Here is a 72089-nt window from a genome sequence, read left to right as displayed (position 1 = left end):
TACATTCCAAACTTGTCATCCTTAAACTTTCCACTCAGAGAGTAAGGAAAACTAAACGTCTTTGAGTGGACCAATGAGCACACAGCAGCAATGGATAAAATCAAAACTTCGATTTGTAGTAGCCTGGCAACTTTCGATACTAAGGCAAAATCTGTTGAGCTGAAAACTGACGATTCCAAGAATGGCCTTGGAGCAGAATTAAGCGTTGGTAGGAAAATTATTGCTTTCCGATTAAGAGCTCTAACATCAACAGAACATAATTATTCACACATTGAGAAAGAGCTTTATGCCATTCTATATGGTTGTAGAAAATTCCACCAATTCGTCTACGGGAGGAGGAAATTAGAAGTAGTGCCTTGGAAAAACTACATTTTTTTTTATTGGACCTTTAATTTTTGCATCAGCTTTTCTTTTGTCATTATGAAAGACATATCGCCGAACTTTTGTTTCTTTTAATTGTTCAGGTGGTTGGACAAAAACTTCTTTTTCTTCCAACGATTTATCTAGTCCAGGTTTTTGATTTTACAAGGTATTGAAGGAATTGACGAACACTTTTGTTTCTTTTAATTGTTCAGGTGGAGGGACAAAAACTTCTTCTTTTGCCATGGCTTGTCTTCTGTCATTATGAAGGATATCGCCGAACCTTTGTTTCTTTTAATTGTTCAGGTGGTGGGACAAAAACCTCTTTTCGTTCCAACGATTTATCCAGTCCATATTTTAGATTTTCAAAGATATGGTAGACATTGATGACCTTATCCATGTCAAAATCCAAAACCGAATCATCATCACTATCATTTTCAATTTATTTGCTTCGTTACACTTTGGCTTATCTTTTGTCATTATGAAATACGTATCGCCGAACCTTTTTTTTTAACAAAGGGGTGGAGTAAATGGCAGGCTGCAATATAGATATTGATCACCACTGTCGCTTGTCTTATGAACGCTGACCAATTGAGCCGTTTGATGATGTCATGAAATCAAAATGGACCTACAATTAGAAGTGTTGCTTTTTTAAAAGTAAGCTTTTTTATTGGACCTTTACTTTTACCTCGGCTTGTCTTTTCTCATTATGAAAGAAATTTCGCCGAACCTTTATTTCTTTTAATTGTTCAGGTGGTGGGACAAAACTTCTTTTTCTTCCAACAATTTATCTAGTCACAGTTTTTGATTTTACAAGGTATGGAAGGCATTGACGCACCTTTGTTTCTTTTGATTGTTCAGGTGGTAGGACAAAAACTTCTTCTTTTGCCTTGGCTTGCCTTTTGTGATTATGAAAGACATATCGACAAATCTTTGTTTCTTTTAATTGTTTGGTGGGACAAAAACTTTTTTTTTCAACGATTTATTCAGTCCATATTTTTGATTTGCAAAGATATGGTAGGTATTGATGACCTTATCCATGTCAAAATCCCAAACCCAATCATCATCACTATCATTTTCAATTTTGACACGTTTTGATTTTCGCTGTCCAGATTGATTTTCATTGACTCGCTTCTTTTCATTTTCATTTTTGAATCCCCCACTTGTTCGGTGCCGTATGTCTTCTAACCGCGTGTGTCTTTGTCCTTCAATTTCATTTTTAACCGCTCTAATTGTCGTTTTTCATTTTTCATACGTTTTTCGATTTTGATTACTTCAGACAATTTAGCAATGGCCTTTGCTACAGCTGTCTGTATTCGTGTTGTCGCAATTGATGGTCCAGGTTATCAAATTTCAGATCTTATCACGTTTGATAGTTCAGCTTTTGGTTCCAAAGAATCATCATTTATTGTAACTGCAACTGCAAATTTTCGTTTTTTGGGCCTTTCAACAGACATTATATTATATGAATAACTGTTGGGTTAGAAACTCAACAATCTTATACATGCTATGCATGACATCATATAAGAAAATACTTATATGATGTCATTGGAAATGCTTATATGATGTAATAACATAGTACATGACGTCATTTGGAAAAACCAAAATTAAGGCTCCTAACGATTTTCCTCAGACTTCTGACCTATACTTTAGACCATTGACCATTGACTTTAGACCACTGGAATCGGAATGTCCGATTCCAATGGTCTAATTTTTATTTCGGTCCGATTTAGTATCAAAATATTTAATTTTGTGCTACTATTGGTCAAGGAATCGCTTAAGAGTGTAGGTTTTTTAAGTTTTCCAAGGAGTGTGAGTTTTTACTTACACTGAAATTAGTACGGTTAAAAGCATATTAAGAACTATATTATTAATAACTGCTAGTTTTGATTGGTTCATTTGAGTTGATGTAATGTATACATAAATGCGGGATCGATTAAAATCCTATTATGAATAGACCCAAAGTGGCTTCTGTAAGCCTTTAAGGGTGTAACGATAGAGCTTTTCGTGTTTCAGGAAATTCCAAGTTGATAATCGATTAAACAGACAGCGACCAAGAATAAGAACTTGTAGAAAGAAAAACTAAGGGTAAAAGGGTACGGCTAAGGGGAGAAAACTATGGCTTAATTAATGAAGGAGAGTTTTCTTTTTTAAAAGCAAGATTTGCAGTGTCATGAATCACTTGATGACGTGCTGCTAGTCTTGTCAGTTTAAATTTTATCACTATGTAGTGTGATATACAGTTGATCTGTAACATGATGTAGTTGAACTGTAAGAAAATAGGAGGGGGGGGGGACGTCACCAATATTGTTTTTCAGTAGCTGAATTGCATACCATTTAATATAGATTTACATTGTGGTGGATGGGGGTAAGAGGACTGGATGATTTTGCTCCTCAATATTTTTTTAGAATTTCCCGAAATATATTTTAGAACACGATAAGACCCCATTTCGTTGATTAGCCTCTTTTTCGCATCGTCTTATATTTTGGGCTCTTCTGAACCTTAGTTTTGATTCTCTAGACCTATACCTTGTAAGCCAAATCTACGTATCATGAAATGACTGAGAATTTTTATCCATACATAGTGCTATCGACCTTGCAGCTTTTCCCTGAAACGGGGGGGGGGGGGTGCATAAATAGGTAGAATACATAGTAGACAATAATTCTAGAAAGATGACTGCTTATCAAATAAGGAGGGATGATATTACTCTAATCTTTAACATACTCTATGGTTTTTGCTCAATAGAATAGCATTGGATAGGTAGCCTATAAGAAAGTGTGTCTCTGGGCCCGGTTGAGGTATCCCTAGGGCCGTTTCTGATAAGTCCATGGCCTATTGTAGTTTTCTTTAATAAGTAAATCAATTCCCACGTTCAACAAAGCCTATTCCAATAACTTAAGGGTTGGGCACACGTAGCTGATTTCGGGAACTGATTTCCAAACCAGCGCCGATTTTAAAAGAATTCGGCGTCGATTTGAGTTTCAAAAACTTTCTAGTTTTCGGCACCGATTTACAAAATCAGCGCCGATTTTCATCATGATCATCAGAAGAAAATTGGGATACAAATAAATAGTCAGCCAGAGATGTCTGTGGTGAAAGACCCCGCTACTGAGCTGAGAACTAAACTGAGAACTAAACTAAGATCAATCATGCAACTATTAATAAACTCCAGTTGACTATTTGTGTCCATGATATTTTGTTTTGAAAATCTCGCGCAATAAATTTTTCTTTCAGCAAATTTTTCTTACTACTATCGTTTGTCCACTGATGCTGAAATCGGTTCCCGAAATCAGCTACGTGTGCTGAGCCCTTTATTGAATAAGTATAACTACTAAGGTTTTAACATAAACGAGAATTTGTTACAAGAAAAAGCCTTGTGAACCCATTGAACCTTTGAAACTAACCAAAAGTATTGTAAGTTTATTATAATGGATGACTATTTCCAGAATTTTCAATCTGTAGAAGGATCTGTTGCAGATTCTTGAGCTCTGTGGCCCAATAAGTAAATAGTCAATTGTAATTGGTATCAGTAAGTGTATTTGGACAATAATCAGTAATTGCAATTGGCTATTGAACGCCAAAAATTACAAGAATCCAATGCAAGAAACTTATTGAAAGCAGAAAATATCTATCTCAAAATAATATTGCCGCCTAGAGTTCTTTTGCGCATAACCTACTTGCTTTTCTATGTAAACATTCTGTTTTCGTTTTGAAGTTCAATTTTGACTTGATTTGGAGACAGCTAAGGGATTGCTATTCCCAGCTTGTGACAGTCACTTGTTTGCTATCAGAACTGAAGAACGTCTTTTCTGGTTGGAATAGGCTAACTTAAACTTTACAATTTCAAGCTACTATGGAATTATGTTATTGTGAGAAATAAATGTTTGTCTAAGAAATAACTTCCAATTTTGGGAATGAAGAATGTTCCATATAAGCTATTAAAACTTCAGGCTGAATACATAATTTTTCAATGAGATTAAAATTTTTTTTTTTGATCTTTTAGATTTTTTCTTCTACCAAAGCGAGTTTTTCAAGTTAACTAGTAAATTTCTTCTCTTGGATTTTTTTTAAGTAGCGTACCCTCTTCCCTTAGGGTAGATCCTAAACAGCCCAGTAAAGTATGTTACCTTCAAATATCCATCTTACGGGTTTAAAGGTGAGATAGAACCTCAAAAGAATTAAACGGTAGGGCATAAATCCATCCAGCAATAGATCTATTCAAATATGCATTCCCTGTACTTCGGGATCTTGATTTCCCAAAAACTTTGCCCATCGCATTTGTATTGAGGGCATGATGAAACCTAGGGATTTAAACTTCTGCTTCAAAGGAATTCTGTAAAAATCTAAAACGCTACAATTACTTTCGGGAAGCGCTGGAGTTGAACCTCCTATTATGACTATATAGACACAGCGTTGGGACGTCAGCTATTACCAAGATTGCCCAAAAATGCTTTTGGTACACCAATACAGGCAAGAAAGCAAACAATTTAGCTGGAAAGGTGTCCAAAGAATTCGAAATGCTCAAAATTGGGAGGGATTGAAATTGCAGGGCTCTTTTTGGCAAGTGGTAAAAATATGCTTCCGTACCGTAAATCCAAATTTTCCTGTTTTTCAAACTTTCTTGAACGAAAATAAGAAAATAAATAAACTATCAACGTTCTTTCTAGGTCAGAAAGTATTTACGTCCCACGAAGCCAATTTCAAAATGAAGCAGTTTATTACTCAAAAAAGCAGAACGAAAAGTTTATTCAACAAAGCCTCCTCTTGCCTCCGACCCCTAACCACGGAGTGATTCTGGCTATTCCCAGAAGGCAGATCAGCTCTACCAGCCTCCTCTTCCTCCTACTCCTATGAGTGAAGACCAAAAGCTGGAGGAGGAAAATATAAGGAATTTCGACTGCACCGGAAATGAGTACACCAGAAGCTCGAATGATCCCTATAACCGAAATAAAAATGAATACGGAAGACGTCAGTTACCTCAAAGGCACGAATCCGTTTGTGGGGTAGCTCCCCCAATAAGGAGGTGAAAGTTGCAAACAATTTTTCCCAAATAATTCTCATAGTGATTCCGCATATGAGTCTGTAAATACGCCCTCTACACCTAGGGGAAAAAAGGGTTTAACTACTCCCTGACTAAAAATCAAAATAAGAACTATCAGCAGACTGAACAATTAAGAGGTACTGAGTATAACAGTAGTCAGGGAGCTTTTAATTGTTGACGCCACGCGGGAATCGCTCTATGGCTATTCTAAGCAAGAGATTCTGCAGAATCGACCAAATTTGACTGATAATAATAACGTGGAAGTTGTCCGATATTAAATATTACATTAGGGCCGTTTTTTCACTCATAAATGTGCTAAGATCTTACATATTCTGTCAGAAAACGCTTAAAAGTGAAATCTTTGAACTAACACCTTACATCTTTTGTCGTTTTTATGCAAACATCTTTCATCATTCTACTCTGATCAGCGGTCTGAGAACAATGATAAGAATATCATCAAAGTTCTCTCTTAATTGTTCTATATGGCCGGAAAATGGCGTTCATCACACTTTTTGTTAACATCAGTGAGCTGTAAGATCTTAGAACAAAGATGAGATAAAAAACGATAATCTTTGCAGAAAGATGTAAGATCTTAGTGCTAAAAACAGCCCTATTGTCTGATATACAGCCATTCAAAGATAAAATGTACGGATATTCGCTTTCCTTCGTTCTCTCAAATAGAGATTCGAAATTTATCGTAGTGTGCGGCCTATTACGTTATATTGTGGAGGAACGGGACACTAGTTGATCCTCGGAAGTCGATTTATACGATTAACTTGAAGTAAGAATTTCAAATATTCCAGGAAATGTGTTCATTATTATTATCATTAAGCATAGGGTTATCGCCAACTTCGTTTTAAATAACTTCTCCGAATCGGCTTAAAAACCAAACCATTAGATCCTGCTCAAAATTTAACCTTAATTAATTTAAGGAATTAAATTTGTCTAACACTAAAGGTCTGTAAACATGGATGTCCTGCTAGAAATAATTCTCGCACAAAAACCTTGGGTGGACGCCTTACCTAGCTTTAGGCTGGATTGGGCCACCAAGCAAAGATAAGACCCAAAAGTAAAGAGATATGTATTTGTTCCTAGGCGAATTGTATTGATAGAGAAATTCGTGACGAATGATAAGCTCTAAGAAAACGTTTTAAGCGTGACCTTAAAAAGTGTGCTAAAAATAAGGGTTCCAAAACTGTTTGAAGTCTAAATCACTTTGGGCTCTAATGAATAAAAATACAAAAGAAAAAAGAAAAAACGGACAACAAGAAATCTAGTAGAGAGTATTTATTTCAAAAAGAATAACCCTAGATTTTTTATTTTAAAAATGAAATGCGTCCCGGATATCTTTACATTTAAAAAAAGTAACATTTAAGTCCAAAAATCTGAATATCTCTTTAAAGAATAGAGCCAGGAAAATAAAGTAAAGCTTGATTTTGGGTAATCTGCCAATTGTTGCTTATTTAATCTACCCAATTAAGCTAGCTTTAAAAATTCGCTGGCCAAATTCAATCTTTATTAGCCCAGTTTGGGGAAAGTAGACCAACATGGTACCACAGCTTATGTATACCCTTGAATTTGCCTTATTCTTATTTTGGAAGGAACAAAAATGACTTCGTACGTACATTTTACCTTTAAACAGCTGTGTTTAGAGAAAAGATCTCATTTTATAGCAAGTTTTGAATTTTTACAAAATCGTGATTTGAAACTATTAGTGATAAATCTATTTAGATAGAAAAACAATTAGAGGCCATATTTTCGCTAGTTTTGCTACTTATTCCGTTCTGAAATGGCAATGACACGATTACAGAATAGAATAATCCGACTTGACAGCGAAAACTAAACACCAAATCTTGCGAATCTGGCCTCTAGTCTTTTTTCCTATTCCTATGGCTAAACCTCAGTACTTGCAAATATTGGAAATATTTAACTGAAGCTATTAAAGTGGAATTAACAGATCATTCAAACTAATGAGACGGCAAATATGATATATTGTAGACTTTTCCCTGAACAGGGCTCAGATTGTTTTGAAAGCTGGCATTATTTTCTTAATTTAAATGGTGAAGCCAGCCTGCGCCATAATTTTTTACCGTAATTTCGAAAAGGATAGCCATTCAGAATTTCAGCTCTCTTGGTGCACTCTCTGGCAACGTCAATGAAAATATGAACCCCCAAAATAGACGTATACCATTAGAAATCACACTGACTCAAGCACCATCAAGAACAAAGAGCGTGAATTTTCAAATTAAATGCTCGGAAAGCAGCTTTTTTGGAATAATTATTTTATTGTTATAATTTTGCTTATCTATAGGTTTTAGTGGGGCCAGCTTGTTAAAAAACTGGGGCCAGCTAGAGTAAGTCATCGCTTTTCGGGCTTCACTTTCTTCGTTGTAATCGAACAAGCAAAAATTTATATTACCCTCAGTTCTTTAGCCTCTAATATCAAATATAATGGTACAATTTCAAACTACAAAATTTTTAACAAATTAAACAGCTATTAAATTCTATTTGACAAATAATTTAGCGACCAGTCTACGGAACAAAAAGGAACTAGGTGGTAATTCTGTTGATGCTTTTGAGACAAATAATTTTTAGAGTTTGCATGTTTTCTTTGTTAACTGGCCTTGCATGACGCGTTCTTTGGTATTGAAATCCCTGAAGCATAATTTATTCGCCTTCTTCTCGGTAAAAACCTAAGTGTGGGGGCATATGCCCACCCCGCCAATTGACGCCACTGGGTCTTACCTGGATCTTATTATTCTTTGTCTGGAAGTCGTTTCTAGCTTCCGGATTGCGATTATACCGGCTATCAATACCACCGTAAAACCAGTTTTAGCTTAGCACAAAGTGGTCGCACTGGTGCCAGAAATCTGGTTGTAGATTTAAAGCGATGATTTAGTTTTATGCCATAAACGTCTATTCTAATTTTGAAAAGGTTGGGCAATCAGAATATTTAGACAAATGTTCTGACTGAAGTTCAAACAAGCTGAACTTGGGATTTTGACTGTTATTTCGAACAAGCTTGGATTCAACTCATAAAAAAGTTAGCTGCCTAGGTGTTGTCGAAATCTCAGTGTGAATGGACCTTTAGCTGAAATTTTCCGTCTAGTAATTCCAGTCTTACGCAGAACTAAATGGTTTTGCTTTTGACCTTACAATTTTGTTTTGCTTTTCTGTCATTTTAGACATTGGTTCATCATATTAAACATCAAAGTAAGACATTAAAAAAATTTGAAATGCGTAAAATTCCATAATTGTAAATTTTTTTCACATAAACTTAATTAGCAACTTTGCACAGGAATTTTAGCTGGCAAAAAGATGTTTTTTGGCATGAATTTCCCAATAATTTGCAATTTTGTTAGTTTGAATGACCTTTTGTGTAGTTATTGATTTGAAGATATCATAGTGACAGCTCGAGTGTTATTTTGTAGGTTGTGATTGATGAGACAGCCTTGAACAGTTTGACGTACTTATCGTATAACGAAGTGAATGCATTGAATGCTAAAAGATATTTAAGGCTCTATTTATGGTAATCAATATTTTATTTTATACTTAAGGCCATCTTTCTCAATCTTCGTACCGGCCGTGGAACCGTTGAAATACATAACCTATTTCAATGGACATTGTACAAATATACCTCATCTCTTCCATATGCTTTTCATCGTTATTCACGTATGGTTCACTCGTCACTGACTGTTCCTCATAGAACCCCTAGAGACCTTCTGTATGTAGGCGGTTTTGAAGAGCCCCGGTTTACAAGCCAGCTTCTAGGGTATTCTGTCGTTCTTTGTTTTTAGGGAGAAAAGCTTAAGGTCGTGCATAAAGGGGTTATGTCCTTCCCGCATGATCTTACTAAATTCTTTTCTATCACATTTTTCAAATAATCCACAATTGTCCCATTTACAATGAGATTTTACTAGTACTGAGATATGATTAGGATTAATTTCATCCAATCAGCATTTTTCTAAGAATCTTTAGCCAATCAGTAAATTTTATGAAAAATCTGAATGGATCAAATTAGCGCAATTAAAATTTCGGTTATTAGCTAAATCTCGTTGTGAATGGGCCTTAAGATATCCTACCTATGTAAAATTTTAGATAAAGCATGTTTGTATCTTGATAGAAATCGAGGTACCCCCTTTTCCTTTTTCTAATAATACTTTATCTAACCTTTTATCTTACTATTGTAATTCCTAACCTCAATTAAAACTTGTATTAAGCTGCTGCTCAGAGGAGAATAAATAAAAAGGTGATTTTTGCAAAAAAGGACAGGCGAATAGAAAAAAAGACAATCGATAAATAGTACATTTCCAGAGGATCTAGACCAAGGTTCTTCTCCAGGAGACGCATTTATGCTCTGAGCAGTCACGTACGAAGGGTGGGGGGTGGGTTTAGCCCCTCCCCCTTCCAGACGTCAAGATTTTCATGGTTTTCACTGCAATTGCCTATATTTTTCAATGATTTTTCTGTTTTTGTACGTTTTTTTTTCAAATCTGTTTCAAGTTTCTACAGCTGTTAAACTCTTCTTACCCAGAGGAGAACACAAAAACAAAAATATGTTCATCTAGCTAAAAAAGATAATTCTTTTTTAAATTTACATTCTATTGAAGTTAGATTCGATGCATTTACAAGTTTTTTAACAACATCTTTTTACAAAAAGGACAATTGAACACTTTGAAATTTTTAAATATTTCGTAAACTTTTTGACTTATATTTGACTTTAGTTGCGAGGTTTCGGATTTATTTATCATTCGAGATTCAAATCAGTTCGCAAATTTCTTGAAAAATTTGAAATTTTCACGATATAATTAGTAAAAAGTCTTACTTAAAAAAAGTTAGTCTTTTCCCCTGAAAGCTTCTGATAATTGCACTATCATCTTTTGCCATGATAATGTTTAAAAACTTTTTTTTAATACAGATCTCTAAGATCCTTCAAGATCAAAGTTTTCTTTCGTTTTATCTTATCAAAGACCGTTTACAATTACACATTATCTTCAAACTTCCTCAATATTGAAGCAGGTGTAATGAGCTAATGACTTCTGCCAGTTGCAAAGTGCCTGCTAATTACACTCTCTTCTTTTGTCGTAATTAAGGTTCCAAATTAGTTTTCAAACATACTTCAAGATCAAAACTTTTTTGTATTTATCTTATGAAACACTTCTTCTTGAAAAGAAACTGTTTACAATTGCATTTCATCTTCGAACTTACTCATTATTTAAGCAAGTGTAATGAGCTGGTCACTTAACTATTAACAGTTTTTATTTATGTTTCTTTTTAGTTACATTCTTTTTAGTATAATACGACAACTCTGGGTTTATACTCGTGTATTAAAAATATAATAAATGCAAAATAAGCGATTTTTTTTTCAAGTGTTGGGTCAATTTTTATTTGCTGTCAAAGTGGTAGAAACTAGACTACAGAAAGTGTTTTATCAAGACCACACTGGCTAATCATGATAAAACTAAAAAATTGTAAAGAAGAGAGAAATGAGGATAATAACAGCTATTGAAAAATCGAAGAGAACTATGCAAATATTTACCGAGATCTCCACGGTCGAATAATAAAAATACAGATAAAAGTCCAAAGGATAATATAAAAACCAAACGTTAACACTAACACTGAAACTAAAAATAGAAGATGGTGAAAGGGAAACTCAATTCGATTTTTCACTGGCTGTTATTATCCTTGTTTCTCTTTTCTTTACGATTTTTGAGTTTTGACTATTTTATCAAGCTTGGCCCTCCGCCTCCAATTCGATAGTTGAAAGTTCAGCATAGGTCAGCCAAAGCACGCAGGGGCTACATAAGAGGAGTTGTTGTTGGCCGTAATTCTGTTTTTACCCATAAGTGTGACCCAAACATAATGTCGGTTGTTTGCAATATTTCTTTGTACTAACATTCGTTTTAGGACAAAAAAATAAAAAAATAAATACGGATACAAAATAAACTTCGGGTATAAATTTGGGGATCGAGGTGGTGGCAGCACCTTCTGTCTATGACCATTTCTGTTTGGCTTAGGCTTTAATGTTGATCTTTCCTTTCATGAGAAAAATATATGAAGACTTTCAAAAGTTATGGTACTTTCTAATTCGGTATTAAAATATGGTATTATATTTAATATTTATTTAAAAATTCACAATTCCTTATCCATAAATATGACCATTTCTGTTCGGCTTAGGTTTTAATGTTGATCTTTCCTTTCATGAGAAAAATAGTTTTTTTTTAAATTTTATCTCGTTTCGGTCAAACGATGAATAGGTGGATTACATGAAGACTTTGCATTGGGCGTGAATTTGCATCTCAAATAATTTTTTGAAGGTAGGAACGTAGGAAATTAAATCAATTTTTTTGGAATTTTTGAATTAAAATCCAGTTGCCGTCAAGGCATGGCTAATTGGAGAAAAAGCCAAGACAGATAGTCTGAGTGAGAAACGTACAACAAACTAGACCTCCGGACCCAAGGCCCCTGGAGTTTAGCAGCAACTGTCACCCATGGTCACATGGTCGTAGACAGATAGTCTGCGAAAAACGTAGAAAAAACTAGACCTCCAGCTCCAAGGCCCTTGGAGTGTAGCAGCAACTGTGACTCATTGTTCACAGTTGAGGAATTAAACATGGAACTGTCACGGGGGTAACAAATACGAGGGTAAGTCAAAATTATCAGCAGTGTTGACGTAACTCTTCTTATATTGTTACTACTGACCTCTGTTCTCGTTTATTTTATTGTTATGCTGTTTTAGTTCTGCTAGCTTTGTTTAGGTAAAATACCCTGACTTCGAAGATTAGCTTAGTCAAATAAATTTCAATATTGATACAAATTTCTATTACCTCTTCGACAACCAACGCAGAAGTCCTGTATTTCTTATATTTTTTTTTCTGGAAATAAAGCCGGAAATCCTGACTTCGAATTTTTTCCTCCGGAATTTCTGATTTTGATGGTTGTTATTTATAAGCTAGAAAACATACACTCTTATATACACCAAATGAACCGTACTTTCCATGGCATTAAACGTCTAAAATGTAATCAACATCAAATAAGAAACAATAAAAAAAATCAGAGCTTTGTGTTTCGAAATCAGCAAGAAATTGTAACACATGTAGTTATCTGTAAGCTGTTATCTCCCGTAATTTTCATAGAATTAATCGATTAAAATTCAAGAAGAATCAAATCGAAAATTTAAAAAAACAACCCCTAAAATCGGAATTTGGCATCCGAGATTGACTTTCCAGAATTATTTCCAAGAAATCTAAAAGAAATACGGAATTTACTTCTTCAGTTCTCAGAGAGACAATTTAATGTTCTGCAGAAGTACGACATAAAACTGTGGTGAAAAAAGCTTACTTTCCTAGCCAGGAAAGTTCTATTTTGACAGCATGAGGTGTCAAACTACTATTATATATAAACTACTTTTATGGAAAACTACTGGAAATTTTACAAACTTCAACGGAACTTTTCTGTCCCGTTTCACGAATGCCATACCCAGGCAAAATGTCGAGCTTGCATCTCTTACCAATTTGGAGCTACAATCACGAGAGAGAAAAGCACGTGAAAGCAGTAGTGTTTCTCCGCAACACAATAATATGAAAAATACGAAGTAGAATAAAATAGGCAAGACAAAATAAAGAGACAAACCTGGAACAAAACAAAATTAAAGGAGCCAACCAATCACACCAACTGCAAAAAATGTAACTGGGATTTTGCTGGATATTGAATGAATAAAAAAAAACATTCGTTTGGGAATTTATTCTGATCTAACGCACTTCAGTATATATAGAATGTGATTTGAGGCGAAATTCTTAGAAGACCCATAAAACAGTTCATGAGGTAAAAGGAAACATGGTGATTATTTCAGGAACAATGGAAACTAGAAACGGGATAGGATTGAAACGATAATTCTTAAGAAGGCCAAACGCTGAATTCATCTGATGCGTCACTAATTTCAAATAGAGCTTACAGTCTTTGGCTTGTCAGGTCTGACGCCAGTGGTGCAAGGTCTGCCAGAAAATAATGCCTGGTCAGACGGCAGTCGCGGCAATACATGAAAATGTGTGTGTCTGTGTGGGGGGGGGGGGTCAAAATACATTTGCAAAATCGGGGGGAGGGATCTTGTTTTTTGCAGCTTTTTTCCCATGAAAATACCAGAAAAGAATTTTTTCAATGAAAATATCAAAAAAGTTAATTTTTTAAATCTCCGGAAGAGGCGTTACCCCCCCCCCCCCCCGATTGGCGCCGCTGTTTAAAGTATCTGAATTTTCCATTAAATTGTGAAATAATGTGCATACGAGGACCTCTATTATAAGAGTAATAAAGGTAAGAAGCATTACAATCAATGAGATTGTTATAACTGGGACTCGAGTAGGTTTCCTTGAAGTATCTCCATTGACGGTGAGTTTCTTGTGAATATACTTCTTGATTTCGACCGCCTTTTTGAACCAAATTCTTTGAAGCCCCCCCCCCAAAAAAAAAAGAACGCAATGAACGTCCACATCAGCCTTTGCCAAAATAAAAAAATGAAATCTTAGAAAACGTTGTCACTTCGGCATTTGTATCATTAAAGACGCGGTGGGCACTGAAGAGATTATGGGAAAATGTTTACATGACGCCTAGAAAATATCTAAATATTACAAAGTGCACCGGTCATTATGTTGAGTCCGTAATGTACATCTTAGTTAAGTTTAAACGTCAAAAAGGTAAAAATAGCCTTACTTCAATGTTGGCTTTGATTGTCAATCATAAAAATTATACTTGAAAATTCAACATAGTGCAATTCACCAGTTCTCCACGGGATGCATGATTCGAGATCTAGGTTTGTGGAATTCTCTCAACAACAGTGACACAAAATATTTCAACAATGGAACAATCCATGGGACAAACAATCTGAACCTCTGAAAACAAGGCAACCTTTAAAGTACCAAAGACAGTAAAAATGAAATCCAGTTGTTTAAAATGGTTGAGTGGAAATTTGGACAACCATATTTATCCTAAAAAAGGAAAAAACGGAAATTCACTTCTTAAAGAAAAAGATCTCCACAGCAGATTTGCAGGTTTTGGTAGCAGCGGGCGCCACATTTAAAAAGATAAAACGTGGGTGACAAATCAGCAGAAAATAAACTAAAAATAAATAGCACTAAACGCCTTCAAAAGGTGCAAACCGTTTGCTTTTGCTAAGCAATGGGTTGAAGATAAAAGGTTGAATATTTCAACCTTTTTTAAACTAGTTTCTTAGAATTTTTTTTCCGCTACTAGCAGAGGTTGGTTGTAAGCAGCTCAAGACAGTCCTAGCCCTGATTTTGATGGTAAAATATTAAATTGTGCTATAAATCTCATCTCATCAACATCACGGCGTCTGCGCATATGTATCTTAATCTCAGATCACTTTATTTTTTAACGCAACAGTCTAATCTCTCTCTTTGTAACTGAAAAAGATCCTCTACTTTTTTTTTAAATTTCTCTCGTTTCCTAAGAACCTAAACTTATTTACATTAAAACTTTCTTTAGCTTTTATTCCACAAGAAAATGAAATCTGAAACTTAATTATCTCTCGGAGAAATACTAAATTATCCCATAAATCTCTTAACCCGTCGAAATCGCGATGCCTGTGCGAAAGTCTCTCCACGACAAAAGAAACTGATAAATCTAGAAAGACCCAATATTTTTCTCATTTCCAAAGAAGCTAAACAGTTTCATCACAGAGTTATACCTAACAGGAGACAACAGTTACACTTATTAGTGTTAAGAGAGATAACACTTACAACAGTTACGTATAAAAAAAATTGTTACATAAATTTTTTTTATTCTTTCTATCGGCTTATATTTCTTACTAAAGAACCGATCGGCCCCTAAAAAGGTGAAGTTGTTTGTTTCTCAAAAGTCAGGTTTAAAAAGACCCCTCCAGTTATTTTTCCCTTCGGAAATTACCTTCCTTTTGTCTAGAGTTGTCGCTCAGCATTAATCAACGCCGCTTTGAGAAGGTGGTGCTTTTATTCTCTCCAGAGATAAGGAAAAATGTCATTGGCTTACGAAATTACGTCACAGCCATTTCTCTTCGGTTTCACTCTATTTTTTTCCAACTTCTATTCCAGAAGAAAAAGAAATCCAAACAATAAAACGATTTAAATAAAAGAAACATAAAGAGACAAAACAAAAACAACATACGCAAGACTTAACCTGGCATTTATAGCTTGTCTTTTATTTCGTTTAATACTGCTTCGGCAGATACAATACATCCATCGAAATTTGAGTGCGAGAAGGCGTCTCCAGCAAGAACAAGTGGAGGATTCTCGCTCAAAACAACACATCCTGGTGAACCTGGATAAGGCTTAGACACCTAGAAAAACAGGATAAAAAGAAGAATTATTTAAATCGTATTTAAAGCTATTAAGCAAAATCAGCTGAAATCACAATACGCTAATTTTAGAGTAAGTGCAATTTTTCTATTAAGCATCGACTGGAAGGCAGTTCGGTGACTTGGCAAATTTTTGCTATTTATGAACTTTCAAAAGTTTAAAAATAAGAATGTTTAATAGTATCCATAGGAAAATTTTGATGGGGAATCAAAATTCGTAGTGAGAATTCTTCCAATCATTTAAATTTATAGATAACGAGTTTTTACATTCCTATTCCAGGGTTCCACCAATTAATGGTAATAAGATATACGTTGCAAAAACCCACTGCAAATCTTCATAATGAAATACAGCTCATTTTCCAGCAAGGATATATATATATATATATATATATATATATATATATATATATATATATATATATATATATATATATATATATATATATATATATATCATTGTCGCTTGTCTTCTAACCGCAGCAGACATGAGCCTCATCTTGATGCCATGACGTCACCACAGGTTCGTTACAACCACCCTGGGCAAAAATGCAAGATCTTTCTTTTAGTCCTGACCTATTTAGATCGTTGTTGTGGCCAGTCATTACTGTCCAGTCGTAGATTTCATTATCAATTTGTTGTTAATCTTCACCTCAGAAAGTTTTTTCCATACCTATTACAACAGTAGTTTAGATCCATACAACATCCCATTTAGTTTCTTAAGGCGTTATAGATAACAAATAAGTGTTTTCCAATTTCCAACCACAGATCACTGTTAAAAAAGGCAAAGCTATTTAGAAATAATTCTGAAGGCTTTTTTTCAACAACGAGTTGACTTTTTCAATTTCATGACTGAATATTCAAATTCAGCATTATTATTAAGAAATTCGGAAATATGGAACTGTGTCTTGATTTGAATAATCATCAAGTTATGAAGTACCAGTTTTAAAACCAGTCCCAGAAAAATACCGGATAATCGCCAAGACGGATTACAAACCAGCGTTGTTTCTAATGCCATAAACTATGATATATATATATATATATATATATATATATATATATATATATATATATATATATATATATATATAAATAATTTCTGAGATTACACTGGCTAATCATGATAAAACATAAAATCGCGAAGAAAAACGAGGACAATTAACAGCCAGTGAAAAAACCGAAAAACTATGCAAATATTTCGGTCAAGACCTCTGCTTGACCGTCCTCAGTGCAGAATAAAACTGATAAAAATATAAAAACCAAACCTTGAAATAAAAACACCAAACTAAAATTGGACGACCAATTTTATATTTTTATCAGTTTTATTCTGCACTGAGGACGGTCAAGCGGAGGTCTTGACCAAAATATTTGCAGTTTTTCGGTTTTTTCCTTAGCTGTTAATTGTCCTCGTTTTTCTTCGCGACTTTATGTTTTATTAATATAAATATATATATATATATATATATATATATATATATATATATATATATATATATATATATATATATATATATATATATATATATATATATATATATATATATACATAAATGCTGGATATTTTTTGTTTTTTTAGTCTTAAATTCCTATTTAATTTGACTTACTTGACTTGCTCGACTGGGTCGCCAGCATAGAGGGAACCAGACGTCAGTGCCATTAGTTGTATCCAGAGTGGTCTGATCTTGGTGAGGGCTGGAGCGTGATTGGGGGTCAATTCTTCTGATAAGTGAGTCGACCGCGGATGACTTCCTTCCGTCCATTTTGTGCGTGTCCATCCTCGGGGGAAGAGGGGTGGTTTCCCATTGTTTGCAGTTGAGTCAAAATCAAAGATGAGTCGGGCAAGTGCTTGAGTGGGTCATACCAGCCCTGGAGGGAGGCTAGAGTTTATCAGACAATGGGTGGTAATTTAAAGGACTGGAGGATCTCCAAGCTCTGTGCCCTTTCGAACCACCTAATGTGTTCGATATTGCCGAGGTGTTTTGTCTCAATAACATAAGGCAAAAAGATGGAAGTAGAACATGAAGGACCTTCATCTTCTGCGTTATGGGCAGAGGATGACGAGTATTCAAAGTTAAGAGTCAACCAAGTGCCGTAATAATGAAGCATAGAAAAAAATAGAATGAATCAGCTTGGCCCAAGACTAGCACATTCAAAACATTATAATAGTTATTGGAAAGTAATTGTCAAAGTTTGAAGCAAAATGAAAAGCCGAATTATCCAAGCCGAAGGAACTAAAAATGAGAAAGAAGTCGCGGAAAGAAATAGGAAAAGGCCAGACATTCCTGAAAAAGCTTTCGCTAATCCGTCTTGGTAAAATCTAAAAGAAAATGAAAAAAAAAAAAAATAAATACAATGTTTACGTAAAAAAATGTTTTATTAAAATACATAACCAACCTGAGAGTATCGCCATTTCTGTGTTTTTACAGAACTTGGCGCTGGCCAATTTGGGAACATCTCCTTAATTGCCTCGAGCAATATTGGCTCCACCTCCGTCGGTGTTTTCTCTAAGTGCTGCTTCCCAAAAGGAACAGATGTATGAAAAACGACAGATGGCGGCGACTCAGCTAGAAGTAAACATGGAAATTAAAGCAATAGAAAAGAAACTAAAACAGAGGAAAACTTTCAGCCAGGGAAGGAAAGAAAGAAAAACTTTCATCCAGGGAAGAAAAGGGGCAGAATGTTTTGCATCCTCTGTCTTTAGTGCAAAAGGAAGGCCCCAAAAATATTCTTAAAAGCGTCCAAACCTCTTCAACTCTTTTGACCTAAGATTTTCAAGGGGTTACCTTGTTACCATAGTATCCTTTTCCAGATAAGAAGCGTCACTCCCTGTCATCCACATCTTCTAATCCCGTGAGGAATCCAACACTAAATATCATGGGTAACACCATCGACTCCTTTCAATCTTATGAATCACATGCGGTTATTACGTCTTTTCTTGGATAAAGGTGTTGGTGATCTTATCTAGCGAGTGACTACCAAGGGTACGCCAAGGGTGAGACAATTATTTTCAAGTATCTGGATGCGTACTTAAGCTAGTTGGACAACGTCGAAGATTCGCATCCGTACATTAGCACCGAAAAGACGTTGCTGTTGAAGAGTCAGAGTTTAAGGTTTGGGAAGTGCGCAGATTTTCGCCACACATTCCTTAACCTGTCAAAGGCATTTCCAGCGCAAGCAATTTTGCACTCAAGACTTCCATGACAACCTCCTTCGAAACATCAGCACCAAATTTCAAGCCGGAAAACAAGTGTCTTAACGTTGTTACCCATGATTTCTAACTATTCTGAAATAACACTTATTATTAAGCAAGTCAGTTTATGACGCAGCGAGGTCACACCTTCCTCTCCTTCAACAAAATAAAAGCATCCATATGAAGCTGGAAACATGAAGTCAAAGCCGTAGTATGTAAAAGTCTAAATAATTGGAGTGTGAATTAAATTAACGAGCAGACTGATTATAATCGTTATCGGAATTCAACTGCGTCAGCAAAATAGCAGCTTAATCAGACCCAGGGAAGGAGGTGACATATTGATTAAAAGGTTTAAACTTAAACTCATTGTTTTTCTTCTCTTAAGTGTAACTGAGCCGGTATGTCAACTGTTGCCGAATGTCTTGATCAAATAGTTAAAATGCAAGACCCGCTAAGTCCTAATAAATAACGTAAATGGGTACGATTTTATAACAGTTGCAGTAAACCTAAGGCCACAAAGGATTGGTTCGATGATGGAAGAGCAGCGGACCCCCGTTAATCCAGCCCCTATCTAATCCGGCAACCCCTGTAATCCGACTTGTCTATTATTTTTGAATATTTTTTTTACAATCTTCGCTGACGCAGATAGTCCAGGATTGAACAGTTTGCAACCTATACGCGTCACTGCAAGTGTGCTTGATGCGTAAGTATTGATTTTTGGTTTTGATTGTTTACTTTTAATTTAACTACACTTGATAGCGGTGCGGCCTACTTCTGAAGTAGGTATCAAAAGACCATCCATTAGGAAACACGTTAAAAGAACTTAATATGAAAGATTAGATTTGTTTTTTTTCCCTTGGTCAATCGTGAAATTTGACACCGTCTAGGGATAAATTAGGACCAGATATAGTCAGCATTCCTAGCAGCGATCCAAAAATCAGTGTATATTCGGAAGTAATAAGCAAGTTGCTGCAAAAAAAAACTATGAAAAACGCTTCAAAAATGTGTTTTTATGCATTTTTATTGCGTTTTTACGAGTCAGACAAACATTTCGATGGGGGGAGGGGGATCCAAACCCCCTACCTCTACCCCTTGGATACGGCCGTCGGCAATACTTTATAATCCGACAAATTCGGTAGTTATCCCTTTGCGATCTAAAATTTCTAAATAATGTCGGTAAGGCTTCTAGAGGCTTCATATATTTCACAGAGACAGCGTTCAAATTAAATATGCATAACATTCGGGATATAATTTCATTATATACAGTGCTACTACTACTACTACTGCTACTAATACTATTACTATTAAACTAAATTAAAAGATTTTAAGTCAATCCAGGTTATCAAAAGGGTTTTTGATGGGGATTGTTGATGGGGATGATGAAATAAATCAAACGGCACTATATGCATCCAGGTGCTAAAAAAAGCGTATCTGCAATATCTCTTGTACTGCAAAGGGTATTAAATTGAAACTATCGGAGAATGATGAGGAGGTTGTGAACTAAATCAAAAGGCACGACGTGCATCTAGGCTGTCAAAAAGGCTAATCTACAATATCACAAGAACGGAGAAAGATATTGAGCTGAAATTTCCTGGGAATGTTGCACTAAATCAACACACTACGAACATCCAGGTTGTCAAAAGAGCTTATGTACATTGATCTCAGGAAAGGCTATGGGAATTTGGCATTTTCAGGGAATGTTAAGGGGGATGATTAACTGAACCAAAAGACACTATATGTATCCAGTCACAAGAGAGCATGCGTTTTTTTATGACAAAAGGCTAAAGGAAAGCGACTATATCTGATTAGGGAGTCCATTCATAGTTAAGTTTATCAACACACTAAATCAACACACTACGAACATCCAGGTTGTCAAAAGAGCTTATGTATATTGATCTCAGGAAAGGCTATGGGAATTTGGCATTTTCAGGGAATGTTAAGGGGGATGATTAACTGAACCAAAAGACACTATATGTATCCAGTCACAAGAGAGCATGCGTTTTTTTATGACAGAAGGCTAAAGGAAAGCGACTATATCTGATTAGGGAGTTTACATACAGTCAGTAGGTTTTGCAAAAGGGGGGACGAATATATACATAGTTTGGTAAATATACCCTATTTTGTCTTGCGGCTCTGGGATCTAGCTGGAACGTTCGGGGAGGGGGAGAAATCATTTTTTTCTCCGGTCCTCGTCCTCATAAAAAAGTTTAAAAAAATTTATTTTTTATGTCTGTCGTTTGACACACTCTTTGGCTAGTATATAATAACTCGCAAAACAATATTTAATAAGTGAAAACACAAGATCCTTGTGGAATTAAATAGGCAGTTTCATGTAGTAATCAAGTTAAATATACAGGAAACAACTAGGGAATTGCACTGAGGCATACAATAGTTACCACCTATGCAAAATTACGTCATACTACATTGCGTCGCTAAAAGTCTAGTATAACATATTTCCACTATCTAAGAAAGTTGTCGAGATAGTTTAATGCAACTTCCTAAAATGGATCCATAGTCTAAACTAGTGCTTCGATATGTACTTTCAAGTTCCAACCTCAGTCCCTTCTCTAAATAGAGGCTCTGGCTTCCCTTTAAAGGTTTTGAAAAGGTTTTTCTTAACTATGAATTGTCTTTTTTTCAAGCTTTCTTTATAATAGGAGTTGTCCAGGGTTTGAGCTGGATTCTGTGCTAAACTGTAATTTTCTTTCCCAGTTAGATCTATATTCCGAAGACAATATGAAACTAAAGATTAGGAAAAAAACACTAAGAAAAGAAAACACAAAAAAAAAACATTTTATTATTTTGTTTCAGACTGCATCTAGTTTCTAAGGCTTAGCAAGCAGGGTTATAGGATTTTCGAGATCTAGGTTCGGCGGAGGGTGTACTAAAAGAACGAAGCAGAAGGGGTTTACCTCCCATGAACTTTGTCAAAGGTCTCAAATAATAATTTTGTTTTACCTGCATTTTATGACAATTGCGACACTTGCATTTTTACCAGCAATTCCCACGTTCAAACTGTGAACTCCCCCTGGATACGGTCCTGCTAGCAAGTACTAGATAAGTACTTAAGAAGTGCAACCTGTTACACAATAAAAATCAAACAAACCTTGACCACGTTTTTCATTGTCAATAGCAATGAAACGGAAAATAGGGTGGTCGTTGACATACTTTCCTGACCACAGTTCCTCTAACTTGACACCCTTATCGAAAAATAAACCAAGAGCATATCGAGAACTGTAATCCACTTCTTCAAGATTTGACTTTACTTGTGAATTTGCACCTGAAAAAAAAAAATAATTGATTTTCAGACAGATCACCACCAAAAGGCGGTATAACTGACAGGTCTTATATAAAAAAGATGTGGCAATAACAACACAAAAATAAGAATAGACAAAACAACAACAAGCAAGCGAAAAGCTAGGTGAACCAATACTTTCCCTATCGCTGAATTTTTTGGGCTTTCCCAAAAGAAAACTGAGCTTCCCAATTCTCTCTGGAAACTAGAGTTCGTAAATAGACGCACAGATAATACAGAAATTGTTAATTTTGTAGGAAATTTCAGACAATCCTATTATCTTCTGCAGAATTTTGGGGAAATCCTGAAAAATCCAGGGATAGGGGAAGCACTGAGGTGAACAGGGGCTAATCCAGGATTTTAGTCACGAGAACGGGAGCAGATAGGATTTTACTGAACCTAGTATTTTGCTCGATAGATGAGCCCAAATAAGTTGATGGTCAACTACTTGGTTTCTAAACTTCAATTTTTCAGCAGCAAAAAGATCAATGTTAGTAAGAGTTAAGTTGCAACACATACTAACTGCGAAAATCAATGTACGTCTTTTTCACATGAAGCGTCTAACGGACCGATCACAGGGCGTGATAACACACTGGGAGAAAGGCAGGGATTTACATAATTTAGCTAACATCTATTTCAAAACATTCATTTGGTTTTAGAGATTAAATCTGAAATGAAATTAAATAGATCTAGTGGCCGAGTAGCTCATTTACTGGAAGGAAATACAAGTCAAAGCTCGAACCCTGATGATGGTTAAAATGGCTAATAATTAAACAATAGAAAAAAGATTAAAGTAAAACAAAAAAAGATCATTTCTTGTAGTAAGGATGAAGTTCGTGACATTTTGAATCGTAAAAGATCTTTATTTTGAGACAGGCACATTATGTTCTCTACTTTTGTTTGCAGTGGCAGCGAACGAAACCTTCTCCAAGCCAAAGCGCTTCTTATATGGCCACACTTCGCAGATAAATTGTTCCAGATGGGAATTATGAAGGGTGGAACTCAGGTGGGAATTTCATGTAACTAAATGGTTGGTAAACCATTGATCTTTTTTTGATTTATTTATCTTTTATCTTACACACTGTGAGGTGCTTTGCTTAACTAAGTATATTACATTTGGATTTGTTGATCAGACAAGAGACCCTTGAGGAGACTCATTAAGTCATTTTCAGCATAAACAGGGCCATTTCTTACGTTCCGTAGATAAGATGAACTTGAATCATCAAAAGCTTTTGGTTTTCCGAGGCCAAGATGTTCCCTAAAAAGCCCAGAAGTGACAAAACTTGCCACAGTATCTTTTCAGGCTTTCCATACATAGGCTTTTTAGAACTTGAGCTAGACAGAGTGATTGAGACCATAGTTAAGGAATTTTTAAATAAAACCTCGGAGGATTATTTTTGAGGTGTTGCACACAATGTTTTTCGTTATTTTTCCCGTTTTTTTTTTTACCCAGTTTTACTTCCTAAGCTTTTTTCACTTAACCTTTTTTTTCAATATAGCAATGCTAACAATTCTGGAAGTGACGAAACTCACTGCTTCTGTTTTTGAATGTTTTTTTTTTCTTAGCATTTCATTTATGGGCGCTTTGAAGTAAAGAAACATCATCTTTGAAGTAAAGAAACAACTGAGCGAGAAAATATGACAGAGCTTAGTTAAAAATTGTTTTATAGAACTGCTGCAGTTCTTTTGAAACGCTGCAAACAATTCTTTCCCTTTAACTTCTTTATCTACTCAGCTTTTTTTCAATAGGGTAATACTAACAAGTATGGAAGCAACAAACTTGCCTCTTTTTCCTGGAAAATTTTCGAAAGTCGGCTTTTCGTAAACGCAAAATTTTCCGAAACAAAACGAAAAAACAGGATAGATACCACGATTAAGGATCTTTTATTTATAATTGTTGAGGTGTATTGTAATCAATGTTTTGCCATACACTTATATAAAAAAAAATATTTTTTTATATAAAATTTTTTTTTTCCAATCCAATTTTTTTCAATGTAGAGATGCTTAACAAGTCAGGATGTGACAATTTTTACCACTGACACACTCTTATTTTTGAATGATTGATCTAACCAAAAGATTAGGACCGACATCCCATCAAAGTAAATCAAGTTATTAAATCTTCTTTGGTGGTATTAAATAACCTAATCCTTGGGCAACCCCTAAGCACCGAAAGCCAAAATTCTCCCCATCAAATCAACACCGACATTAAAGTCAGTTTACAATCCAAATAATTTGGAGGCCTTTCCTATGCAATAACTCTTGAACAAATGACATTGAAAGGGGGAATATATTTTTTGACAAGCACATGTAGGAATTTAAAAAAGAATAACAATAATTTTAAAAGAAAGCAAGAAGAAGTCAAAAATCAAGGAGAATGTTTTCCTTTTTTTGGTTCCTATGGCAATGAACTTTTGTGTTTCTTGTGCAAATTAATTTTTTTGTGGAGTTGAGATCAGCCTGCAAACCTTCCCGAAAAAAACCAATGACATAGCCTGGATGAGCACAGGAGCAGCAAAGCGACTGCTCCTCCCCACCGAAATATAAGTCGTGATTTTTACGACCTGTTTCCCTCTGATTCACGAGAATTTTTACAGTTCGTCTTGTTTTCATTGTTTTGACGAACATTCCCGTATCTACTGTATAAATTATATAGCATTTAGTATAAAACCTATATGAAGCTGTAATCAAGCACAATTTATTTTGCTTAGAATGAAACACAACGTGGAATAAAGTAGAATATCTCAATTGATTCTTTTAATAAAGATTTTTATTTTTTTAATTTCTTAAGATACATATTGTAACGTCATGGTTCCCTAGTTACCAAAAGTTGAAAAAGCAACAATAGGGCGAGATAACAGCTGGTAACACAGAATTCCAAAAATTATATATGCTACGTGCGTATTGTTAGTAGTTACTCCTCAGGTCTTTTCTGGTTGCCTTTGGTTTCAAACATGTTGTGTGTGTACATATTTATATACCTGCATGATTAGTCAGTTAAGATAAAAGTTTAATATTCAGTTATTTCTAAGAGATTGTTCTGATTGATTTACAATTTCTTCCTGAGGTTTTCTTCTAGGAAAAGAAACTACCTTTCGTCAGTAAAATATTTTGTGTAAATTTTCCTTGTGTAAATTTTAGTCATGATTTCCATTTTTGATAATTTCTTAGAATACATTAATGTAGTTTCATAGTTTGCAACTTTTAGCCTGGTGCTAAAGGTTGTAAAAGCGACAGATGAACGAGAAAGGGGGACATTGAAAAAAAAAAAGAAAAAAAAAAAAAAGAATTAATGTTCCATGTGTATTGCTAAAATGCTCCATAAAAGAAGACTCTTCAGGTCTTTTGATAGGCTACCTTTAATTCCAGGTATGCTTTGCGTAAACATATTTATGAATCTAAAGCATTAGTGAGTTAAGATACAAGCATAATAACTGGATCATTCTATCGGTTTTCACAAATTGATTTGTTCTTTCTTCATTTATTTTAGAATTATTTGCTAGTTTTAGCTGAAAAGGATCCTAAGAGCCTATTGGCTGATAATGTTTTGAGTATTTTGTTCCGTTCTATTTTCTTATTATAGTAGCCTAAATTGCGTATTATTTGAAAACGAAAAAAGTGGCAACAGCTAAGGATCTTTCATACAGAACTGTGATGGAATACCTTTGTGGTGCTCCACAAAAAGTTTTGTTACATTATATATAATTCAGGATTACAAAACACTTCTATTACTGACCTTTTTTGTTAAATTTATGGTGTACCACATAAAGTACCATATGTCTATATATTCAAAACTGTGTAAATGACACGACAATTTCTTTGTTAGGGTTGATGTGCCTTAAAGAGAGGGATAGTAGCATGTCTTGTAGGAGGACACAGATTCCCTCTTCAGGAAGCGCCACTGGAGAATTGGCTTTGGAATTTTAAACGGTGCTAAGATAGAATGTTACATATCTATAACCTACTAGAATGAATTGATATGCTTTGTCTAAAAACATTTTTTTAGATTGAATCTCAAATTGCAACAACATTAAAATATTACATAATTACAGTCTACTAAAATGAATAGATATTTTCCATCTAAAGAAAATTTTTGAGAAATCTCCCATCAGAAGGTTCAATCATTTAAATTTTAAACATTTAAATAAATTTGCTTTTGAATTTGCAGAATTGTGGGTACCTCCCAAAGGTATTTACTCATAATCAGTGGAGCCAATTGAAAGGGGCAGAAGAGGCGCATTTTACACCCTAGATTCCCTCTCCTAAAATTTTGAAAAATATTTTTTTTTGGTATTTACATTAAAAACAAATTGAAAAAACAACATAATTCCCCCCGAATTTTGAAAAATTAATTTTGCCCCCCTCCCCTCCCTACATCTTCGTGAAGCTGCGCCACTGCATAGAATGCTATGCATATCTTCAAGGGACAAGGAGAGTTGCAGTACATGTAGGGTTAAAACAACAGTCAATGTTTTTTTTTGATAGTATATATAAATCCTATATAATAATCTAAAACTTCTTTCCATGTCGAGTGCTTTAAATCTACATTGCATATTAACTAAATCATTTGTTTTTTTTTTACTAGCTTTTGTAATAAATTATTCTAACATGAGTGAACACAGTTCTCAGGTTACAAGTTTTACTTAAAACGGTCGGTTTATTAAGGAGTCATTCTTCACATGCCCAATCTAGTCAAAATCTATTTATATTTACCAGAACTGAAGAAAGTTCTCTTTAGTTAGCTCATTCCCTTAAAAAGGGAATGAGCTAACTCACATCTTTGATGTGAAATGATGAAGATTGATAAATTAATTAGATTTGCAGATTGTAGTATATTTGTTCTTTTATATAAAGTAAATAAAAAAAAACAAGTCTTTTTAACTGAAAGTAAGGAGCGACATTAAAACTTAAAACGAACAGAAATTATTCCGTATATGAAAGGGGCTGTCCCTCCTCAATACCTCGCTCTTTACGCTAAAGTTTTCTATTGTTTTAAAAATAAAGTTGTGTGACAGATTCAAACTTTAGCGTAAAGAGCGAGGTATTGAGGAGGGGACAGCCCATTTCATATAGGGAATAATTTCTGTTCATTTCAAGTTTTAATGTCGCTTCTTACTTTCAGTTAAAAAACCTTGTTTTTTTTATTTAATTTGTGAACATTTTTGAATTAATGCAGTTTTGATTTCGGCTCACCGTACATGAATAATTAAAGCGAAATTTGTATATTAACTTTACTTATTTTTGGCTAAATGACTTTCTCGAAATTTTGTTCTGACTTAACTTGCGAATTAACTTACGTAACGAACTTCTATATTCGTATGTTGTATTACGTATATTAGTTAGTTTGCCGCCTTGTCGATGCCTTTCTCTTTACGCTAAAGCTCGAGTTTACTTCGAATCACAAACCCCTGAATCACAAAGGTCGGTTAATTAGAATAGATAACTCTTTTGAAACTACTAAAAAAAACTTTATTGAAAAGGGCTAGGTATTGACTAGGGAGAGAACCCCTCATATACGTAATAATTTCTGTTCGTTTTAAGTTTTAATGTTGCTCCTTACTTTCAGTTGAAAAAACTTTTTTTTTTATTTAATTTCTGACCGTTCTTTCAATAATGCCGGGAAATCCGGCGCCCCCTTCATAGAAATGTCCCTTCCCCCAAGGAAAAATCCTCCATGGGAGGATCCTCCCCCGTAACCCTCTCCTCCGACACCCCCTCCATCAGAAAAAATCCCTCCTGAAACGTCTTTATACTTTCCATTAACCAATCCTATATGTAAACAATGGGCAAGTTCATAACTTCCAGCCCTTCCCTCAGGAACTGTGGGGGATTAAATCATCCTCAAAGACATATTTATTATATTCTCGACTATGCTGAACGAAATAGCTATATCAGAATTTGGCGTAGGTGACATTGGGAAAAAATGAGCATGGAAGGGGGCCACGCCGTTAACCGATTTTTTTGGTCTATTGAAAGAGGCCATAGAACTTATAGTTATCGGCCGGATGAGCTCTATCGCAGCATTCGAAGGCTGATCGATCGGTGTGATTACCCCTGGGCTAATAACCCCTCTAAAACCCAAATCCAAATAAACATGCATCCGTGGTGATCTTTATTCTGACCAAAAAAACAAAATTCCACATTTTTGCAGATAGGAGCATGAAACTTCCGCAGTAGGGTTTTCTGATACATTGAATCCGATGGTGTGATTTTCATTAAAATTCTATGACTTTTTGGGGGCGTTTCCCCCTTTTTCGAAAATGAGGCAAATTTTTTCAGACACGTAACATTTGATGGGTAAAACTAAACTTAAAGAAACTTGTATATTTGAAGTCGGGATAAAATTATAATTTTATTGATGATATCAATTGATATCCTAATTCCGGTTCCTAGAGTTTTGGTTGCTATTGAGCCGGGTCACGTCTTATTTACAGTTTGTAACCACGAACTGTTTGATATATATAAGCACGGGAAAAAACCTCAGGCTTTTTCGTAGCTGGATCTAGTAAAGAACAAATTGCAGGGAATCAGACAGCAGAGTCACTCAACATGACATCACACCAGAGGGAAGCAGATTTCTAAAAGATACATGTGTTATATTATATTGAACATGAAGATTCAGTTTTTGTCAAAAATTTTATTCATATTTAATATCATGCTTTGTTACTTACAAAAAGCGCGTATATATGGCAGTTTCCTCTGGGGAAAAAGGGAAATATTAAACAATAAAAAAAATTCCTTTAAATCAATTGTTCCCTCAAAATAAATTTTCCAAATTGGGTTTTTGGGCATGGTGATTCCAATGGTACAGTTTTCATTTCGATTCAACACCATTTTGTGGGATTTAAGACTATTTTTTGAAGAAAATAGCTAACATTCCTAAATCACCTTCAAATGGCAATTCTTCCTTACTAGGCTGTTTGTTATTTTATTCTTTTTGAGCGTATTTTTACATTTTCGGTTACTAGGTTGCTCCTAAACAACCATTATTGGTAATAAAATAAAAGTTCAGAATAGGGATAAAATCCGTCATCAGTAGTAAAAACTATTGATCAGTTTAGTTTTACTACTGATGACGGTCACTGTATATGTGATTGAAATATCTGGTATTTTTGTGAATTTCTATACACTGTCTATTAAAAAGGATTTTATCCCTATTTTGAACTTTTATTTTATCATCATGGAAAGGCAGTGTGGTCTCCGAATTTATCTACGTCATTATTGGTAATGCCTGTAAATTTGACAAGAAAACCCTTTTTATTTTAACACATAAACACAAAATTGATGTAAAACCAACGAAATGAGCCACGCTAACATCAGACTCCTAATCTTAGGGTTGTGAATTGGAGCTGAAAATTTTTTTTATAACTTTTTTTTACCGTCGACAAAAAATAATTAATATTTATAATATATTTGTATTTGGGCAAAACTTGCACTTGTCCAGTAAAAAATTGAAATTCAATAAATGGAGGAGGAGAGGGGTATCCTTTCTTTTCGTAAATAAACATTTCTAAATCTATCTAGCATCACGTACAACCTACCATCGTTTGTTGAATGAGCAAACCCAATCTAGTCACCAAATTTAACTTACAAGTGAAGATAAAATTGATTGTGCCTGAATATGGTAAAGTTTAAAACGACATTATGGTTGATCAGTAATTTTTGGCATATATATCTAATTTAGATCTATACTGCGTAGAGCACCATCCGGGAGAATCAATTGCAAACCGCGAGAGCCAAAAGCCCGAGAACTGGTCCGAACAAAGCGAGGGCCATACGTGCGTGGGGCCAAAAGCCCGAGCGAGCAGAGAAAGGCAACAAAAAGCCGACGAAGCCAGTTCTTAGCAAGACCTCGGAATAGACCTTATTGACTAAATAGATTGAATGAAGAATGTCTAATAATCTGTATTAGGTGCCGTGCGATTTTACTTAAAGATGTTTATTTAGATTAGAGAAATTCAAAATGGGCAGATTTAGACTCGCTTTGCTACAGCCAATATTGCTGTGCCACAGGGAAATTTCTTAGAAAATTTTGAACGAGCGTTTAACCTCTCAGCGCTGCGTGTGCCGCCTCCCAGATACTTACTAAGAATCCTAGGCATGTCTCCCTGGAGCAAGAATAGTTGCGGCACAGGTATAGTTAAAACAACAGAATCAAACACTCCTTCACTTCCATCTTTCGCCTTGACCATCCAACTGCCTTCTTTTTTCACAATTGAATCCAAGTGCACTTGGTAGGAAGAACAACACTGAGACTCCTTTATGTAATACTTCACTATTGAACTTACCTAAAATAGAGGTGATGATGAAACATTGTTTTTGGGAATATTGGGATGATAAATTGGTGATGAGAACATTACGATGAAGATTGTTTTCAAAACGTGGTAAGGTGCGGGAGCTCATTGAACTAGGAATGGCAGATTAGAGGTAAGTGGTGACGGGGATAGTGAACACACCGAACCCCCTAGGTCCTGCTTTTAGCACAGGACTACAGCAACCGTTCTGCTTTTAAGAAAAAGTGTAAAGCACGCGCAAACGTAAAAGTCCATTTTGGGGAGCAACAACATTTCAGGGGTAGGATAAAAAAAAGTAAGCTAAAGAAAGAAATAAAGGACTATAGTCGAAAAGCACTTTTATCCGGTGGCGGTGTGAATGGTCCCAAAGGAAATAGAAGTCTGCTTGATATGAACAACTACACTGAGACTCATTTTGTAATATCTTACAAATGAACTTACCTAGAAAACAAGTAGAGGGGCAAAAAAGAAACTGGAATCTTTTATTCAAAATTTATACACAAGGCGGGCTATTGAAAGAGCATAAGCCGTAGCACGGTGATAGAGGATCTCAAAACACATGGATTCTCTCCCTCTGTGAACTCACTAATCTTCGCCAGTTTAGGAATTATTTAGCTTAACGTGAAGGGTTGGGCTAAATCCAATTGAAACCACATATTTTGGCTTTTTGAAATGCTTATTGAGCGCACTATCCCCTTGGTGTATTAATATTTGTTTTCCAAGCTGCAGATAAGCCGCAAGAGGGTGATAAATACAAATCGATTTCGTTCCTGTACAAATTCACTAGTCTTCACCAGTTTAAGAGCTATTTTGCTTTACGTGCATAGTTGTGCTAAATCTAAGTCGAAAGTATATATTTCACCTTTTTAATGCCCTCTCCCCCTTGCCTTTTAAAATTCTTTTCTTTTGTGCCATTATAGGACGTATCTTGAAACCATCTGGACTAACTTGCTGTCAGAGCCTATATACATACCTGACTAATGTCAATTTATTTATTCGTGAGATGCTGTTCACGTTTAGTTTTACACTTGATTCAAAAGAATATAGACTTTTCGAACGGTATGATAAAATATTAGTCCATTGTTTAGTGATAAATAATCTCCGGCAATTTTTTGTTGTTGTAACTAAACAGGTGACTTAGGACAGCATGAGCTGGAATGAGGGTTTACTCTTTCATAATCACCCACAATCAAGAATAAATAGTAAATCCAAAATAGCATACATTCCAAGTAACGGGCAAGGGTAGCCAAAATAACTCGACTGAATCGATCAGATAAACTTTTAGATCATTTCTGTTCATTCCACTGTTTTAAGAAATTCATTCAACAAAAATGTTCTCCTTCTTTTGCTTAAGCACAAAAAAGAAGAAAAAAGAGCAATCGTAGCTTTAGTGGGAGAATTAAGGAGATCACTAAATTGTGTTTTCAACCAGGATAAATCTAGGTCTTTTTCAGCCATCAGCATTCAATACAACCGCACCGGGAACCTGTATAGTTATATTTAGATAACATTGAGAAAAATAGAAAAAACACTAAAACATCTTCCAATAAAATTATATTTGGAAATTAATTTTGAATACAAAAACACGCATTTTGAACTATTGCAGGTTTCGGACAATAGGTTGGGTGAGAAATAAGAGCATTCAATGTATTATATTTTGGACCAGGAAATGTCTAGTGCCTTTTCACACATCAATAATGGATACATTAGGAACAGAACCCATATATACATTTGATTTACTTTAAGTGAAGAAATTAGAAATGAAAACAGTGAATCTTAAAAAAAGTCACTGAAAATAAATTAGAAAGATCATTTCCTTCTTTACAACAAGCGCAAAAGACACATCTTCAGCAGCTACATTTTCAAGCTAATAGGTTGAATGGGTAGGTGTTAAATGAGGGTAGCCAACATTTTTTTCTAGGACACATATAGTGCTTTAAAAATTGGTACGCCAAGACCAGGAATGAAATTTTAAAGGAATTAAAAAACAAAACTTCTTAATAGAACTACTAAGGTATCTGAACATCTGAGATATTATTAGTGTGCTTCATACACCGAAGATCAGTTATCTTACTTATCGAACAACTTATCTGAAAGCGCAGAGATACACTAAAAATACAAAGAGATATAAATTAAAACAAGGATTGATCTCTTTGAAAACGTAGAGAGGAAAATTTAATTTAAACATTATAGTGACTAATAAAAAAAAAGTTATTAGATGACCCTTTCAAACTATGATAGAAAATGTACCTTGAGTAGAATAAAAGAAAGACGATAAGAATCCCCGAAAAAAAACGGCACTTGTCTGTTACTTTACCTATGGTAAGTTCTTCATCCATTGACGCACTGTAGAACCTGTTTCTTCGTTAGTTTCTTTCAGCTTAGCGTGAGACAAGACAAAGAGAAGTAACAGAATAGATAGTAAATATACAATTTGGGCTATATATTTGGACATTAGGGGGGGGGGGGGGGTAAGGTATTTGGACAGTATGAAATTATAAAACAATTATTACTTCATAATATACAAAATAATTGTACTTAACACATTTTGCATGCAGGCCCGCTATACTTTAGAAGGTTAGATAATGCCATGCCCAAAACAATACGATAAAAGGTAGTGTAAATATTACCGACATGCCACTTTTTACCAGCACCCTTAATAACGTCCTACTGACAAAAAATGCGACGTTTTTCAGCGAAATGATGATATTTTTGCCGTTTTTTTTGAAGGTCTAGGTTAATATAAACCTGATTGAAACTCCTCAAGGGCAGCAAGGAATTGTCATGCCCAAAACGGTGGAGCATGAGGTAGTGTGCCTGTTACCTGTATGCTAATGTACTTTTCTTATTTTACGAGCACCCTTATGAGGCTTCTAGGGCCAACGGCGAAGGAGACCCAGTGTTTTCACGAAACATCTATGGATGCCGCTTGCGCCACAAATGGCCAAGGAGAAACTATTTTGCTTCTAAACCTTCCACTTTTTTCCGAGCGCAACATTTTGCTAAGCAAAACGCTGATGTTTCTGCAGTTTTAGGAGATTCCGGTGTATGGTTCACTGGTGACATCTCCTCTAGAATAATTAAAATGGCGATATCTTTTGTATGAAAGTTAAATAATACGACCTATTAATGACATGCTACTTTTTACCAGCACCCTTATCCAACCTTTTCCCCAAAATGCAACGTTATACTCAGCGAAACACTGATATTTTTTCAGTTTTTCTCACGAAAAGTTGGAAAACTTGGCCCTGAAAAATACATGATAATGGTAATAAGCTTACCTAAGCTATGGATGTCAGGTATTGTGTTATCTTGGAACGATAATTTCGACAGGACCTGTGCCTGCCATCATCAGGTTCAAATTCAAGACTCTTGCCAGAATATTCTTGATATTCTGGCAAGAGTCTTGAATTTGAACCTGATGATGGCAGGCACAGGTCCAGTCGAAATTATCGTTCCAAGATAACACAATACCTGACATCCATAGCTTAGGTAAGCTTATTACCATTATCATGTATAAGAGTCAGGTTGGCCTCAGAGAATATACCTGAAAAATACACTTTTTAGGCTCCAACATCCCATCCCGCAATAAAAGAAATTTCACAATGCGACGTAAAATGAGAAAAGAAATTCAATCTAGATTTACTCTCCTGTAAGTTTGCGAAAATACGAAAATAAATTGAAGTAAACAATGAATTGAAACCTCAAACAAAATTAAGTTACTAAAAATAGTAAAGTATAATGCCGATATGCAACAATTGGATATAGTTCTACTAAAGAAATCTTCTTCACGTCCTTCAATACGTTCTACAAATTTTTTTGGAGATGTCAGTGAATGATTCACTAGTGACATCGTCGGGGCAATTGAAAAATACATGGCGATATTATTTGTATTGAAGTTGTAAATTTCCAAACCTCCACTGCGTGGGTCCACTCAAAAATCTCCATTTTACAATGGCATATACTTCTTGAAGTTTAGTTCACGGTAAGTTAAATCACATTCATTTAACTTTGAGTTGTCGGCACCTTAATTACTGAACATATTTCTAGAAAAGAGTAAAAATTAAATGTTTTAAGTCTTACCAGGGGAACAGTTTTCAACTAGCAGACATTGATTTATTAGAGGAATGTTTTTCATATTTTGGTACTTAAATAAAATTTACAAAAAGTTTATTAGTTGATTTACACATACTATTCAAGTGATACTTCAGCACCTTAGTTTCAATGTTTATAAAGATCAAATACGAATCAATTTTCAAAAGGGTTAATATGTTACGAATTTCTTTTTTATCCATCTCTTTCTCTGCAAAACATTAAATATAAAAATGATCTTTGGGTAGCAAGACCGTATCCAGAAGGGTTAGGGAGTTTGAACCCCTCCACCCCAAAAATGTTTGTTCGACTCGTAAAAACGAAACAAAAATACATATAACCCAATTTTTGATGCGTTTTTAAAAGTTTTTCTATACCCCCCCCCCCTTCACGAATAAAAATCCTGGGTACGACCCTGTTGGGTACGTAATAGTCATTGACTATGTGGATTCAATTTTATTAACTCATCTCTAAGGAAGGGATCTATGTCGAGATATTATTCGTCATTGAAAAAAAAAAAATTACAATTTCAATTGTATTTTCATTATTCAAACTCTAAGAAATACTTTACGTATGTTTAATATTCGGTTTTTGCTTCTAATCTAATAAACTACAAAATATTAAATTGTGCTAGTTTGACATTTATTCATTTGATTAAGTAAGGTAACAATTGAGCTATGGAACATTATGTAAAAACAAAAAACAAAAAAAAAAAAACAATTTTTGAGATTTTTCCTAAACGTTAATATATTTCTTGAGCCAAATATCCCCCTCCGAAAAATAGCCCGAGCTCAGATCTGAACCCTCCAAAACCCCCCAAAAATAGTCAGAGTATGAGGTCAAGAATACCTTATCCTTGAGTGTAATTTTGGCTGGAGAATGTATGAGTTACTTCATTTTCCTGACTTCATTTATAAGATCAGCTGTCAAAGATATTAAGAGAAAGTTGAGAAAAAGATATAATAATATTATTAGATAGCCATTAGATATTATTAGATAGAATATATAGCTCTTATGAAAGTACTAAAAAAGCTTTAGCATAAAGAGCGAGGTATTGCCTAGGGGGCGAACAAAATCAAATACATAATAATTTCTGTTCGTTTTATGTTTTGATATTGCTCCTTACTTTCAGTTGAAAAACTTGCTTTTTTTTCTTTAATTTCTGATCGTTTTTTAAATGATGCTGGGAAATCCAGTGCCCCCTTCATAGCAATGTAACCTTCCCCCATGAAAACTTCCTCTGTGGAAAGATTCTCCCACGTAACCCCCCACCCACTCCCCCCACTACCAGAAAAATTCCCCCCTTAAAACATTTGTATACTTCCCAATACTATATGTAAACATTGGGCTAAGTTCATAACTTGCAGCCCTTCTCCTGAGGATTTTGGGGGATTAATCATCATCAAAGACATAGTTATTATATTTTTCGATCATGTTGAACAAAATGGCTATCTTAAAATTATTATCAGTAGCCCAAATTCTTGTTGTCATTTTGGGATATGCGCAATGCTCCCACTATCCCTGAGTTTTTTGGGGTTTCCCCGAATGATAATTAGGTTCTCCAGAATCTCCTTGAAAATTCACATTCGTAAATACCCAATTATACATGTGGTAAATTTTCGCCATCATTAGTTTTCTGGGAGATTTCGAAGAATCCAATTTCCTTTCGGTGAAACCGTGAGAAATTCGGGGACTACGTATCCAGACACAAATGCTAATTTATGAGGACTTGTCATCAATGCTTCCACTATCCCTAAAATTTTCGGGGTTTCCTCGAAGGAATATTGGCTTATCTAAAACCTCCTCAAAATTAATGTTCTTAGACTAACGAATGTTAAAGCGAAATACAAAACGGCCATTTTTGTTAAGGATAATTTTTGATGTGATTCCAAAGACCTCCATTTTCTTTCGAGGAAAATTGGGGAAACTCCAGCAAATGGGGGGTAATGAAAACTGCTTGTAATGTTACACGCTAAAAGTGATTTCTCTTTGACAAATAACATAGAACAAATAACGAATAATATTCTTTTTTCAGCTAAACATGGTATGCATAAAAGTTAACTTACTCCAGCTGGAGTAACATAATTTGTATCATTATCATTGTTTTTTGCATATTCAATTTCAGTATTCAATGGGACTAGGATACCGACGTTCTTCAATTCTTCATAGTAACTAAAAAAAGAAAAAAATAATAAATGTCCATAAGCATTAATAATACTAGTAGAATAATACAGTTTACAGTTTCACAAAGCAACTCAGACTACCAAATCATATATCGTTGGTGGCTGACAAGAAAACCCCAAGCTTGCAATTTTTTTGAACTATTTAACATGGCAGCGGAAACTATATCACGGTTGCAGTGATAGCTCCAGCCTAATAAAGAGTAATCAACACCCCACAGTAATCTAAAGTTTAAAAACGTGTTTAGAAAAAAATATCTAACGTGAAAAGATTGCCATTATAGCTAATTCAGGAAAAACACAGTAACTATTATTTAGACTAATATTAAGGGTAAAATGTTATTACAAATACCCATTTATAATAAAAAAGATAACGCTAAAACCCCTCAAAAATGGTGTCGGATCGACAACAAAAGTGTACCATTGGAACTTTCATGGTTAAAACCCCTTAAAGAGAATTTAAACCCTGACCTTGAGCGACAAGGAGAACCACTTTTTTGTATGGGAAGCACTGTCTCCTTTTTTTCGTTGCTAGTTGGGCACTGGAATATCATAGAAAGTTGTTTAAAGGCTTATTTGACATCTAATTTTCATATCAACATGTTTTTGTTTATAAATTCAAATTGTTAACTCTATCATAAAGTACCATAGGGCATCCAAAAATGACACTTTGGATGCCACTTCTGTCGTAGAATGACTGAGAAGCATGAAAAGGGTAACATCATGATCTCCATGATCAAAAATCATAAAACCTACATTTTGTAATCCCCCTTTTGTTTATTCCTCCTCCGAACCCCCTTACAATACTTCATAAATCATCTGCCAACTAAAGGAGCTAGCAGCTACAATTCAAAGCTCTTAACCATATCACTGTAGTTTTTTGTAGATTTATATTGGAAAAGAGCATAAAAAAGGCGCATCAAGTGGTAAAACATCTTCGATTTCTCTCTTATTGTTGTAATAAAAGAGAGATTGGGAACAGCAAAAGGTATAGAACAAACACCATTTATAGATTAAAATGATCTAGTGCAGATCCTATGTTGAGGCCATGGTAACTCACGTTTAAACCATTGTTATGAAGATCTTTTTTTAAATAGGTGTCTACTTTCTAGCACCCTAGTAGCAGCAAAGAAAAAAAGAAGACAGTGCGTGCCATGCCAAAAGTGATTTTCCTTGTTGTTCAATGCAGGGGCCTTTAATTATCCTGTACAGGCTTTTCGACCATGGCCAATTCAATTTTGTAATTTTCATTTTTAATGATGTGTTCTCCTAACCTGTTAAAGCCTGAGAAGCCTATGAGTTGTTCAAAATTCTTTGTAGCATTGAAAATTTGCAATAACAATAAGACGAATTTTTGTAAATTATATAAACTACACATCCTAAAATCATTTAATAGGTTATCCTTCAGTTTTCTAAAATCTTTATATATATATATTACTCAGGAAAAAATTTCATAAATAATTGAACTTTTATCTGAAAAGTCATTTTTCCTTTTTCCATGCAGTGATACCGAAATTTCTAACATTATTTCTCAGCTTTCAAGTAGCCGTACAGTTGATGGTTTTGGTTTGAGCTGTAATGTTCTTAAAAAAATTGGTCAGTTTGTTTCTAACCCCATCTCACACATAACTAACCTCTCTCTTTCTTCTGGTGTTTTTCCTCATTTATTTAAGGTTGCTAATGTTGTACCTTTGTTTAAAAAAGGTGATTCATCTCTAATTTCAAATTATAGACCTATTTCTCTCCTTCCTGTAATTTCTAAGGTTGTTGAAAAAGTAGTGTATTGTAGACTCTCTTCATTTGTATTTAGTACTAATACGACTGCAGGTAATTCTCTCATAACTAACCATCAGTATGGCTTTCGTCCCAGTTCCTCTACCTTGCATGCACTTTCAGATGCAACAGAGTTTGTGCGTGTTAATCTTGACAAGGGCTTGTGTGTTTTGGGTCTATTTCTTGACTTTTCAAAGGCATTTGATATGGTCGTTCACTCTGTTCTTTTGTCTAAATTATCTTCATTTGGAGTGCATGGAGTCCCACTTGAATGGTTTAGGTCTTACCTCTCAGGGAGATCTCAGTATGTTTCGGTTAATGGTACTTCTTCCTCTTCCTTGCCCATTGTGAAAGGTGTCCCACAGGGCTCTGTGCTTGGACCACTTTTGTTTTTAATTTATATTAATGATCTTGTTGATGGTCTTCATCCCCTTGTGCACCCTATACTTTTTGCTGATGACAGTAACTTCTTCATTACTGCAGTGGACCTGCCATCTGCCATTTCCCTAGCTCAAGGTCTTCTTGATAAAGTAAAAGATTGGTGCTGGTCAAATGGTATGACTCTCAACAGCCAAAAAAGTGCCATTGTACACTTTAGGACCCCTTATCGTATGAGAGACGCAAGGGAGCCAACCATCCTGACTTATGGGAATGATATTATACCGCAAGCTCCTATAGTGAAATTTCTTGGTGTGTATCTGGACTGTTTTTTTTCTTTTAAACCACATATAACTCATACCCGGTCCCTTGTCCTCCGCCAATCTTCAATGTTATACAGGGTTAACTCATTTCTTCCCCCTGATGTTATGCTTTCTCTTTATTATGCTTTTATTTTTCCTTACCTTTCTTATTGCTGTTCTGTCTGGGGTAATACTAATAAATCTCTTCTCTGCTCACTTCAAAGAGCCCAAAATAGGGCAGTGAAGGCTACTTTTCTTCGTCCTCGTTTTTACCCTTCCTCTGATCTTTATAATGATACTGGAATAGCTCCACTGGATCGTATTGTGGGTAAAAGTTACCTTTATTTAGCACATTCTGCTTTTCTAGGTAGACTCCCACCATCTCTGCAGCAGTTTTTCTTTCTGTCAGGCTCAGGTAGGTACTCTTCTTTTCTACGTAGCTCTTATCGCAGGTTCATTTTACCTAAGCGTTCATCGACAGCAGGTCAGAGGTCTCCTGTTTATCAATCTATTTTACTATGGAACTCCATCCCTTCTGATGTCCCTCTATCTCTTTCTGCAAAGGCACTTTCTCGCTGGGTATTTCCAGTATAGTATTTTCCCCCTTTTTTCTTCATTTTCTGCATTCTATCCACATTTATGTCTTTTTTTTTTCATTCATTATATTTCAAATAATTCTCCTATTTTCTCCTATTATTTCTCCTATTTTCATAAATGTCTCTTATCTAATTTTTTTTTTTTTTTTTTTTTTTTTTTTTTTTTTTTTTTTTTTAGTGCTTTATAATAGTGTCTTATTTGTTTTGTTGGCCCTGTACAAGCTTAGCTTCTTGGGCGTGTTTAAATTTTTAAGTTTGTAATTGTATTGTTTTTTTTAGTATTAATAAATTGATTGATTGATTGATTGATTGATTGATCTGCATCTCCTCAAAGATGTCAAGGATAATATATCCCCTGGACTCTTTATGGCAGCACTATTGTGCTGCCTATGACAAAATTGTGATTTTTAAAAAGCTTATGTTTAGCATCCAATTTTAACAAAAATTCATGTTGACTTCTATAGTTTTTTCACCTAAGTTTTGTACATTTTGTAAACCTTAAAATGAAGAAAAATTAATTAGAAAAATAAAGTTTTTCTTATAAAAATAAAGAGCAAAGCTAAAACTTAAAACAAACGAAAACTAATGCTTCGAAGTTTATGCAATATGGATCTGAAAAACTGTTTCAAATAAACTGGCTCATGATGCTTCCCTGAATTTTTAGAATTCTGAAAAACTAGCACTTTACTGAAAATTAAGCTTGGTTGAGATTTTAAGAGAGTTAAATTGTATAATAAAACTCATTGATGTCATTCCTGACTATTGAGAGCTTTATAAATTAATCCTTTACTTTCTGTAGGCTTCTTAAGAATTTTCTGTTCCTAATCATGTTTGGTTGCATCAGTTTTGTGTTTTCAGTAAAGCACTAGTTTTTCAGAATTTGAAAATAGGGGGAAATATGACTAGCCAGTTTATTAGAAACATTATTTTCAGATATGTTGCAGGGACTGTGAAGAAGAAATTTTGTACGTTTTAAGTTTTGACTGCTCTTTACCTTCTCCAGAAAAACTTTTTTTTTAGATTAATACAGCTAAGATGTTTTGGCTATTCGCTGATGATATGAAATGAATATAGGTAGTGTATGCTTTCGGAAGTGCCACAAGTAATGAATGATCAGGGACACGTTGTAAATTTTATATATTATAGAAACTTCGTTTTTACAGAAATATTCAGGGAAATAGTATACTACTACTACGACCACTACTACTACTAACAACTCACTGCAGCACCAAGCCGCCTGAAGGCAAACACAGCTATGCACGCTCCTCCTCTATCCCAATCTATTCAAAACCTCCTTTTTTACACCCTCACAGGAAGTTCCCATTTCCTTTAAATCTTTCTTTACGACACTCTCCAACCCCAGACGAGGACGACATGCTTCCCGTTTAGCCTCAGACGGTTGGTCGAAAAGGACAGTCTTCGGCAATCTGTCAACCTTCATCTGCACAATGTGCCCTAACCACCTCAACCTTTCTTTCGTTGTCTTTCTAATTATACAAATAGTATAATTATAGTTAAAAGGTCACAGCTGATTGCACCCTAGGTATCTGTTTGATGCATTACATTAATTATACCATAGATGTCCACACAAAAATGCATAGATGTCCAAACAGCTGAAATACAAATAAATGAAATAAATGAATGATCTGTTGCAGAAATCAAGAGGAGCCCCAGAGACTGATTTTCTTGCATTCATATTGACAATATTTTTGGATGACTCCCTAACTATTTCTACAGAAAAAAAAAACTATTGACCTATAAAAAAAACTTGCAAGCAAAAGTAATATAGCAAAAATAAATGGTGATTGAAAGCTTTTTTTTTAATACAGGGAAAGCACTCTCTAATTAGGAAACAACAAAAAACTTGGCACCACTTAGAAATCCAACTGTACAACATGAAAACAGAAACAATACAAAAAAAACTGAGCTTTTACAACAGAGGGAGAGGGAGGGTTCAGATTTTATGAGGCAAAGAGGTATGGAATCTTTTTCTTGGTAAGAGCAGTTCTCAATGTGTCTTCTGTTTGTGCTGGCATGGTGCTGAAAGTATGGGAAATATACATACAGTGTTTGTTGTCATAGCCTATACTTGATCTCTTGCATGTTGCTTTGACTGAATTTTTGTTATATATGATATTTTAATACTCAATAATGGCTGAGCCTTGGATAGAGTGGCAGGGGGGGGGGGTGAATCTATTATTTAGAAAGGAGGAGGTATAAGGATTTTTTCTTTGAAAGAGCAGTATTTTTTGCGTTATTTTAGAACCCTACACTTATTCTCTAAATCGTTTTTTAGCATGTTTTCCTGATATGAACTGTTTTAGCCCTTGATATTACTTTTAGGGTTATACATTAAGAATTCAGACATTACCTTAAATAACCTTAAATCGCACTTACTAGCAGTAGGATGATCCTGTATTCACTGGTCAGTGAAGATTGTGTGCTGATTGATCAGGTGAGTCCCAAAATAATCATCAGGGCTTGTTGCACCATTCTTTGTCAACTGATGTTTTGAATGACTCAATACTGGTAGAAGAGACTGTTACCTGGTCTAACAAGTTCCATAGATTCACCACCTGATTAGAAAAGAATTTGCTACATAACCTTAAGTTGTCCTTGAAGAGACATCTGGTTGTAAGACATTTGGGATAAGTCCTTTATGGTTGAGCAGCTTGAATGCCATAATCATATCCCTTTCTCTTTTGGCAACAAGTCAGTGTGGGTAAATTTAGTTTTTCAAGCCAGGAGGGGTAGGGAATGTTGAAGAAACCTTGGATGCTTTAGTTGTACGCCTCTGAACTGCTTCTAGAGTTTCTTGGCAAGATTTATTAATTATGTTGGCAAAGCACATGTTAAACTTCAGCTTAGGTCGAATTAAACCTTTATTGAGCTTTGAAATAACTGATTGTGAATGACTACTGAAAGTTCTCTTAAATATACCAAGAATCTGACTGGCCTTTGTTCCCACAGTCTGGGCATTTACCTTAAATACCTTAATTCGCACTTCGGACCGAAATAAGGTCCATGCTGGATCTATAATCCAGCATGCAAACTGAACTTATGACTACTGACAACAGGTTGCCTTGTTTTGTCCATTGACTTAATTGAGTACTGGTGTCTTGAATTTTTATTACCAAATTGGATAACCTTGCATTTCTGGACATTGAACTTTAGCTTCCAAACCACTGCCCGTCGAGTAAATGAGTCCAAGTCTGCTTGAATGGATTCTATTTTTACTGAACTTTCAACTGAACCAATTACCTTCGACTCATCTGCATAAAGGCTTATTTTATTTTTGATGTTACAAGATGCATCATTAATGAAAATCACCTTACTCTAATCCCCTTTATCCATTTGAGAGCTTTAAGGTCGTCCGGACCTGTAGTGCTCTTGAGTTGATGACTCCCAGTCGAACCTCCCATGTGTTTTTTTCAACTCTATGTCAAGTTAGTGTTTGAAAGACTGGATGGAAGGAGCGCTGTAAGTAGAGTCCTTCAATTCATTCCACTGGTTAGTTACTCTTCTTGAAAAATGGTGAAGATGAAACTCCACCTCGAAGATGGTGGAGTTTTCTTTTTGGAGTTTATAAGTCAGCATTATATCACTATGCATGCGTATGTAGACAAGGTTAGGTAGCTTGAGGTGCTTGAGATGTTCCTCATATGAACTGGCTTTAGGCTTTTCACTCACTTTGTTGCTCACCTCTGGACATTTTCAATTAGCCAAACATCTTGCCAGTAAGAAGGACCAGCCTGGCACATGCCAAAATCAAGATGGGGTCGAACAAGAGCCCTAAAAAGTTTTATGAATATCGTTGCCTCTTGGCTACTGATGGTCCTTTTTAATAGGCCAAGGATGGAGTTTGCTTGGGAGACAACATGTTGGATGTGGCTGTGAAACCTCAACCCCTTATCAATGATCACACACAGGTCCCTTTCTTCTTCTCTTTTCACTAGATGGTCCCTTATATTAGTGATTGGATTTAAAATTGAATAGGTAGCCATTGGGTTATTATGTCCAAGGTGCAAAGTACAGCATTTGCTTGTATTGAAATGGAGAAGCCAGCCTTAAGTCCAATTCTGTAGCCTGTCTAGACCTTGTTGGAGTTTATGTGGGTTAGCAATGCCAAAAAGTTTGGCATCATCAGCAAACAAATGCATATTGTTATCCACATGATTGGAAATATTGTTGATATACATCAGAAAAAGTATTGGGCCTAATACAGTTCCCTTCAGTACCCCAATCATTACTATGGCCTCATCAGAATAGATTGGCTGGCCACCTGTCTCATATAAACAGACTTTCTGCTTGCAGTAATTAAAATATTAAATAAAGTTGGGCCCAAGACTGTGCCTTGAGGTACTGCACTTCTCACTTCCACAACATCAGAGAGAAATGATTGTCCATTATCCCCAAACACTTTAAGAGCTTGTTTTCTATTACTAAGGAAAAGCATCACCCAGTCAATAATTTCTGAATTAATACTAACAGCTTCAAGCTTAATATGCAGTCGCCTGTGGCACACCTTATCAAATGCTCTAGCAAAGTCTAGCAAAATCATGCCAACTGAGAAACCCTAGTCTATAAGATTGGTGACATATTCATATGCATCAATAAGGTTGGTCTCAACTGATCTAGAAGAACAGAAACCATGCTGGCATAGGGACAACAGCTTATTTTGAGCCAGATGTTGAATGACGGCAGAATTGACTATGCTTTATACAAACAAACAAATAGAACTGATGAAAGAAATATGAGTAAAATAAAGACATAAATAAAAAACAAATTTCAATGTGTATTTCTGTTTTTTCTTTAGAGGGAAGTCATCTTTCTATCAGCATTTTAGCATCTGCAGGTCTCAAAAGCTATAAAAAAAGAAATAAAAGGCAACTGACCTTAAATGCTTGTTAAGATAAGAGGAATGCTGAGTTATATATTGACAACCAAGATCAGCAGTGCAACTATTGTCTTGTGGGGACCTTGATGTTGACATTCGTCCTCCTGTAAACCAAAAACAACATTACAAAGAGATCAATTGATTCCATGGATAAATTGCACTTATACAATCTAGATATTAAACTGCCATAGTAGAAAATATTCGTAAACTAGTAAAGCTTTTGTGAATTTTTTTGTTTTGACAGTAAGGACAAGCAAGATCCCATTTTTAATTTTTATATGGATGAAATTCCTGAACAAATTCACTATTCTACACTCATAATTCTACCAAGTTCTGTAAAGCCATTATGATTAAAATTATCTCAGTCAGATATCATCCTAAGCATTATCCTAATATTTTTTTTTCTGGATTGATTTATCAAAGAGTGAAAACCATCTAATGTCTTTAAGTTAGAATATGTGATCATTCCTTGAAAGTATTAATTAATGCCTAAAAATGATAAGATGATGCATGATTTTTTAATAGAAGGTGGTGAGACATTTGTAAGTAGGCCTAATTGAGTCCATGTTACTTATAGTTCAGATCTGATTTTATAGATTTGTCATTTATTTGTGTTTCTTCCTTGTCAAATATTTGTTTATAAAGCAAAATACATCCAATATGAGAATAAAAAATCAAAACATGCACACTTTTGTACACATGACAAGTCTAAAGCTTAAACCTAGCTTCTGTCTAGTCCCATTAGGGGGAGAGGGTAGAGTGGCTGGAATGCAATTATGACAGCAGTGATTTGTAAAGAGTTCTGGACAAGGGATTAAATAACATATTTGTTTTTTTTTCATACATGATTTCTGTCCAAAAGTGGGCTAAACCTGGAATGGCAGGCTTTAGTCTAGATCTAAATTAGACTACCTTTTATAACTGTGCTACAATACAGCAAACATTTTCTTTATTTTAGGGGTAGTTGTGCCATTTGCCCTCCTCCCCAATCACTAAAAAAGAAAAATACTGATTTGTAAATACTGGTACCTATTTTTGGCATTGGTTTTCAATGAAAATATAAAAAAAACTATTGGTACCGTATTGTTTTATTACTCCCCTCCCCAGAGGCATCACAAGCCAAACTATTTGGAGTGGGAGGGCAATGGATTTTACCAACTGGCAGGGTGTTCCTTCTGACTGATATAGGTGATATGACTGTTAAAAATTATTTTTTTTTTTACTGACCGAGACTGATCTTCTTTTATTGATTTTACATCATATATTTCTATTAGTCTATTTACCAAATAAATAAAAAATTGAGCCAGTAAAATATTGGTACTTCATTCTGCTTTCACTGGCTGGTAACACTGGAGGGAGTTTCCCCTCTCTATATGCAATGCCCTTGACCTCTACTCTCCATAAGGAAACATTATAAGATTCTGTAAACTACTTCTAATTTAAATACTTTATTTTATCATTTCTAAATATAGAAATTTTTATCCCCCCCCCCCTTAATGGACTACAAGCAACTGAACCCCTGTAACTGAACCACCGTGTAATTGAGCCACCGTGCAACTGAACCACCATGCAACTAAACCACCTTGCAACTGAACCCTTTTGTAATTGAACCGTCATGTAATGGAACCCCTGTACAACTGAACTACCATGAAACTGAACCACAGTGCAACTGAACCGCCATGCAACTGAACCATTATGCAATTGAACCACTGAACTTAGTTTATCAGTATTCTCAAAATATGAGGCAATACTATTGGGTAAAACACAAGTTAGAATTTTTACGTGTTCAACCTTGTTGGAATTGTTTGTTTCTTAAAGTAATGATATAAACGCCTGTCAAGATCATTCATAAAAAAGCTTTGTTTTGTTTTGGCCAAAAAAAAGGAGATCTGATGTCACAAACCATTAAAGCAGATTTATTTCTCTTTTTTTTCAGAGGAATCAGACCTTTCTGAATGTTAAGTAATAATCATATGTGTCCAAAATATTTGACCTTTGTGAATCTAGATGGCTTTGAGGAGATTACAGCTAAAAAGGATATGGGAAGATAAAGGATTCTGGTTGCAATCCAGCCTTTTTGTCAACATTCCTGCAGCATGCCCTGAAAGTTTAAACTTCATACCCTTAGGATAATACCCTCAGCTGTTCTTGACACATTGCAGATACATTGTCTTGTAAAACTAGCGGCACATAGTACATATTGATTTAGTTGAAGATGATCCTAAACATTTTATTAACAGTGTGATGGCTGATACCATCAGTCATTGTCAATATTTCTAGTATTTCCTTTTCACAACCAATAAAGGTAAAAATGTTCTTTGATTGTGTTTGGCATTCTCCTAAAGTTTGACATTAATATTCCATTTTTTTTTTATTTAAAGGATCAAACATGCCCTCTTTTCTTGACAAAAAACGCCTTGTATGTTAATCATAGGCAACTTGCATAATTTACAGCCCTTGCACCAGGGGCTAGGGGTAGTGAACCCTGGAGGCATAGTTATTTAACCTTTAAACTGTTTTAAATAACCTGGTCATCTCAAAATTATTGATTGATGTATTTGGGGAAAAGTGGGTGGGGTTGGAAGCCCTCTGATCACTTTTACATCTTAAAAAGTGCGCTGGAACTTTTGATTTCCAGTTGAATGAGCATCCCTCCCAAGTTCATACAAAAATCTTTTCCATAAAAACCGTATGTGTTAACATTGAGTAACTAGCTTAACTTACAGGCCTTGCTCCAGGAGCTGCTGGTGGGATTGTTAACCCCAGAGGCATGGTATTTGAAATTTTGACTATTTTGAACAAACAAACAAACAAATCCTCCTCTTGTCTCTCTCTCTCACTCAGACTAACTGTACTGGCTTTGTCTCCAATTGGCCAATGGCTTGATGGCAACTTGATTTTTGAGCTAATTCTCTTTATCCAACAGCTCAATAAAAGCTGAGATCTTTTGGCATTAAAATGCACCCTTTGAGGTATCTCCCTCTCTCCCTAGCTACAAAACAATCATAGAACCCCATTGCAGAAGTTTAAGTACCTTTTTAAGTTTTGTAATTTGTCCATTGCTTATGGACAGTGTTTGTTATTGGCAAACATATGGATATTTTTTGTGTGGGTGTTTTCTGATGGGGGGGGGGGTCTGGAGGATTTTCTATGAGAGGAACATTTTTGCACAGGGAGGGGGGGGGCAAAACTTACACATAAATTCTCTTTTCCAATTTCCTTAGCACTTCTAAACTAAAAAGTAACAGAACTCAAATAAATATTCAAATTTGGAAAACCATATTTTCCAAGAGGGGGTATTTTCCAGGGTAGGGGGGGGGGGAGGATATAAACACCTAGACCCACAGACAGTGACAGAGCAAAGGGAACCCCTACTAACATGAATAAAAAAGATAAATAAATCTGACTTTAAGAGTTTGAGCTTTGAATTAAAATCAAGTAGTTACAGATGTCAAGCCATACACTAACTGTAGAAAAAGCCAAGACAGATAGTTTAAGTGAGTGAAATGGCAAATATGGCATAAGCCCTTTTTAGGATTGAATAAAAATGATGTCATTTAATTTGTTCATAGATAAGTCTATCTATTTATTTTCTGAGCATTTTTTTTATTAATCATCTTGACAGTCATTTATATTGTGACTTTAAAAAACTTACATGAGATTTCAGTTATACAAGGTTTCAGTTACACAATTGTTCAGTTACTTGGTGGTTCAGTTGCACAGTGGCCCAGCTGGACAGTGATTCAGTTGCATTGGAGTTCAGTTACACAGGGTTTTAGTTCAATGGAGTTGAGTTGCATGGGGGTTGAGTTGCACAAGGGCTCAGTTAAATGGGGGTTCAGTCTCACAGGGGTTAAGTTGCATGGTGGTTCAGTTGCACAGTGGTTCAGTTGCAATGGAACTGCCTAAATTACATACTCAACAAATTTTCAATAGCATAATTTTTGCTTCCTACTGTTCTCACAAGGAAGGTCACCAGAGCAATGTTTGTTTAATCATACTTTGACTCTCTTAATTTATATTACCCTGCTAATCGACCTTCACAGACAGCTTAGAAAATAAATTTGGCAATTGCTATCAAAAGTTGAAGGTAAAGTATAGTGGTACTGTAGTCAAAATACATTAGCTACACTTATTTGGCAAATTATGAAGCAAGAATTGTTTTCTTAGCATGGTTCCTTCCCAATAGCCCTAATTGTAGGCTAAATCTTGGTAAATATATACCAAATCATATTATTGAGTTGTGAATAAAGTGAATACACTGTTTGATGCCTTTTTTTATGCTGATTACAAATATAATAATCATTTCTATTGGAAATTAATTTTAGCCCCCCCCCCTATATATGCCAATTCAGGTTATTTTTCTACATTAGGGGGGGGGGGGGTAAAATTTAAAATTCCCTCCAATTTACATCAGAAACAAAATTTGCCAAAATTTAGAAATATATACCCACAATTGGCATATATAGGGGGGGGGGGGCTAAAATTCATTTCTGATAGAAATAATTATTATATTCGTAATCAGCATAAAAAAGGCATCAAATGGTGTATTTACTTTATTCCTAACTCAATAATATGATTTGGTATATATTTACCTAAATCTTTACCAAAATATCTTCTATTTAAAGATTATGATCTTTCTGTTATTAGTGACAGGTCTACAGCTGAAATAAAGTATAATAAAAGCATTCTGAGCCTCATACCTTTTCTCAATCCTTGTCTAGGAGATAAGACTTTACAAAATAAAAGTTCAAAATAGGGATAAAATCCTTTTTAATAGACAGTGTATAGAAAATCAAAAAAATACCAGATATTTTGGTTACATATACAGTGACCATCATCAGTAGTAAAACTGGACTTTATAGATTGAAATTATCTAAGACTATAGATTTGTAAATATAGGCCTAGGCTATTTCTGCAATTTAGGAGAAGAGCCTCAATATAGCTTGAAATCCTGCCAAAATAACAGGAGTTTTATTTTCAAATTAGAAACAAAAGAGAGATTTTGAACCTGAAATTAAGTTAAAACACTTCAACCAAGGCTAATAATTAAAGACTAGCCTAGGCCAAGACTAACTGAACAAACAAAACTGAATGGTACCTGCACCCTTTGATTTGTCCCACATTGTTATATTAACAAGCTTTTTATTTCTTCTAAGCAAGGCTGCTATCAGGGCACCCGTACATCCACATCCAACAACTAGTACTTGAGACATATTTGGAATAAAATTCACAAAAAAGCGTGCTCGGCAGTTTGAATTCTATTAGAATCAGCGTTGTCACTATGACCAGTTTGTTTTTACTAGTTCTGTGTGAAAAAATTTACTAGATTAGCTTCCGTTTTACTAGATGTTGCCAAAAACTTGAGCGTGTCGCGGCGTTCGCCGCGACACCCGCCTTGGCGGGGGAAAGCCAGTAAATACTTTTGTCATCAAAATGAGAACAAAACTAAAAAGTAGCTCGTGTATATTTTTTTTCTGCTTGTGCGACATCTTTATATGATTTCTTTTGGTCATTCGGCTTATTTGCCTTCAAATATGTAGGAAATGTGTTCCTAGTTATTGATTAGGTCAAAACAGTTCCTTCCAGCCTCCTAATTTTCGACAGGCTCGGCCTTACTCCATAGTTTAACCAACTTTTCTGAAAGTTTTTAGTTTCAGTATATACTTACAACTAGGTTTCACAAAAATTTCAGGTACACAAAAAAAAAAAACGACCAAAAAAATGAAATTCAAAATAAAAAACAAATAATAATAAAGCCCGATTCGACAGACCAAGTTCGACTTTTTCAAAGCTTAACCGCCGGTCCTGCACCCTCTTCTGTTTCCCAGGGACCGGGTTCGTTCGCGTTCATCTTCCATTTTCTGCATCTATCAATCAGAGGGGGCGGAATCTCCCTCTCCGAAACACATCTTGTGTTTCTGCGGCAGAGCTGCTTGGAGTGCATGAGAGCTCCAACTGTGTCGATATTTAATCGGTTTCGCCCAGTCGTCTTGATAATATTTAAACTGGAAAACTGCCACTCTGCACCGGCTGAAGCATGCGGCAAAGCACAGAGGGTCAACATAAACTTGGAGAGCACTCGGAACATGGCCTTCCCGCTACCATCTTTCAGTTTGGTAAGCCTCTTCCAGAATGTAGGAGGACACTCTAAATCTGATTCTGATACTATTTCTGAAATAAATTCACTTCGGATTTACATTTTCTTGTACTCACTATTAAGGGGCTCCAGCATCTTCATCCTCTCCCCTTCCGTTCTGCAGTCTCTAATAGCAACATGTTTAAACCTCTGCAGAAGAGGGAAAAGTGACATAGTTTCGTGGCTCATAGCTTTTAGTGGATCTAGAAGTTCTAAAGATCTAAGAACAGGGTCATCCAGTCTTATCCTAGTACGGATTTCCTTAGCAAGTTCAATAAGATAAGCAAGGCAGGCTTTTCAAATAGCTTGCACCCAGTGAAGTCAGTCTTCCACTGACAGGGTTTCAAAGTGAAACTTGGTATTCATCCCTAATCTAACATTTTCAAGTTTTAAAAAGTTTTCAGGACTGCTCACGTTCAAAAAGGTAAAGTTGCCTTTGAGCTTCTCAGGACGAAGGAAACACTGCAGAGTGGACAAGTAAAGCTCGCGGGTATGTCTCAAAAGGCAATGAATCCTTGTTGCGCGTGACCGGAACTCAAGGTCGAACTTGTTGATCTTTGCCAGTATATACAAGAGGAAGTACAAGTAGGCCTTATTCACGCCTATATCCATCGTATATAGCAGCTTTTTGGCTTTATCCCTTATCGAGCTGTCCGACGATGTTAGGGACAAGTCTGTCAGATACAAATGTAAGGCTGGCCACTGTTCAAGTAATCTGTTAATTCCGGCTTCAAGCGACAACCAGCGCGTGCCGCTTATCTGCAGAAGTCAGTTGTTGGCAATTTCACAAAACTCCTGGAAAACCTTCAGTTCCATCTGTTTCTTAGGGCTTGCGCTTATGAAGTTGATGAGATCCTTCACGAAAGTTTCGACCTCAGCAGGTAGGTGCTTTGTTGCAGCCGAAGTACACAATGGAACAGTATGGAAAGTGCAACCAAGGACAAACACCTGTGGATTTCCACGCAACAGCAGGGCTGCAGGGCCGTTTTTACGCCCTATATTGACTGAGGTGTTATCAAGACCAAGTCCAGTCATATTTTCTAATGGAACGTCAGCTTTCTTAAAGTACTTCGTCAGAAGATTCTTTTGCCCACTTGCAGTTGCGTCGTCTACCTTTAGTAGTACCAGGAATTCTTCCCTCACGGTATTCCCACTGTCTACATACTTCACAGTAACAACTAGGGACTTTGTATCTGATCTATCTGTGCTTTCGTCGGCGATTATTGAAAAAAAAGTTCTTCTGAAGAAAAGATGCTAAAGCGTCCTCGCCATGAAGTCCTATAACATTTTTAATGATGCCAGTCAATGTAATTTGCTTCATTCCAACATGCTTGGCTGTAGCTGAATCCTCAAAAGACTTTTTCAAAACGGGAATGAGAGCATCAATTTTTGTCAAAGGAATATCTTCAGCTGCATCCAATGCTGCAAGGCGTAATTCAGCAGCTGACCCCATCCTATCACTGTTCTCTTTTTCCTGCGTTTGCTCGTTTCCAACTGCTCCCTCAACTGTCAGTTGTCCCAATGCTGCTTTTACGTTCTTCTTATGAAGCTCACTAGTTGCATGATTCTTCATGACAGTCAAGCTTCCCGTCAGTTTTTGCTGACAGTATCTGCAATAGGCCTTTTTGCTTCCGTCTGTTGATTGAATAAGGAAAGGGTTCAGCACTGAATCAGTCAACCACTCTGGTCGAAACTTCTGTGCATAGTGCATGTTCTTAGACTTGTGACCAACACCTTCGCACGAGTCTCTGAGTCCTCAGCCAGATCGATTGTGGTAGATGTAGATGCAATTTCATCGGATACCTGCAAAACACTGCTTTCTAAAATTTCTATTGATTCTTGAACACAGTCCAGCCCAGTTTGATAATAGTGCTGATTAGCAAGATTAGCTATCCCTATAGTGTAGGGTGCCTGATAGAACCAGAATAGACAATAAAAAATGAGTTTTTCATATCCTGTATCTACTGGGCAGCATTTCTGTAACCTTACAGGACATGTTACTGAATAACATAGATTGAGAAATGAGTTGTTTTTGGTTAATTTCAAATATAGGATGATAATGAGATATTTAGGAAATAATCATACCATTTGACAAAGAGTTTAATGCAGTATCCAAATATAGCAATCATTTCCAGTGGAAACTCATCCTCTAGATTCTATAAATCAAGCTTTTAAGGGGTACTGAGGGATTCAAGGGTGGGCTGCAGGGTTGTAGGTGTGGTGGCCTAGACCCTGAACTCCAAGTAAGCCAAAAACTAAACTGAAAATAGGCTTTACTATCTGAAAATCTAGAAACCCCAGGCTTTTTAAAATTCCTGGAATTAATTTCCACCAGAAATGATTGTTATATTTGGATAGAGGATTGAATTTGGTAAAATTCTGCTTTGGCTACTTTTGGCTGCCTTGGAAAGGCATTATGTTAGAAAAATGAAACTTTCAGGGTTGGGTCTACAGGCTAAAGTATGTCCGGGAAGGTATTTTGAAGTACTTACCTCTACTCCTTCTCTCTCTAGAGGATCCTGAAATTTGCCCACATGGCAGGTGTGTACCCATTGAAATTTTTGACAAAACAACATTTTACCTTAATTTACAATTATCAGTTTCTTTTCTCTGGCTTTAGCTCTGAAAATGCAATTTAAGTTATTTGAGTAGAATTTTAAGCCATATCAATGTTTTTTTTCAAAATTTAGAAAATGTATTTGCATATCTTTAAAACCTTATAAATCGGGATTGAGCAAAGTTGTGAAGCTGAAAACAGTTTTGCTGTAATTCATTTAAGCAGAAGATCTATTTTGCAAGGTTTCACTTCTACTACTACTACTACTACTACTAATAACTCACCGCAGCACCAAGCCGCCTGAGGCCAACACAGCTACGCACGCTCCTCCTCCATCCCAATCTACTCAAAACCTCCCTCTTTATACCCTCCTAGGAAGTTCCCATTTTCCTTAAATCTTTCTTTATGACGTCCTCCCACCCCAGACGGGGACGACCTGCTTTCTGTTTAGCCCTAGATGGTTGGCCGAAAAGAACAATCTTCGGCAATCTGTCATCCTTCATCCGAACAACATGCCCTAACCACCTCAACCTTTCTTTCATTATAGACATAGAAAGCGGTATTGAACCACATTTTTCGTATAGCCTATTGTTTGAAATACGGTCAGTCAGCCGGGTACCCAGAACAATCCTTTACTCACAGATTTTTAAAAGTCATCAAAGGTCAGGACCCTCTAGAGGGAGGAATGGAGGTAGGTACTTCAAAATACCTTACCGGGAAATATTTTAGCCTGTAGACCCATCCCTGAAAGGGAGCATTACAAGGAAATACAACTAGCCTAGAGGAGACTTAAGAGAAGGATAAGCACAAAGGTGTCACTCCAAAAACGTTTAAAAGGCATTCAGCCTACAAACATGAAGCCTTTGCTCAACATACCTTTCATCACTTATTACCTAATTATAAAATGAAAAATTCAGATCCAATAAGTCCAGATCTTGATTAAAAAAAAACAGATTTCAAAAGTGTTGAATTTCACACCAAAGGACTTGAGCAGTTTGTCGTGTTTTGGGACCACAGAATAAATGTCATAGGGACAGTAGGACAACAGTCAACACAACAAAATGCTTTCAGATGAGGGCAAAAAATTTACTAGATTTTGGCAAAAATTTACTATATTTGTTCGATTTTACTAGATCTGACCCCCATTTTACTAGATTTACAAGGTGGATATGCTTTTTACAAGATCTAATAAAATTTTACAAGGGGTGACAACCCTGATTGGAATCTGAATCTGGATTCTGGAATCTGGACGTTCCAGATTCCTATTTTTCAATGCCTTTAGGCCACTCTTAGAGTCCGAACAAATTCTATAGGTCCTCTTCCCTGAGGACTTGAGAGGCTTTCCTTCTTCTGAATCAAACTGACATATTTCACTATAGTGTATTTATTCGGTTAATGTCTTTTATGAACTTGAATATTAATTTGAGACCTTCACTAAAGTCTTTTGAAGATCTTTCACTACTTAGTAAATCGTCTGGTACCACTATTCTTCTTTCCTTCATGAACTTCCTTATTTGTTTTCTTTTTTCCTCCGTTCTCAGACACTGAAACAACATATGATTCATCGTCTCCTCTTCACCGCAATATGTACATTTTCCATCTTCACCGTAAAATCTAGCTCTATATACTTGTGTTGCTGCATGTCCTGATCTTACTCTAAATATTGTTTTTGCTTCCGACTTAGTTAGATCAACCATACACTGCTTTATGAAATCGTTCGTCTTTCTTGTCCACTATGTATCTATTCATTGAAAATGCTTTAATGTCTTCGAATGCCTTTTCAATTAATAGCTTTATAATTTCAGATATTCTATTTACAATCTTTGTAGTAATAGTTTCCAAGACACGACCATCTCCTTCCGCTGCACTTTTCGTCACTTCCTCCGCTAATTCATTTTCCTCTATATCTGCATACCCTGGCACCCACTCAAGCACGATTTCGATTCCTTTTTCCAGTACTTTTTGTATTTCACTGTGGCAATAAATAATTTCTCCAGCAACCGATTGAGACATATAACTATTTTTCAATGCCTCTAGGCCACTCTTAGAGTCCAAAGAATTCTATAGGTTTCCCAATTAGCCCGTTCTCATTCACATATCTCACAGCTTCAGCGATAGCTAATACTTCAGCTTGATATACTGTTGTTGAAGAGTCGAACTGGATCATATTCCTCACATTCCTTGAAGGAATGACAAAAGCCACTCCAACTTTTTGATCTTTCTTGGATGCATCCGTAAATATATCTACTGCTTGGCCATATTTTAAATCTTTCGACATTCGAAAGGACTTCGCCACATCAAGACCGTCCCATATTTCAAACTTAGTTTCAAAAGGGAATGTTCTAGCTTTCCATTGCGGGACAATCTCCAGATTCAGCACTCTCAGCATTTCCGTTAGACTGCACTCGTTTGTGAACCGTTCCATAATTTCCTTGGCTCTTACTAATCCATGCATCTTTCTGCTTGAACACAATAATTTTCCTTCTTTAAGAAGCCTGGATTTAATCGGATTAGATTTGTCTGCAGTCCACATCTTTCTCAAAAATTTTAAAGCTATAATTTCTCTCCTAGCAGCAAGATTAACAAGTCCACTTTCGGATAAAATAAATGACCTTGGGGTGGTTTTTCTTGCAGAAAAAACTATTCTTATCGGACTGTATTGAATTGTCTCTAACTCTTCCAGTAATGACTTACTGCCTGCGCAGCATATCAGGCTACCATATTCCATCTTAGGTCTTATGTATTTTAGATAAAATTCTACCATGAATTGTGGTTTTGGACCAAAACTAGCACCAGAAAGCATCTTCATAATATTTATCCGTCTTTCGCATGCTGTCTTCAAAGTTTTTATATGGGGTTTGAAAGTTAGGTTTTTATCAAAAGTAACACCAAGCCACTTAAATTCATTTACAAATTCTATTTGCACGCGGTTCAGCATTAACTTAGGTATTGAAAAATTCCTTTTCCTGGTTATCAGCATTGCTTTGGTTTTCTGAGTGGAAAATTTAACACAGTTTTCTCCTGCCCATATTTCCAACGAGTTAAGTGTTTCTTGAATAGTCTTTTGTCCTTCTTCTATGCTATTGGTGATAGCCCATAGACCATTATCATCAGCAAATATTCCAGCTCTGTCACCACCATTGTCCAACGGGATTTCAAACTCCCTAATATTATAATAATCAGGCCCCAAAGCCGAGCCTTGAGGGCCTCTACGCCTCAATATTCTCCTCGCTGATGTTGCTTTTCCTATCTTCATATTTACTTCTCTTTTCATTAGAAAACCATGTGAAAAAGCAAGTAAACGTCCTTTAATCTTCGCGTCTAGCACCCCTTCCAATATTTGTCTGTGAACCATGTTGTCAAATGCCATTTTCACATCAAGGAATACTGCTATTAAGAACTTCTAATTTTCCAAAGCAAACACTACGTCATTTATCCAAAACTTCTGAGGCAGATATTTGTTTTCGAAAGCCGCACTGAATATCCTTTAATATCTATGCTTTCTCTAATGCCCAATTTAGTCTGACTTTCACTAATCTCTCGTAGACTTTACCTAATACCGGAAGAAGAGTTATCATTTTGTAGTTTTCCAATGTGGTTGAATCTTTTCCTTGTTTTGGGATCATAGTGACTATTCCATCTTTCCATATTTTCGGGAAACATCCTTTGTCCCAAACAATATTCATGATGTGTAATAATACACTTATCCATCTCTCATCCAACTGTTTGACATATTGAGGATAAATTCCATCGTTTCCTGGTGCTGTTTGTGGCAGTTTTCCAAGCACTCTTTTCAATTCACCAAATGTAAATGATTTGTCGTATTCTTCTTCATTACCTTTCTCACTTAGTCTCTTTGCTTTGGCAATTATTTGTGCTTCCTGGTTACTAAATTCATCTTGATTGCCTATTACAGACTCCACATATTCTGCTGCTCTATCCACCTTCTCTTGATCTTCAGTAACTGTCACACCATCTACAATCAAAAGACTGTTCTCAATATTTTCAGTCGTACCATTAATTACATTTTTTACCTTACGGTAAAATCGATTTGGGGGCTCACTTAAATAAAAGCTTTCTAAAAAATTTTCAACAGATGTTTTATGTTTTTCAATTATTTTCTTTATAAATGTGTAATATATTCTTCGAAACGACTTGTAATTTTCAAAATTTGGGAATAGGTTATAAATTTTCCCTGCTTTGACTAACTCTCTTTTTGCCACAGTACAGTCTTCATTCAACCATAGACTAAATTTATGTCCTTTTTGTCTTAACCATACTGCAAGATAACCATACTGCAAGAATTGTAAAATCCTTTTTATATTGGCACCATATTGGCACGATAACCATACTGCAAGAATTGTAAAACATGTGGGCCCTCTTCCCTGCAAAAGCAAATTTATCCTTCATATCAGAAAAGATCTGTTATAGTAAGGTCGTCAGACCAAATTAGACTTCCGTACTCTGTGGTAGCAGCAATAATTCCCAATTCAGAATTAGCTTAAAGACTTACAGCAACACCAAATCACTCCAAACCTAACCTGTCGAAAGAGAGTGAGTCAACCTCACAACAGAGATTTGGAAAGCAGCAGAGGCGGTCATCAAAAACAGCAAATATATGGCATTACACCTCTACCATCAACACAACAAACACAAAAAAAGACACACAATCTTCTCAGCACAGACCACAGGCAGCCTCAGGGTCAAGAGAGTTGGAAAAAATTACAACTTATTTAACAATTAGCCATCTGATTCAATCCAGTGGAGAAATGCAGCAAGTGAAGGCAATTATGACTGGGAAAACTATCACAGCACTTCTTGGCCCAACCATTTGGGCTTCTGCAACTGCTGAACTTCAGCTCCTGAAAAGTGCGATAGCCATCCTCGTTTCGTCCCAAAAATCTGAAAACGAAGAGGCAGACGGAAAAGATTTTGTAAGCCTGAAGAAAGTTAGCAAAGGGAAAAAAGCACCTCCTACCCAGACTAGTCGAAAACAGCAAGCAGATAGAGAAATGGAAGACAATCTCCTCTCCTTTGCAAGTGACAGTGATACAATTAATATGGCAAATCTAGATGGAAATGATGGACCTTAATACACTGAAAATCCTCCAATGGAATATGATTTCCTTAAATTCAACTAAGCTTCTAGATTTAGAAAATTGGCTAAGCACAAATAATGCCGACATTGTATGTCTGCAAGAAACAAATCTACGTGAGCTAAAAAATATTTTTATTCCTAGTTTTAAAATATATAGAAAATATAGGTCTTCCTACCGCAAGGGTGGAGGTGTTTCTGTATTTGTTAAAAATAATCTATCTCACTCTGCAGTGCCAACTAAACCATATAATCATGATGTAGATGTGGCTGGGGTCATTCTTCACCTAAAAAATGGTGACCACCTTAAAATGTGTTCCTTTTATAATCCCAATGGAAGAAATCCAATTTTTAATGTCTTACACGTACAGCTAACCGGGCAAAAAACAAATTTGTGTGGTGATTTTAATGCCCATAGTCCCTATGGGAAGATGTAAATCAGTCAAACACTGCAGGAAAGTGTATTGAAAAAGTAATTCTAGAGGGCCCACATGCTTTAGTCCTTACACCGTTTGGTCTAAACACCTATTGCACCTATTACAATATAAGGAACGGAAGCTTTTCAACAATTGACCTACAGATAGGACCAGCATATCTTCTTCTAAATGTAACAATCCATAGTATATAGCACCTACATACAGATCATTCTGCAATTCTAACCACAATAAAAGACACGAACTGTGAATTTGTGCCATCTACCTTTAGATTTAATTATAAGAAAGCTGATTGGCAAAGGTTCAAACACATCTTAAGTAATACAAATTATGAAGCGGTTCTTCAACCTCTTGAGGTTGACCAAAAAGCCAAAATCCTAACACGTGTTCTAAAAAATGCTGCTTTAGAATCCATTCCAAGATCTTCCAACCAGCCTATGCTGCGCCGACCTAAAAGACAAACAAAGTATGGTGGAATGATGATTGTAAAAAGACCGTCAATGAAAAACGCAAACTTGGAAACAGGCTTCAGAAATTTCCTAGCACAGACAATCTTATACATCTACGTAGAGCAGAAACTAAAGTAAAAAAAGTAGTCTTAAATGCAAAGAAATCAACATGGAAGAATTTTTCAAATAAACTAGACATGAATAGCCCACTGTCAAATATCCATAGCTTCATCAATCGAATGTCGGGCAAAAATCCAAAAGATGGTATTATATCGACATTGCAGCATAACAGCATTCTCCTTATCAGTAACCAACAAAAGGCTGAGGCCTTTTCAAAATATTTCGAACATCCAACCCCCAGTACATTTCCTAATCTCACCCCTCATGTTTGCAAACTCCACAACAAAAGAAAGGCCAAGGAGAAACTTCTGGAACTATTTACAGAACGAAAGTTTCTCGAAGCTCTGGAGGAAGTGAATGTGGACTCAGCATCTGGAGAGGATGAAATAATTTACTTGATGCTGACCAATTCAGAACCGAGATTTAGAAAGGCTCTAATTGATGTATACAACGAATCCTGGAAGCAAAGTACTTTTCCCAAATTTGGAAGAAGTCAATAATTACTCCAGTGAATGAACCGAATAAACCACCAGAAAGACTATCTTCTTACAGGTCTATATCACTCTTACCCATCCTGGGAAAAATTATGGAAAAGATGACAAAGAAAAGGCTTGAATGGTTTTGTGAATATAATGGCTTCTTTCCATAACAACAGTATGGTTTTAGGAAAGGCTTCAACACAGTTGATTGTATTCTCAAGCTGGAGGAGGCTATAAAAATGCTAAAAATTCAAAAGAAAGTCCTCGTAGCAGCATTTGTTGACTTCGAATCTGCTTTTAACAAAATATTATAGAAGAAGCTATGTCAGATTTTAAAAACAATGGACTTCCCAGACAAATTCATCTATTTCATCTCTGATTTCCTTAATAATAGAACATTCAAAGTGAAGATCAATGAAGCTACATCCTTTATTTGTAGACTCCATCAGGGTTTACCGCAAGGATCGCCACTTAGCCCACTTCTTTTCCTCCTCTTTCTAACCGAGCTCAAATTTTCAAGTGAGAGTAAAGGGCTAGCAGCCTTTACAGATGACCTCACCATTTGGGAAGTAGGATACAGCAATAATGAAGCAATTGGAAAGTTAAACGCTGCTCTGAAAGGATCAGTTCGATTCTCCAAAGTATTTGGAATGAATGTATCAGCCCAAAAAACAAAAGCGATGATGTTCAATAACAAAAACATTTCCAATCCAACTGGCATATAGACCATCGATGGACTTTGAATAAACAAGTAGAGGTGATGAAAGAGGTCTGCCTGAAAAGGATTGTAATTCTAAAAAGACTTGCCTCTACAAAATGGGGAAACTCACCAACTGTATTGGGATCTTTTTACAAACAATATATAAGGCCAAATATGAAGTATGGTATAGTTGCTAACGGCCATACTAATAAAAAAACATATCGAAATTGGAAACTAACCAGAACATGGCACTCCGACTGGCTCTTGGCTTGTACCCACACACTTCTAGTGATCGTATTAGGAAACCAGCAAGAGTTATCCCTATAAGCGAGAGAATAACCAAAGACACCGTTAAATATTATACCAGGATAATTGAATCACTAAAAGCGGTCATAAATATACCTCCCCATTTCAGCAAAGTAGCAAATCTTCTCGGTTTCTCAGACTGCTCTTAAACTAATGAACACCCTAACCTGGAACGTAAAGGACACTTATTTGCAGGAGATAAGAGAACAGCTTCATTCTCTATATAAGATTGACATAGCAGTGGCTTTCCAGCATATTCCTAGCCATGCAGGCATCCACTATAACGAAAAATTATTCAATCGCATTTACAGATGCAATCAGAAACCGCCATCCTTATAGAAAGCCTCTTCCTGCTTTGGCTCCAATTTTCAAAGAGCCTGAAATAAATCGGGCCTACCTTAAAATATGAAGCTTAGCAGTAATACTGAGACAAGAAGAATTCAGATAGAAGTAGTATAGTGATCCAAATTGTAGGCTCTGCAACTTGACAGAAGCAACTTTTCAACACCTTCTTTTTGAATGTACTGCAAGTACTCCTGGAATTTATAAACTGCATACCCTATCTGAAAATTTTAAACTTCCTCTAGATATTAACCTGATTGTGGATGTTCCTTACGAGCTTCCATTGAAAAGAAGTTTTACAGAGAGGCAATTGATGTGCTAATGAATTCAGTTGTTCTTTGAGTAAGTGACTTCTTCCGAAGTATCGTAAATTTAAAGAAGAGGGGTCAACAAACAGAAGAAGGGGAGGGTTGCAAGAGCCATGAGGTACCTGCCGAGTTTACTATTAAATTGCGGGGAAATGGTAGCAGGACCCTACGCTTCCCTTTTTTGACCCTTTTGAAAAAGCCAAATTTGTTTCTCCCCCCCCCCCCCCCTTGGAAGAACACAAACTCAGTACCACGGAGGTGAATCCACCAGCTTGGAAGCCAAAAAGACATCAGATGATGGAGTCCAAGTGATTTTTAACGATGAAGAAGAAAAACGTTAGAATCAGCCTTTAGCCCGTATATGAGTCCATTAGCTTTTTTTTATTTATAAGTAAAAGAAAAAATACCGTTTGGTATTCCATAAGGAGGTGATTAGTCGAATATGATGCCTATTTGCATGCGGATTGAACAAATATTCCTTATCAAACAGTTCGTGGTAACGAACTGTAAGTAAGGAGCGACTCGGCTCAACAGTAACCGAAACTCTAAAAAATGTGATTTTGATACTAATAGATAAATCAAAAGCATCGTATTTTTATGCTGATTTCAAGTATATAAGTTCCATCAAGTTTAGTCTTACCCATCAAAAGTTTTCAGCCTGAGAAAATTTGCCTTATTTTCGAAAAAAAGGAACACCTCCTAAAAATCATAGAATATTAATGAAAATCACATCATCATGCGTGTTTATTTGTGTTTTGTTTTTTTCCCCAGGGATGTCCGTATCGACCCAGTGGTCCTAGAATATCACGAGAGGGCTCATTCGAACGGAAACTAAAAGCTCTAGTGCCCTCCACTGATTAATAATAATTCGTCAGCGGCTTTTGCTGTATGATTTGTTGCATTTCATATGCTTTGGCATTTGGGCAGGGGAGCTTGATAAGTCTTTAAAATTAGAGATTATTAAATGGTCACTCATTTTATTTTTGGGCCATCAGGCTTAATGTATGGTTGCAGCATCTCGGCTATTGCAGCAGAAAAATGAAACACCATACTAACATATTTAAAGACAAAAGTTTCTTTATCATGGTTTAATCCCTCATCAATATCTTCTAACACTTAAAAATCTGGAAGTTAACTTCACTCTCCGCCTTTGATAAAGATTAAATAAGAAAAACAAGTTTTTTCAACTTAAAGTAAGGACCAACATTAAAACTTAAAACGAACAGAGATTATTATGTATATGAAGGGGGTTGCCTCCTCCTCAACACCTCACTCTTTACGATAAAGTCTTTTAGTGCTTTTTAAAAAGCTTCTTGTTGTTCTAATTAAACGACCCTTGTGTTTCAGGAACCGTTCTTAAAGAATTGAGACAAAATTCAAATTTTAGCGTAAAGAGTGAAGTGTTGAGGAGGAGGAGGCAACCCCCTTCAAATGCGTAATAATTTCCATTCGTTTTAAGTTTTAATGCTGTTCCTTACTTTCAGTAGAAAAAACTTATTTTTTAAATTAATTTCTGATCGTTTTTTAAATAGTCCCTGGAAATCTATCCCCACCTCCACGGAAAAATACCCTCCCCTCGGAAACATCCTTTAGACAATTCAATCTCGGTACAAAATTTACCCAGGACACTTACCCTTAATAACTCCACGCGTAAAATTGAGACGGAAAAGAGAAAGAAAGACGTATAAAAAGAATTTTGTATAAAAATTCTTGCAAATTTACCCGGTGTATAATTTCCCCTGACATGTTCACCCCCTGGAAACTTCCATCCCCATGGAATATTTCCCCGTGGATAAACACCCAGCAGAAAATTCGTCCCCCCACCCTAAAATGTATGAATGCTCCCCAGTAACAAATATCATACGTAAACAACGGGCAAATTTTATGACTTAAAGACATTTCTCCTAGGGCTGTGGGGGGGGGGGGCTCATGTAATATCCAAAGGTATAGGTATTTGGCCTTCCAACTATGATGAACAAAATGGCTATCACAAAATTTTCATCGGACGATTTTGGGGGAAAAGGAGGCGGAGAAGGGGGCCTAGTTGCCCTCTAATCTTTTTGGTCACTCAAAAAGCGCACTAGGACTTTTGATTTACGTTCAGTTGAGCCCTTTCACGATATTCTAGGACCACTGGTTTGATGCGATCACCCCTGGAAAAAAAAATTAACAGGCCTCCGTGATCTTTCTTTTGGCAAAAACTATAAAATTCCATATTTTTGCAGATAGGAGGTTGAAACCTCTACAATACGGTTTTTTGATACGCTGAATCTGATGGTGTGATTTTCATTAAGATTATGTGAATTTTAGGGGATGCTTCCCCTTTTTTTTGAAAACCAGGCAAATTTTCTCTGCTCGTAGCCGTTAATGAGTATACTTAAGCTTAACGAAACTTATATATTTTAAATCAGCATAACAAGCCAACTATTTTGATATATTTATTGGTATCAAAATTTCATTTTTTAAAGTTTCGATTACTATTGAGCCAGGTCGTTATTTACAGTTTGTTATCACGAACTGTTTAATCATACTCCTGAAAATATTGAACAATATTATTACTATTGTCTTTAACTTTCTTTGCTATTCTGTATGGCAGAAGTCAAAGTCGTTCACTGATCCAGCTCAAAAGGGATGCACAAACAGAGAAATCATGGGTTCCAATAAAATGTGTGCAGGCCATTGCTGCAGATTTTCATGCTGCAGGAGGAGGCGGTGATGGATTTTGCTTCCACACTTTGACCATATATTTAGACAGCTTTCTAAGTTTCGAGTTCAATTACTCAGCAAAAATTTGAGCAAAAAAGGACAAATTCAGCATTACATTCACTCTGTAAGGCTCTCCAGTCCACCCTTTCTTTACCTATTCCTTGGTTTTGACTTTTTTTCAGATTTTCATTATGGTAAATGGATGCTTGTTTTTCTCCCTCTTCCCCCCAATATCTGTTACTTTGGCAGCGTTCCAGAGAATGTTAGATGTTATAATTAAATGTTAGAAAGGTAGATGTAATAAATCAACTTTTTAAACAGGCAAAATCAAAATAACTTAAAGATCTGGAGATAACTTGTCATTATTTTTTAACGCCACTCGAATATCTTGGCAAAATCTTCGAAACGTGCATTTTTGGCATCATCAAGTAAAATAGAGCTGAATCTAATAAATTTATTTATTGAAATGTAGTAAATATTACAAAGCGTAAGAGTTTCAACCTTAGGCGCGATGGAAGATGGCTGTGTTTAAACGTTTTAATTTTCACCTTCAACACTTTAAATAACTTATTCCATATTTCAACAACATGGTAATTGTATAAATGTGATAATGTGTTTATTTATATTGTCGGCAATCATTTAACTTCAGGGGATTTGATACCATAAAGAATCAGCCTATCTCGTCCCTTATAAACTATTTTAGTTTGTGTGGCCAAACTATTTATAATTGATTGGGTGTCTTGCAATAACTCGTAGGGCTTGGATAAGCGACCTGAATAAACGGCAGAAAACTAAAAGCCGACATCTACTTTCCCTGAAATCTTAGAAAAACCGTGTAACTTTTCTTGCTTTGTGCCAGGGATAGAAATATTTAGTTTTAGGGAAACTTATATCATTAGGATGTGTAATTTTTTTTCCATCAAACGGAGCAGATTTTTTTTTTAATTTAAGACAGGGTTGTCACTAAAAACGTGCTAGTGTAAATGCTACCAAAATCCCAAAAATCACATCAAAAGAAATGACATTTGATCAATTTGACAGCTTTTCGAATTTTCTATGATTCAGCTCACTTTGACAGAAAACTTTTCCGACGCAATTCTATTGTCTTTTCAATCAAATTTCATAATCAAATCACAAATTATCAATAGGTTTCAATGATAAGTAGTCCCCTAGGAGAATTCGCTCATGGGCCCTTTGCCTTTGAGACAGTCAGCCGACGTTGAGGCTCACAAAATGATGTTTAAGGTATCGAATCCTCTTAACAATCCTGGCTACTCTGGAATTTGTCTGGAGAGTAGTGTTTATTCTTTTCTTTATTAATAGATTCAAAAACTATTGGATATCCTGGGGACTTTACATTGAAAATGATGCATTAATTCCGGGGAATATCAAACATCTTATTTTGTGAAGATAGTTATATTTTTGCTATACGGATATTCTACTTATCTCTTCAGTCAGATTTCTCGTGGTTGACAAGTACAGGCATGCTATTTGTGTATACATTTATCACTTCCCTTCCGATCTCTCTTGATAATATTCACCATCCACGCAGAAATGACACTTGGGATTGCTTAAAATAAAGCTATCTGATGTGTACATGATTTAAAACCTTTGAAGAATATATTTATATAAATAAAAGGCTACATACAGTCGTCTGTCATTCTTCCCATACCAAATATTTTGAGTTTCCTGTGGATTCATTATTTTTAGATTTTTCCTTTTTTCTCTTTCTTTAAGTTGGGCCAAAAACAAAGAGGCTTACTACTGCCTGAAACATTTTTATAATTTAATTTTTCACTTGTGCTTTTCTTTTTACTTTGATTTACGTTATATTTTTACTTTAGGATCTTGATTCAGCTCCATATTTTAATAAATCATATCAAAATCAATACAGCTTGTGTTTTGAATTTGCTAGAACACGCTGCACTGACTAAGGTGCGAGTAGAGCTTAATTTCCATTATATCTATGCTAAACCACCAACAATTCCCTGTCGATCAATTCCTACTTTCTTTGGATAGAACAATAAAAATAAACTTTTGTATCAACAAAACTCCTACAATTTGATAAGACTGAAAGACAAAGTTTTAATGCTAAAAATTGAAGGTGTAGATGTGATAAAATGGAATGAAAAAAATAAATGGTGAACTATGGGAATACTAATTTTGCTGCTCGATTTGAGTTTTGGCTGACTCATGAGTCTTGCTATGAATTTCTGCAGCTCTTAGCGTGATTCCAAATATATCTTCATGGTAGCGTCCTTCATCCTAAAAGAAAATAATAACCTGAACCTTATAGATATATCTGTAGACTTTGAATAAATCTTCGTTGAAAAAACTTATCTTGACGCAGGTTTTGCTCTCTCTCAACTCATGCACAGCTAATTCAGGGGAGGATTCAGGGGGCGAGACCCCCCCCCCCAAGACATTTCTAGCACCCTCATTCCGTTTTTTTCTTTTTTTTACTCTTTTTTTTAAATAGACTTGTCAATTTGGTTAATTACTGGCGCCTTTGTCACAGTCCCCCCCCCCAGATTTTGCTCTAGATTCATCTTTTTTTGTACCGTACACTCTTTTTCTTAATAAACAAATTTAAATTAAAAAAAAGATTATCTGACGGGATTCGAAGATGACAACCGTATTCAAGATCCAATATATATTCAAGAAATTACCAAAACACAACTAGCTACGCCAATACAATGTCTTACCACTACTGTCAGAAAAAATACCTTACAAAAATTCCAATAACGAAAATTGTACCTGTTAGCTAACTAAAGCATTGAAGATCTATGTCATTTTAGGTAAATGATAGGCAACAAATGCTAGTAAATATATTTATACTTATTTACACCTTGATTTTTTTTTTAGTAAGAATTATATTCAACAAAATTCAGAGACCTTTCACACATCCTTAATATTTTAGTATAAATGTCAACATGAAGAAACGTATTACCTATCATGAGCCATCTTTCAATTTTTCAGGTGGAGGTGGCAGACATTTGAAAAATACTGTTTTTACCAGAATATTTACCAGGTTAATCACCTGTTGTATCAGGTACGAACCAAATACTTTGCTCTTAGGGAGCAACCCTCCCTCCTGGGTAGGTCTCTCTAAGCAGTTTTTTTTTTTACAACAACAACAGGCCTTGTAATCTCCTAAAAAGCATTCTTATGAATTGAAGCACACGCTCGCAGAATTGGGATATTCGGGAGGCCTCTCGCGAATTGTGAATTTTTGAAGGTTTGAATTTTTCCACAAAATTGAAAAAATATTTCGTCGATCTTGTCCATACTTGTCTATACAAACAAAATTTGCGCCATTTTGAAACTTAAATTTTACAGGAGATTTGAAAAAAGTTTGTTTTGCCTTTTTTTTCGTTACTGTATTAACAAGCAGTTTTCAGCAGCTTTCAACAAAAATTTCGACATCACAAAGTCCATTTTTTAACTATTTCCCCAAGCAAGAAAAAGAGATGTAGCACATATTGGAAACAACTACAACTTCTAGTATTTCACGAACCTATTTCAAACGAGAAAACGGATTAATTCAATCGATAGATCGTACTGAGTTTAAAATTGTAGGCTACATATTTCAGTTTGACAAAAGCGTCATATAAAGCCTGTTCTATTACCGTTAAAGAAACCCAAATTTGTTTTTAGAGGAAGGAAAGGGGCTTTCTTGTTGTTCTTACGTAGTTTTGATTTACATTTGCACGAATTATTTAAGCAAGGAGGAATTATAGAAGTTATACTTCTTATTAGCTCAAATCAAATGTTCAGTTTGTCGCGAATGAGCTACGTTTCAATTTTCGACGCTTTTCTTTCAAAAGTTTTGATTCCGTTGCATTGTTAAATTACTAATTATAGGTAAATATAAAAGGGTACATAAAATGGCCCTAGACTTTACAATCGTACCAGCGGTGCTGTTAGAGCTGTGTTGACTCTGCTGAGCCTAGATATTCACACCACTGAGCCCCGTTCCAAACTAAATAACCAGTGACACCTGGATTCGAACCCCTGTCCTCACGGACACGGAATTTCTAGTCTACTGTGCTAGCCACTCAAACGGTTTACATATGCCAGTTTTGAAAAATTCTTACAGATTCTGGTAAACCAAAAAATCAGTCAGTTATCTGCCATTTGATGAAATTTTCTTCTTCGCTCCCCTCCTTGGACCTTCATTTTCTATACTGTTAGGAAATTCCACATATTGACCTTATTATTTCAGTAGAAAACAAGTTTCTTTGCGTAATATTATCAATTTCAATTCAAACAATTCTATTAGTATATACACAACTCAGTTAATGGCAAATCGTCTTACAAATTCTGAAAACAGAGGGGCTAACAAGAGTAAAACTATAGAGTGAAAAGTAATAGAAAAAAAAGAAAAAAAGGAACTCACAAAAAAATACAAAAAATAAATACAAATGAAATGAAACCATCATGGTTTCTTAGATTAGATTAAAGAGCATCAAGATCATTGGTTTTTACTACTGACCCATTAATTTTAAAGCATGTGTTTTAAGTTTTTGCCTTCATTCAGTCAATGAAACTAGAACGTGGTATAAAGTGGTAACAATAAATTCTGCTCTTCGGCACCGGGGTGGGATCTTTTCTTGTCTTTAACTCTAAAGTCAAGGCAGCAGTTTACTAATTTTGGTGCTCAAGAAAATCAGTAATGTAAATTAGAAAAATGATAGTATTTCCATGTAGAAAGGGCACCGATAAGATCATTACTTACTAGATCATTGTTCACTCTAAACCTGAGCAAATAATGCAAATGGAAGAAAGCTGGGAACAGATATTTTGTGATGTAGCCTATTACCTCTACCCTGATCTCACCGCCCGAATTGTAAATGTAAAGTGATTTGAATTAAAAAAAAAACATCTTTTTCCTAATAAAGTATCTGTGGTTGATACTTTGAAAAAAGCTAGAAAAAATTTCCCAGAGGCCTCAGTCCTTGAATCTAAATAAAAAACTTGATAGAAATGAAAAATAAGTAAGTTGATATAGTTTCCATGGAGTACACGGAGCTCCTTATATGGGAATATACTGTCATAGTCTGTTGCATTTATTGGATTCCATAGGCTACCATAATTAACAAGGTGTTATCTGACTTTAGATGTACTCGGGTCTCAAAATTAACGCACATATACCCTGTTCTAGATCCCAAAGAGCACTGGCCGAGGTTCCAAGAGTCTGATTTCAGTGAGAATCGGTCGAGACTGAATTTAATTAGTGTTAGCTGTTATTTTAACTGTTTGCTTTGCATTTAGTATCTTTTCTTTTTTTCCTTTTTTTATCTTTTGTTTATGCTCCTTTTTTTCTTTTTTGTATAAAGAAGTAATTTCTTCTTCTTTGTACAAAATTAGTAAATAAAATCGAATGGCATAAATAGCAAAATATTTTTTATTTTATAGTGGTAAAGTGCACCCTTTTTTAAGCTCGAAAGTGCACGGGGGGAGGGGGCTTTAGATCTACCTCTAGATATGCCCCTGTGCATATGCTAGGTCGAAGACAAGATCTTGTTAGGTTTTTACAATGTATTTTAAAATATATAGCTTATTGGAAAACCTTTTTTCTTTTACTTCATCATGAAAAATAACTGTATTTGACTAGCTACCTTAGAAATCTTGACAAAAAACAAAACAGCAACAGAAGTTATGAGTACGAACGACTCAAATGTTAATTTCAAGTCGGTATATATTGGAAGTTAATATTACGGAATTTAATTTTTCATTAAAGTTCAGGTGGAGAAATATTTTTTTACAACACGTGCTTTGAAAGGCTGCGACTGTGATAAAGGAAGTTATATTTTAAAAACATCTCCCACTTCCAATCCTCGTGATTTGACGTTACAGAAATTTAACTTTAAGAACTAGTCTGTAGATTGTAAGTGACATCTACACCACTTCTAAGTCACACCAAATCTTCACCATTATCAGCAGTTAAAATTTTTTGAATTGTATTAATTTAGAAACAAATTTATTTTGTTTTGAAATTCAATACAAAAGATGGAAAACTCTGCTAAAAAGAAATTTTCGTACTTAGAATATAGGATTTATAAAGAAATTTGTCTCAAGAAAAAAAATACCCTCTTAGATCCATTAATTAAAAAATAATAAAATCCACTTAAATTTTGTGATCAGTTTTTTTTTAGTAAAGCCACCGTTCATGATGTTCTAGTACTCTATATCACTTTCATTTAATTTTACTGCCAAGCGAGATAAAACTTCTAACGGCACCACCTACATATATAAAATCTTAAATATGAAGAAACTAACTTTTGTCATTAACCTTTTAGTAAGGCCACTAATCATTCAGTTTTACTACTATATCTTACTATCCTGTTCGTTTTATATAATTTTTAAATCAGATACGATATTATAAAGTACTACCTGCATATGTAAAAAATATTCATCGGCTTCCTCAGGCGTCATGTGTCCTATATTTTGAAAAACAGTTCTCAGAACCTTTGAAACAGCTTCTGCCATAGTACAGTCTCCACACACGTAAAAATGACCTCTTTTCCTGACAATCAGGTCAAAAACATGTTGTGCATGATCATTTTCCAATAAGCGATCTTGAACATAGGTCTGAAAACAAAGACTGTGATCCATTTCTCAATATACATATATGGTCAATAGCTAATTGTTATTACCCTTAGTCTAATATGACAGAAAATAACAAATTTTGCCCTTAAATATTAACGATAAGTAAAAGGGGATAAAATTGTTAAATATTTTACACTTATAAAACTAAATATTGCTGACAGTTTTGTGTTATCCAATGTCTTTGAACGAAAATAATACCAAACAACCAATTGTTAGTAGTGAAAAAATAAATTAAAAACTAATTTCCTAACAATATGTTTTTCAAATAAATTTAATGGTAATCCGAAACTTAAGCACTGCATATTCAATTACAATTTAGAACACAAGAAGAGAACGACAAGAAATAAATATAAAATAGTGAACCAAGCCCACAAAAAATAGATATTAAATAAACAATCAAAGCAAAAAACATACAATAAGTAATAATATAAATGAATAGATAGATCTTAAAGCGAGTAATGCTTAGATTGAATATGAAAATCAAGCTTAAAACGAAAACAAATATTTTGCTATTAAAGTATAAATGAAACTTAAAAGGAACGGAAATTAAATAAACAATCAATGCGAAAAAACACACAATATATATTAATTTAAATGAATAAATAAATTTTAAAACGAGTGAAACTTAAATTGAATTTGCAAATCAAGTTTGAATCAAATAAAAATAATTAAAAACAAGAGTTTGGGTATCGCATCACTGTAGAAGCCTAAAACCTAATGCGTCACTGGCGCTTTACTGAAAACAATTCTTTGAAATATTTTCACTTTTGTAGCTTTAACAAATCAAAAATTAAATTAAGATTTTAGGGAATAAATATCAGCATATTTATATTAAATTGAGAATGCACATTTTTTTCAGTAAACTCATTTGAATTTTTTTCAGTAAAGTACAAATTATATTCTGGCTTTTAGAAAGCATAGGGGTTTTGAACCCTAATCACATTAATTTATCCTCGTTTTGAGTTTGACGCTAATATTTATTTTAATTTTGTTCGTTTTGGGTTTCATTTATTTATTGATACTGATTTGAGGTAGTTGTATGCTTGGTAGATTTTATGATAGTCCAGACGCCAGTTGGTGAAAATTTTAACCATACCACGATGG

General features: G+C 35.3%; 2 protein-coding genes across 3 annotated transcripts in view; both read right to left on the bottom strand.

Annotated features, from left to right (window-relative positions):
* Positions 1–15496: 15496 nt before the first annotated feature.
* LOC148952039 (renalase-like) lies at positions 15497–49992 on the bottom strand. Its single transcript, XM_089089495.1, has 7 exons — positions 49840–49992; positions 44737–44842; positions 36679–36784; positions 30313–30514; positions 22041–22214; positions 18139–18308; positions 15497–15729 (listed from the first exon to the last, which is right to left on the bottom strand). The coding sequence occupies exons 1-7, from the start codon at positions 49952–49954 to the stop codon at positions 15577–15579; spliced, it is 1026 nt and encodes a 341-aa protein (XP_088945621.1). The 5' UTR covers positions 49955–49992; the 3' UTR covers positions 15497–15576.
* Positions 49993–66445: 16453 nt separating this feature from the next.
* The window catches only part of Nos (Nitric oxide synthase), a 614880-nt gene continuing 609236 nt past the window's right edge, over positions 66446–72089 (bottom strand). For both annotated transcript variants that reach the window (XM_089089493.1, XM_089089494.1), the window contains exons 25-26: positions 70770–70967; positions 66446–66638 (exon numbers count right to left, since the gene is read on the bottom strand). In XM_089089493.1, the coding sequence (XP_088945619.1) occupies positions 66531–66638; positions 70770–70967 (306 nt within the window). In that variant the 3' untranslated portion in view covers positions 66446–66530. The remainder of the gene's footprint in view (positions 66639–70769; positions 70968–72089) is intronic.

The sequence above is a fragment of the Artemia sp. Qi Xiang Cuo genome, chromosome 5 (assembly GCF_049724085.1).
Source record: "Artemia sp. Qi Xiang Cuo chromosome 5, ASM4972408v1, whole genome shotgun sequence".
NCBI classification, from domain to species: Eukaryota; Metazoa; Arthropoda; class Branchiopoda; order Anostraca; family Artemiidae; genus Artemia; species Artemia sp. Qi Xiang Cuo.
The sequence above is the reverse complement of the archived record's forward strand: the minus strand, read 5'-3'. Positions and strand labels throughout refer to the sequence as shown.

Bases quoted from the DNA above. Each gene is read 5' to 3' on its own strand.
- LOC148952039 (XM_089089495.1), bottom strand. From the start codon at position 49,954: ATGTCTCAAGTACTAGTTGTTGGATGTGGATGTACGGGTGCCCTGATA. The intron at 44,843-49,839 runs GTACCATTCAGT...TTTGGTTTACAG, and splicing joins GGACAAATCAAAGGGTGCAG to GAGGACGAATGTCAACATCA. The intron at 30,515-36,678 runs GTAAGTTAACTT...CCTCTATTTTAG, and splicing joins ATTATGTTACTCCAGCTGGA to GTAAGTTCAATAGTGAAGTA.